We start from the raw sequence: 64,917 nt of genomic DNA on the forward strand, positions 1-64,917 counted from the left end.
CCAAAGAGAGGGAGGCAGCTCTGACTGACTGGAGAGCATTAGACACTGCCAGAAGCGCTGTCTCCATGGAGTGACCAATTTTGACACCAGGCTGATTTTCATTGAGGAGATGGTTCTGGGTGAGGTATTCAGATAGTTGATTACAGTTTGCATGCTCTAGAGTTTTAGACAGGAAGGAGAGGAGGGAGACTAGTCTGTGGTTTGGACTGAGTTGGGATCCAGGGAGGGTTTCTTTAACAGAGGTGAAATGAGAGCAATTTTGAAGGCAGATGGGAAGCAGCCAGAGGAGAGCAAGGAGTTTATGATCTTAGAGATGAAGGTGGAAAGTTGCGGGGAGATATTCTGTATGAGTGACGATGGGATTAGATCAAGTGAGCAGGTGATGGCTCTGTGTGACATCAGGAGGTCGGAGATTTCAGTTTCAGAGAGTGACTTGAATTTGAAGAGCATGACTTCGCAGGGAGATCCAGCACAAACCAGGCAGGGTGATGCTGAGAACTTGTTCGTGATCACATTGACTTTGTTTTGTTTTTCAAAGACAAAGTCATCGGCAGTGAAAGAAGAAGGAGGAGAAGGCAATGGAGGACACAGAATGGATGAGAAGGTGGCAAAGAGCCTGTGTGGTTTTTTTAGTTGCAGATTGTATTTTGTTGTGGAAGAAGGTAGTTTTAGTCGAGGAGATAGGAAAGTGAAAAGTTGCTAAGAGTAGTTTGTAGGCATCCAGGTCTGAGTGAGTCTTGAATTTTCGCTATCGTCACTCTGCAGCCTGGAGTTTGGTCCTGTTAACATATAATGTTTCAGTCAGCCATGGGGTTGCACTGGGGCGTGCTGATCTGGAAGATAGTGGACAGAGAGAGTCAAGGGAGGAAGATAGCGCATAGAAGAAAATGTTAATGGCATTGTTTGTTAATAGATCAGAGAATTGTGCAGCAGAAGGGAGAGTGGACAGCGTGGCAGAGGCAAGGCAGGAAGGTGAGAGAGATTTTAAGTTGCAGCAGAAGGTGACAATGGGTACAGAAAAAGAGGAGGGATTAGTGGTGAGGCAGGGTTGGAAGGAAAAGAAGAAGTGATTGGAGACATGCAGTGGAGTAACAGAGAAGACAGGACAGCCACAGTTATGGGAAAATGCAAAGTCAAGGCAATTGCCTGCTTTGTGTGTAGCAGGGGACTATGGCAGGGACAAGTCAAAGGACTGTAGGAGCAATAAAAGGCCACATGCATGAATGGTGATGACATGTAGGTTGAAGTCAGCCAGGAGAATCAACAGAGTGTTTTCCCCTGGGAGAGAGCTCAACAAGATGTCCAGATCATTCAAGAAGCAGTCGAGAGGGCCAGGAGAGTGATAAAAAACAACCACAGCAAGAGTGATTGGGGCAGTGATAGAGACAGCATGCCATTCGAAGGACGACAGATCATGCAGATGGAGAGGGGGAACAGAATATTACCACTGGGGAGAGATGAGCAGGCTTGTGCCGCCACCTCTGCCGGAGGGACGAGTGGTGTGAGAGAAGAAGCAGTTAGTGTAAAGAGCTGCAGGTGTGGATGAGTTGTCTGGTGATCCAGGTTTCAGTTAGGGCCAGGAGGTCCAGTGAGAGATGGGAGGCATAGACTGGCATGAAGTAAGCTTTTCTCACCACACACTGGCAGTTCCAGAGTCCCTTGAAGAAACTGAAGCAGGATGGTGGGCTTGACAGATGAGGATAAACCAGGCTGCTGTAGCAGCAGGAATATCTGGGTCTCCGGTGGTGGTGTCGTTGCACAGTTTGGTTGCCATAGACAACTTTGATGTTCGACATGTTTGACGCATGATCCCTCGTGGAGCACAATGACAGTGGCCTTCCTTGGTGGACTCCCACAAGTAGACTCCCTTGTCTTTTCACTCCAAGTCTTTGCACCAAGAGGCTACGGGTCACCAGCAGCTATTTCAGCAGGGTTAATGCCTACCAGCTAAGATTCCTAATCTAAACCGAAACTACTCCAACAATGGTAACCAAAACAAACAGACATGATTAATGGAGTCATGCCCACTCTACAGTACCAGTACTGGACACTCTATTACACGTAACTGGTTTCATCACCTTTATCGGCAATGACTGCAACCAAACACTTCATATAAGTCAATATCAGTCCTTCACATTATTCCACTCTTCCTTGCTTGACTACTTTAATTCTGCACCTGGTCTGAGCTATATAAATTTAATATCTTGTCAAATAATAAGCAGATAAAACCAATGTCATGTCTTGCTGCAGGAGAATCAACTACTGGACACTTTTCAACAGAAAAGTTATTTAGTCTGCCAGGACAGCTGATAGTATAGTGGTTAGAGCTGTTACCTTTGGATTTGAAGGTTGCTGGTTTGAACTTCACCTGCTGCTGTAGTATCCTTGAGTAAGGTACTTACCTTATATTACTCAGCTGCATGAATCATTAAATAATTGTATGATGCTTTGGTGCAAAGCATTATATAAATGAATAAATAGAAGTACTGTAACTGAGAACCTTGTTTTATTCTTTAATCCCTTAGTTGTGAAGCTCTTTTGGTGAAAATGGTGACCGGAATCGTGAAAATTGTTCATGTTCTCAGACAGCAGTGTAAAAACTGCTGAAAGGATTGCATTCATACTGAATCTTGTTCTGTAGCAAATATGGCTGCAAGCTGACTTTTGGATAAATACAGCAACTGTCACTCTCCTGGGATCTAAACCAGTAACCTTTCGATTCTTTCCAAAGCACACTGAGGTTCACAATTGATATTGACCAAGGGTGTCAGACTCTAGTTCTGGTTTGCTGGCTATATTACTGATGATTGTCATAACCTACTACCATGGCTTTATCATTCTGTGTAAAGGACCCCAGGTGATGTTTAAAACTTGTCTTCCTTTGTGAATACCTTTGCTAAATTTTTCCTTTTGTATTTGTACTTTTATTTTGTCATATAATTGCAATGGCATACGGTCATTATAAGGGGGATTTTATTTTAACACGGTCTTGTATTCCCAAGAGCCCTGCACTTAGATTTGACGAGTTAGTTTAATGCGGTTGGCGCACAGATATAACTTATCCCAGCTTGTGGTTAGCTGCGTGCTGCAAGAACTAAATAATTTGTTTAATATAAGGATTCGCAACCCTCCGAAGAGGCACAAGGTTTGTACATGTATATTGTTGTAAATGTTTTCTCTTTTTTTTTTGTTGATGTAATTGTACTTGTTTTGTCCATGGAAATGAGATGGTTATGTTACGGCTCTGTTTAGCGTAGTCTGATAATATAATATTGCCGAAGGATTGAACGGAAGCTAAATGCTAAATATTTGTGCTTTTTTTTTACACCAGCTCTTACGTTGGTGGAGGTTGTCAAGTTAGTTTCAATAAATCAACTAAACCATCATCAGTCAAGTCTTGGCCATCACTCGGGTGGGTCTGCTACATGCTGTCTGGTATCTAATATGTATACTTACAAGGGGCATGTGGCATTTTTGTTGAAGTCACTCTCTTACAGTTTAAGGAGCTGGGTTCAAACCCCTATTCCTGCTGAAATTTCCTTGATAAGTGTACTTACCTTTTCCTTATACAGTGAAAGTTGCCTAGCTGTATAAATTGGTAAAGAATTGTATCTCAGTGTACCTCACTCTGTAAGCCACTTTTGACAAAGGAGTCAGACAAATAATTATTTTCAAATAAGTAGAAATATCTCCATTGCAAAAAATGCTTATATAATCGCAAAAACCTCAAAAATACCCATGCAAATCACAGAGTGAAAATCTTCACTGAATGAATGTTGTACCCCAAAATTGAGTTTGATGCCATGGAGACATTCCATAAGCTCATTTTTTGTGTGTCTAATGGAACTGCAAAATAACATTACCTTTACAGATCTGCAGGAATTACTTTTGTGTTTACCTCTAGCAGATATATCCTCAGGTAAAAGGTGAAAGATGAGACAAGGTCCTTGAAGGTGGGCATCAAAAAAACAGCTCCTTCACTGTCATGAGTCATAAATACTTCTCTCATAGTGAACTTTGAAGAATTATTTTTAATCTGATAGGCAAAAGGGTGGCATGGTGGCACAGCGAGTAGCGTGGCTGTCTCACAGTGCCTGGGTGGTGTGAAAGAATGTGGGTTTGATCCCTGCTCAGTCTGTGTGGAGTTGGAATGTTCTCCCTATGTCTGTGTGGGTTTTCTCCAGGTGCTCTGGTTTCCTCCCACAGTCCAAAGACATGCTGTTCAGGTTCCCCCATAGTGTGTGAGTGTGTTTCACTGATGCATGGATAAGTAACCCCTTGTAAGTAGTGTATCTAGCAATATAGTTACCTTGATGAACAAGGTGTGTGGGCTAGTAACACTACATAGTATTTGCTGAAAGTTGCTTTGGCCAAAAGCATCTGCTAAGTGAATAAATGTGAAAGGTTTTTATCTGTAGGTAATATTTAAATTTTCAGAGGTACAGTTGATACTTAGTAAAATGTTTGTAGGTTCATACTTGGCTCAGAACAACTGCATCTGTTGCCTTTGTGCATCTAAATTTTTTACTCAAAAGTTCAGCTCTTCAACTCAAACACCAGGATCACCATGCACTTCTGAGTAGTTTGGAGCTCAAATCTGGTTCTCATGATTGACAGACCTCACTACAAGAACAAATACTGACACATACTCTACTGACCACATCAGAAGTTCAATTATCCAACATTCCAGAGAACCACAAACCTGAGGGGCCTCAAATTTATATTTGTAGAATTAAACCCAAAATAATTTTCAAACATTGCAATTTTTTTGTTGAATATATAATTTCCATATAGGTAGTGCAATAGTTTTGAACTGGCTTGAACAGCAACCACTTACCCAAGTCAGAGTCATGGTGGTCCCCAGTCTGTGTTGGGGCACAATGCTAAACAGAGTATCCTGGATGGAATGCTAAGCTATAGTGCCTTAGAATTCCTTTTTTATTCTTGCAAATACTTCTTGTTCAGAAAATATACCTGTTTATTGATTTACCCATCTTACATTTTTACCCTAGGCAAAACTTTAATTTGTACACTATGATACTTAGTGATTTGTCATTTGTACAACTGAGTAATTTTTACTGTATCAATTCACAGTAAATACTTCGGTCAAAGGTACAGCAGGAGGAAGATTCGAACCCAGGAACTTTGGAAAGAAATGGCCCTAACCCCAAGGCATAGCTAATAAACCAAGGTTATTGTAAATTGTTGTGAGGCTTTTACTGCAGGATATATGGGGTCTACCCCAATTTGTTATGATTTACAATTAGATTTTTGTATTAACTGCAAATTTTGTGTGTGTGTTTTTAACTACTGAAAATTCTTTAGTTGTTACCGTAATGAAAGTGTTACAGTTGGAGTTGTAAAAATGCTTTGGAAAAGGTTTTGATTCAGTTTGTATTGGTACAATTGTGGTATTACACAAGATTATGCAAATCAGTTAATCTTTCTTGGGATAAAATTTCTGTCCATTATGTACTTCAGGTTTTCCAATGTAAAAAAGAAATTCTTCCACACTGTATTTGATCTGTCCCTAAAAAGACATCTCAGCAGTTCATCTAATATGACTTTAAAAATATCACATCAGTATGCCATTAATTTTATAAAAGATGTTCAGCCATTTGCCAAATGAATCACAATTGCTTAGAAGAAATGTCAAAACCAGATCTGAATGCAAGAGCCTTTACTTCCTGATGAGAAAAACATACTCTTCACTTCCTACCTCTGCTAGTTTTTCTGAGGTTTCACCAAGCTGCCCACCCCTCCCAGGCATTCTAGATTAAGTAACAATTCTAAGACAGTTAACAAGTAATAATGATATTGTTCCTATATGATATCTTGAATTCCCAACTCAGCATGATATGTCTCATCCATCATGGCAGTTGGTCATCATTTTCAGTCAGCTTGGAATTCGTCTATCACCACTGGCCAGCCTGCTCAAGTCTTATGTAGCAACACAATGCTCAACAAGAAGAAAGAACAGAGTTAGTCATTTGTTAGTAATTTGAAACTTAAACAAGTCAATGCATTGGAAGATGGCTTTTAGCACCTCCCTCAGCCACTATGAGTATACCGTTATGCCGTTCGGTCTGTGCAACGCACCGTCAGTGTTCCAGGCGTTTGTCAGCCATGTGCTGGACCTAGTCCACCACGGAGTCTTAGTATACCTTGATGACGTCTTAATCTATTCGCACACCATAACCCAGCACGTGAGGCTCGTGTGCTAGGTACTACAGAGGCTGCTCGAGCACTGCCTTTAGGTCAAGGGGGAGAAATGCCTATTTCATCAGCAGCAGGTGGCCTTCCTGGGGTTCATCTTAAAGGCCGGCGGAGTGGCCACAGACCCAAAAAGGTCCAAGCCATGCTGGACTGGCCCCAACCCACATCCGTTAAGGCTTTGCAGTGTTTCTTGGAGTTTGTAAATTTCTATCACTGGTTCATACTGGGGTTCAGCTTGGTAGCTGCCCCACTGACAGCCCTATTGAAGGGAAAGGGAGTACGGCTGACTAGGAGAGATGACACACAGTGAGCGTTCCAGACCCTCAAAGACCGGTTCATGACATCCTCGATCTTGAAACATCCGGACCCCTCGCTCCCATTCATGATGGAAATAGATGCCCGTGACATATAAGTCAGAGCAGTTCTTTCTAAGTGGCAGGGTACCCCACCAAAACTGCACCCATGTGCCTACTTTTCCTGCAAGTAGCCCCAAGCCGAGCACAATTACAACATTGGGAACCAGGAATTGCTGCCATTAAGCTAGCCCTGGAGGAGTGGAGGCATTGGCTTGAAGGCGCTGTGCACCCATTCCTCATGCTCACAGATCATTGGAACCTCGAATATCTGTAACAGGCTTGGCGTCTGAATCTGCGCCAGGCCCTCTGGGCGCTCTTCTTTACCCGGTTTAACTTTACGGTGTCTTACAGGCCAGGGGCAAAGAACATCAAGGCCGATGCCCTGTCCTGCGTATATGATAAAGACCCAGGTCCGAGTGTAACCGAACCCATCATACCTGAACGGTTGGTACTGGCTCTGATCCGATGGCAATTTGAACAAGAAATCCAGAAGACTCAAGAAGGGGACCCCAGGCCAGTGGACAAACCTGCAGGTAAGACATAAGTTCCTGTGGCTCTCAGACCTTCCCTTTTACAGTGAGCACATGATTCACCAGTAGCAGAGCACCCAGGCCACAGACGGACCTTCTCCCTTCTCCACGGATGATATTAGTGGCCCTCCATTTGGGAGGATGTCCAAGAATATATTGGGCCAAAATTCCCACAGTTCGCTGCCCCATACTTTCATGGGTCTCACTCCATTTCACTGTGTTTTAGGATACCAGTCTCCTCTGTTCCCTTGGCACCCTGAGCAGACCGATGTTCCTGCCATCGATGCCAGGTACCAGACAAGCAGGGAGACATGGCAGGCGGTGACAACCCGTGTACAAAAAAGCGCCCACCAGCACAAGGAACAGGCCAACCGTCACTGTGGCTCTGTCTCCTTTCGCCCTGGCTAGTGGGTCTGGACGTCCACCAGAGACCTGAAAATGCGACTCCCCTCCCGGAAGCTCAGCCCAAGGTATATCGAGCCCTACAGGATCATCTGTCAAATCAATCCGGTCACCTATCGGTTGAAACTGCCATCATCCTTTCGAGTCTGTCCCTCATTTCACATGTCCCTCCTCAAACCATACAAAGTGTCCCACCTCGGGGCCCCCATTGCCAGTGCAGGTGGATATGGCCCCGGCATATTCATAAAGCTATCCTGGTAAACGGCTCAATATTAGGTTACAAGGCCAATCTATTCTTTCTTACCGAAACCTGGCTTGGTGAGTCCGATACGATTCCGTTAGAAGCTGCTCGAGACGGGTATGATTATTTCCATAAATCTCGTTCTGTATGTCGTGGAGGTGGAGTCGGCGTTCTTTTCAATAATAGATTACAAATAACACCAAAAAATCGTAATAATATCACCTCATTTGAAGCTCTACAATTAGATTTCAACTCAAACCCCAATATAATTATATTCCTTATCTCCCGTCCACCTGGACCATACTCCCCTTTTCTCGAGGAATTTAGCAACTTCATAACCGATTTAGACATTAATCATTACAAAATTATCCTGATGGGTGATTTCAAAATTCATGTAGACATGTCGTCGGATACTCTTGCTAATAGTTTTCTGTCTCTCTTAAACTCCGTCGGTTTTACCCAGGTTGTTACCGGTCCTAATCATTCCCGTAACCATACGCTCGATCTTGTCATAGCCTACAGCATAGATGTTCATCATGTTAATATAATTCCTTTAAACTATTTCTGATCATCATTTAGTAACCTTTGATCTATACCTGCCAGTGCCGTCTGACAATAGTAAAACCAAAATCGTGTGGCATATTGATGACAATACTACTGCTAAAATTATTGATCATATTAGAATCATATTAGAAGCTTGGATTTTGGAATGAGCATAGATATTGATGAAATGCTTTTAGATTATAATTTAGTGGTAAAATTCACCCTAGACTCAGCGGCTCCACCAGAAACAACTTATTCGAACTGTACGAAACTCGCTATGGTTCAACGAATCAACTCGTGCAATAAAGTTAGAATGTCGTAAATTAGAGTGTAAATGGCGTTCAACTAAACTAAACATTTATTATGTAGCCTGGTCCGATTGTCTAAAAAAAATAAAAAAGCACTTTTTCATGCCAGATCCGAATACTATGCAAAGTTAATTGATGAAAATCACAAGAACCCTCGCTTTCTGTTTAATACCACCACTTACTTAACTGGTAAACACAAAGATAAACAATCTATTTGTGCTACCACTACTAATGATGAATTTATGTTGTTTTTCAATAATAAATTAGAGAATATCCACAAATCCATAGTGCCTTCTAGTTCAATTTTAGCAAACATAAGCGCTTCTCACGATGATAATATTAGTTGTCCGCACCATCTCAGTAGCTTCAACGTGATAGCTGTAGAGGAAATTACCATCCTAATTCGCTCTCTGAAAAGTACTACCTGTCCTTTAAACCCAGTCCCCACTAAATTACTGAAAGCCGCAGTTTCCGTGCTTGCAGAACCTATTGTTAATATAGTTAATACATCGTTACTAAATGGCTGTGTTCCAAAAGCTCTTAAAATCGCCATTAGACCCCTGCTAAAGAAATCGGATCTGGATTGTAATAACCCATGTAATTATAAACCAATCTCCAATCTACCATTTTTATCCAAAACTCTAGAAAAAATCATAGCCTCCCAAATTGTAAAATATCTTAATCATCATAATATATTTGAAAAATTTCAGTCTGGTTTCCACACTGTCCACAGCGCTGAAACGGCACTTACACGTGTTGTTAATGACATTATCATTTCTTCTGATGCTGGTCAGATCTCTATTCTTATGTTACTCGACTTGAGTGCTGCATTTGATACTGTAGCCCATAGTATCCTACTGAGTAGACTTGGAAACCTGGTTGGACTAAGAGGTACTGTTCTGAAGTGGTCTGAATCGTATTTAGCTAACCGTGAACAATTTGTATTGAAATCTGACGACTGCACCTCCTCCATCTCTACTATGGTTCAGTATGGGGTGCCACAGGGCTCTGTGTTGGGTCCATTGCTGTTCTCACTTTATATGTTACCATTGGGTGACATTATTTGCAAACACAATGTGAATTTCCATTCGTATGCCAATGACACACAGCTTTATGTATCGTTCAAGCCTGATGATCCATCACATGTGGTGTCTTTAGTTAATTGTTTTACCAGTATAAAATTAAAGTTGAGTAAAAATTTTTTATCTCTAAATGCCAGTAAAACAGAGGTACTGTCACAGTCAGGGATGGGGGACAGGAGGTAGGTGGTTTGGACCCAAGCGTGGGTGAGGTCATCCCGGATTCCATCCAACGCAGAGAGGCAGTACTAAAGTTACTTCAGAATAGTAGTTAGTCCAACCAGGTAACATAAGAACAGAGATCTGACCAGCATCAGAAGAGTAGAGAATATCATTAACAACATGGGTGAGCACAGTTTCAGTGCTGTGACCAGTGGGGAAATCAGACTGAAATTTTTCAAATATATTATGATGATTAAGATATTTTACAATTTGGGAGGCTACGATTTTTTTCTAGAGTTTTGGATTAAAAACAATAGATTGGAGATGGGTCTAATTACATGGGTTATTAAAATCCAGATCCAATTTCTTTAGTAGGGGTCTAATAACAGCGATTTTAAAAGCTTTTGGAACACAGCCATTACATAACGATGTATTAACAATATTGACAATATGTTCTGTAAGCATGGAAACTGTGGCTTTCAGTAATTTAGTGGGGACTGGGTCTAATGGACAGGTAGTATCCTTCATACAGCATATTAGTGCGGTAATTTCCTCTACAGTTATTATGTCAAAGCTACTGAAACAGAACAGACAACAAATATTATCATCGTCAAAACTGCTTACACTGGCTAAGACTGAACTACAGGGCACTATAGATTTGTGGATATTCTCTAATTTATTATTGAAAAACAACATAAATTCATCATTAGTAATGGAAGCAGAAATATATTGTTTATCTTTGTATTTACCAGTCAAGTACGTGATGGTATTAAACAGGAAGCAAGGGTTCTTCTGATTTTCATCAATTATCTTTGCATAGTATTCGGACCTGGCATGAAAAAGTGCTTTTATATATTTTTTTAGACAATCGGACCAGGCCACATAATAAACGTTTAGTTTAACTGAATGCAATTTACGCTCTAATTTATGACATTCTGACTTTATTCCATGAGCTGATTCATTGAACCAGGGAGAGGTTCTTACAGTTCGAATAAGTTTAGTTTTTGGTGGATCCACAAAGTCACAGAGTTAACAGGCGAATTTTACCACTGAATTATACTCAAAAAGCCATTTGATCAATATCTACGTTCATTCCAAAATCAGAGCTTCTAATATAATCAGCAATTTTAGCAGTAAGTATTTTCATCAATACGCTGCACGTTTTTGGTCTTATTGTGGTTGGACAGTACGGGCAGGTATAGATCAAAGGTTAATAAGTAATAATCGGAAATAGTCCCGTTTAATGGAATATTATTTACATGATGAATATCTTTGCCGTAGCTTATGACAAGATCAAGTGTATGGTTATGGGAATGAATAGGACCGTTAACAACTTGAGTAAAACAGACGGAGTTTAAGAGAGACAAAACTATTAGCAAGAGCATTCGACGACACGTCTATATGAATATTGAAATCATCCATCAAGATTATTTTGTCATGAGTAATGACTAAATAGGTTATAAAGTTACTAAATTACTCGAGAAAAGAGGAATGCGGTCCAGGTGGTGGACGGTAGATAAGGAATATAATTATATCTGGTTTTCACTTTAAATCCAGCTCTAGAGCTTCAAACGAGGTAAAATTATCACAATTTTTCTGTGTTATTTGTAATCTACTATTGAAAAGAACACCGACTCCACCTCCACAACGTACAGAAGGAGATTTATGGAAATAATCATATCCATCTGGAGCGGCTTCTATTAGCGGACTTGTACTGGCCTCACCAAGCCAGGTTTCAGTACGAAAGAATAGATCGGACTTGTAACTTTAATATTAAGTCATTTACTAGAACAGCTTTATGTGTTAGTAAACGAATATTTAACAGACAGCATTTCAGAATGCAGTTCTGCCTTGGTGATAAGTTGAGAATGTCTGTTTTAATGTATTTTAAGTTTCTGGTGCAAGCATTCCTATCACTAAGTCTGATTAAACGCCATGGCTGTCACTCCTGGGGCACCCAAGGATGTGCCCGACGACTGCGCGTCTAACAACCGCATACTTGATGACCACTCAACCCTCCCCCAGTGATGACTCCGGAGACGCAGTATAAAAGCACCCGCTCTGACACACCAGGCCATGGATCCTCCAACTGAGAGACGTTCTCCACACCTGTCTCTTCCGAGGCTGATTGTTTTGCTCTGGGTGCAACCCCAAGTGATACAAATAAAATGAGTTAGCATCAGCACTTGAGTCTGTTCTCCTAATCTCTGCACACTGCATGACAGAAGGTTCCACCACTTTTGCAGACTCAGCGATGCTTGACCAGCTGCACCATGCCATCGCCTCGCATGACGCCCTGTTGGGCTCGCATGACCAATCCCTGCACCAGAGTGAGGGGAACTTCTAAGAAATGGTACAAGCGATTCTGGTCCAGCGGGATCACGCAATCCGCTGGGATTCCCCACTTAGCCAGCCCGGATAAGTATGACGGAGCGCCGGACAACTGCCAGGGCTTCCTAATGCAATGCAAGCTCATGTTCGCTAATCTCCATGAACCTATCAAGCCCTCACGGCATTGTCTCGTGTAGCAGTGGACTTCCTGGTGGACCTCCCAACTACAGATGATAAGACTGTGATACTAACCTTGATTGACTAATTTTACAAAGCCTGCTACCTGATCCCTTTACTGTGGTTGCCCATGGTCCTGGAGAAGGCGGAGGAGCTATTCAAACAGGTCTTCTGCCTATACGGTCTGCCTGGGGACATTGTGTCTGACCGTGGGTCCCAATTCACCTCACGAGTATGGAAGGCATCCTGGGCAAAACTGGGGGTCTTGGTGAGCCTCACCTCTGGCTACCACCCACAGTCCAACGGGCAGGTGGAATGCCTGCAGCAGGATGTCAGTCGCTTCCTCCACAGCTACTGCACCTATCAACAACACCAGTGGGCCCAGTACCTGCCTTGGGCCGAGTATGCTCACAACGCCTTGACCTACACCTCCACAGGTATGTCACTGTTCCAATGTGTTTCAGGGTACCAACCTGCTCTGTTCCCCTGGTGCCCCGGCCTGAGCAACATACCCGAAGTCAACGCCTGGCACCAGGCCAGCAGGGAGACATGGCGTGCCACCAAGGCTCATCTCCGGCATAGCGCCCTCCGCTACTAGCAGCAAGCAGACCACCACCGGCGTCCCCTCACCTTCCAGCCAGGGAAAAAAGCATGGCTGTCCACCCGGGACCTAAGGTTATGCCTCCCTACCAGGAAGCTCAGCCCCCATTTCGTCGGCCCCTTTGAGGTCCTTCGCCAAGTCACGCCCATCTCCTATAGGTTCCAGTTGCCCCCAGACTTACAAGTCCATCCCACCTTCCACGTTTCCTTGCTCAAACCCTGCAGGTCCTCTGTTCTCCAGGCACCTGGTAGTGTCACACCAAGGCTGCCAGCCGAGTCAGCGACGGTCGATGAGAACCCGGTCTATGCTGTTCGGGCACTCTTTGATTCCCATCGACAGCGAGGGGGCCTGCAGTACCTGGTTGACTGGGAAGGTTATGGCCCGGAGGAACAGTGTTGGGTACCTGTGCGTGATGTTCTGGGCCCTGTTTTTGTTGCCGATTTCTGCAGGTCCCATCCGAACCGGCCCAGGCCTCGCTGCAGAGGCGTCCGCCCTTGCGTTATAGGGCGGCAGGCACCACCCGTAGGGAAGGAGGTAGTGTCATTCCTCATGGGCCTGACAACCCACCTGACGACTGCGCATCTAATAACTGCATGCTTGATGACCACCTCAACCCTCCCAGTGATGACCCCGGAGATACAGTATAAAAGCACCTGGTCCGATGCACATGGCTGCGGAACCTCCAACTGAGATATTTTCCTCACCTACCTCTTCCAAGGCAGATTGTTGTGCTCTGTTCTCTGGGTGCAACCCCATGTGATGCAAATAAAGCAAGTTAGCATCAGCACTTAAGTCTGCTCTCCTGATCCCCGCACATGTTTTGGCTGCACTTAATGCTTTTATTTGAAGTTTTGAGGCCCACACTGGACGAGGTACAATCAGTATAATCAGTAGAGGGTGCCTTTCTGCTTCAATTTCACCTGAAAATGTGGGAAAAACAATGCCAAGTAACCCACAATTTTACAGAAGAAGCAAAATCCATTGTGAGGGTGCTGAGAATAAGTCCCATCCTGATTTCTGCTTCCTGCTACAGTTAAATGCTAAATCCTTGCCAATCAGTCTGGAAAGATGATGAGGCAGATGAAAACACTTGAACTCCATTTGGGTTGCCCCTGTTGTGTGTCGACTTGCTTCTGCTGTCCTTAAATCCCCTTGTCTGTCCTCCACCCAGTATTCCTGGAATGTCCCATCAGGTTAATCTCAATTTTTACTCTTGGCTTTGCAGTGGGTGCTTTGCACTTTGAAGGATTGCTGGCAAGGCCAAGGATCCTTGAAGTCTTGAAATTAACTGGTTTAAACAGTATAGGAATGTTGCTAATGGTTAGTCAGGAGTAGAAGACCAAGCTTTGAAGATATACTTACTTTGGAAACTAAAATTCAAGGATAGAAAACTAAAATTCTCAACAGAGAGCCAATTAAGGTTATGCTTTATTAAAGACAAAAAAATGTTTACATGTGCCATTGGTGGTCAGTGCTGCTTTCCCAGCTTGTATCTTGAATCCCAACTGTAGGCACTCAAAGCTATACCAGTGATCCCAGCGCCATGCTCTAACTACTGCCCCTCTTGGCTCGCATGCCTCAATGCCAGTGAGGGTGTCTTCATGTGCTTACCGAGAAATTAGAAGTAATAAACTTTTAATGTATCCCAAGTTCTTCTCTTGGCACAGTTGGATAGAGGAGACCATCTGCATTTCATACCCTTTGACTGTCATTCTGTGGTGAAACTGTGATGTGGATATGTCTCCCACCTTCTCATTACAGCATTGTCATTTCCCTCTACATTTTAAAACTCAGCCTTTGAGCTCACTACTTCTAATGGCCACAGGAATACACTGCTGTCTATAGGCCTCAAAGGATTATGAGTTGACATGTTGACTCGCAAAAAAAAGTTTATTTAATGTTGGCATCACAAAGTAAAAAAGACAGAGTAACACATAATTCCTGACTCATTTTCTGAAAACAACTTCTTTTCATCCAGCAGATACAAATAGAATCAAATAAGTGCTGCGATACCCTTAGTTAAAACAAGGCTACTTGTAAATAGTGCTAATAAGACAACCAGAGCTTTGTGTTCTTCACATTATTAGTCTAATAGAGCGAGACACACAGGTGTTACGCCCTCTTGACTGCAGACACACTGATCTGTCTCGCAGGCAACTCATATGGGCTAAAGCAGGGCCCATATATGAAGTGCTGGAATGATTTTTTTTCAGCTTCCTGTCAGGGCTACAACTTGCATAATACTAATGGAAGTGCTGTAACAGCTACCATTGTTCCCACTGCAGAGTAAGTTGACCTGTTTAAACACTTCATCCAATTTCACTCAATACCCACTTTTTTCTGTTATCTAGTCTTAATTCATTCTTGAAAATTGATTAAATGTTGAAAAACTGGAGGATTGGTGGCGCACTGGGTTGGACCGGGTCCTGCTCTCTGATGGGTCTGGGGTTCGAGTCCCACTTGGGGTGCCTTGCTGCGGATTGGCGTCCCTTCCTGGGTGTGTCCCCTCCCCCTCCGGCCTTACGCCCTGTGTTGCCGGGTAGGCTCCGGTTCTCCGCGACCCCGTATGGGACAAGCGGTTCAGAAAATGTGTGTGTGTATTGAAAAACTGGATAATGCAATAACACATTCCATTTTTTTCTTGTGGGAAAAATCCCAGTTTGCTTCAAGGTCATCCCAAAATGATCCCAAATGTTAACTAATATCATAAGGAAAAAGTAGTGTAGCACATTAAAATAGAATGAATAAAATCAACAAAATTATGAACTCAGCATTTCATGTTCATGTTATTTACACGATTATACTTTTTTCTTTTGGAAAATAATAGAAAAAAACCCTTTTTTTAATCAGCTGCAACTTTTTTGAATCTCACACAGTTGTAGTAGCAAACACACACACACACACTTTCTGAACCGCTTGTCCCAGACGGGGTCGCGGGGAACCGGAGCCTACCCGGCAACACAGGGCACAAAGCTGGAAGAGAAGGGGACGCACCCAGGACAAGATACCAGCCTGTCACGAGGCACCCCAAGCGGGACTCGAACCCCAGACCCACCGGAGAGCAGGACCCGGTCCAACCCACTGCGCCACCTGCGCCCCCCTAGTAGCAAACAAAGATCTGTATATAATAAGCTTTCTGACAATTCTACATATGATTTTTTTTTTTTTTTAAAGTTTACATTTGGAATAACAGTATGAATAAAGAAATCTCTTTTTAGTTTGTTATATGTATTTGCGAGGGTGCAGTGGTGCAGCAGGCTTGGCCAGGTCCTGCTCTCTGGTGAGTCTGGGGTTCAAGTCCTGCTTGGGGTGCCTCGTGACAGGCTGGTATCTTGTCCTGGGTGCGTCCCCTTCTCTTCCAGCTTTGCGCCCTGTGTTGCCGGGTTAGGCTCTGGTTTGCCAGTGATCTCACTAGAAGTGGCATCAGCCACTGTGTGTGCGCCTGTATGTGTGTATTTTATTTTTTTAACATTTCTCTTTAAATTATAAATAAATGAAAAAATATGCACAAATGTCATTGTATAGTTGCTTTTTAAGGATTTCTAGGTCTATACGGTAACAGCCAGCTGGTAGTGGAAGTTTCATTTCCATTAAGGACATATTGTATGTGAAAAAAAATTTGAAAAAGTAATGATTTTATGAACTTACCATGAAAATATGTATGGACTAGTTTGAGGATGACAAAGGGTAAATGTCACATATAAGTAATGGAAAAATTAGAAAGTTAGAGCAAAATGGTATAAAATAGGATGAAAGTACAGACACGTGGGTATGCAAGCGAGCCTGTAGAGTGCAAGAATGCAACTATAAGCATGGGAACGTGGTTCTCACAAAGAAGTGCTTCTCACAGTCTCTCTTCCTCAACCACTTAGCGCAATTTACATTACATTTATTTATTTAGCAGACATTTGTCTAAAGCGACATACATCTCAGCAAAAATACAATTTATGCATTACGCTAAGAAAAAGAGACATAGCTTCAGACATGTAAGTCTCAAGTAAACCTAATTTGTTACCTACCACTTGTTGCACTGAGGTTCATTGTTCAAGTAGGTGCATAAAACACAGGATAGACAAATCCTGATACCATCCTACCCATTTTTTTTTTTAATATTATAAGCTACACAAACAAGCAAACACAATGCCGGAGTTGTGACTGAATAAAGGCTATATCTGGGGATGCTCATGAAGTTATGGTGCGTGAACAATTACACCGTAAATGAGCTGGAGAGATCTTGGGCGAAATGGGTCCGGAAGAAGTGAGTTTTCAAACCCTTCTTGAATATAGACAGAGTTTTTGCAGTTCTGAGTGAGGGGGGAAGATTATTCCACCACAACGGAGCCAGAACCGAGAACTTCTGAGCTTTACCTTTCATGTGTGGGACCACCAAGCAAGCAGAAGTAGATGAGCGAAGGGGTCTGGCTGGGGTGTAGCAGTTGATCAAGTTTTGTAAATAGCTGGGAGCAGTTCTGTTGATGCATTTGTAGACAATAACCAGGGACTTGAATTTGATTCAGGCAGCTATAGGAAGCCCGTGCAGAGAAATGAGTAGAGGAGATACGTGGGAATGCTTTGGCAAATCAAACAACTTGTGCAGCAGCATTCTGTAAAAGCTGCAGAGGTTTGATGGCAGTAGCAGGAAGGCCACACAGGAGAGAGTTGCGGTAGTCCACACAGGAAGTCACCATGGCCTGGACAAGTAGTTGGGCAGAGCCTCTTGTGAGGAAGGGACAGATCCTACAAATTTTATGCCGGATGTATCTGCAGGACCGGGTTGTGGCTTCAGTGTGATGATCGAAAGACAGACTCGCATCAATCGTTTACTCCCAGACTCTTAGCCAAGGAGGTCGGCAAAATGGGCGAGTTGTCCAGTTTGATTGACAGATTATGACAGGAGGACAGGCCAGCTGGGAGATAAAGAGTCTCTGTTTTGGAGAGGTTGAGTTGGAGGTGGTGATCAGACATCCATGCAGAGATGTCCAACAGTCAGGCAGCAATGCGTGCAGAGATGTCTGACATACCCAAGGGAGGGATTTTTTTTTAACCTCGACTACTTAGCACAATTATCATGCCACACCCAATGTCATAGGCCAGATAAATGAAAGTCTGGGCCAATTAATTAAATAGCAATAATAATCTAAGACCAGATATCAAAAAAACTGAATATGAGGAGACCAGGTAAGGGGGGGATGAGTGTACAGTGTTTTCAAAAAATGGTTAATGTGGAAGCTGCATTAGGAACTTCAAAAAGAGAGGCAAAAATTATTACTTAACTTGGGTTACCAACCATGGAATTTCTGCCCCTCCTTGCTCCACAGCAGGGTACCAACTTAGCTGATTTATTTTCCATGCTGAACCTAAAAAACAAAGCTAAAGGAACACAGGCAACTGGACTTGCATGAATTTTCTTGAAACCATTTCACCACACATCCAAGTGACTTCTTCCATTCTAAAAGACCGGTGGGGAGTTCTGGTTTTAAACTTGGAACATCTATGGGTGGAGCCCATTTGAGACTCACATGACTGGGGTCTGTTAATGACCCAATAATCATCTGCCAATTGGAGGATGTTAATGAAATTAACCTGGGTGGTGTCCTGTTTTTCTACAATTAGCAGTACTTAACAACCCATTAACGGCCAGAGCCACCAGACCCAAGGTGTAAATGGGTGGGAAACTTTTTGGGGACAGATGCTAAAACTGTATTATATGTGGTTTATAAATTGTGTCTCAGTCCACCTCCCCTGTTCAGAGAGGGGTTTTCCAATTTTACATAGATGGCTTCTTTCACTCCTCTTTCAAACCATCTGTCTTCTCTGGCCAAAATATATACGTTGTTATCCTCAAAAGAATGTCCCTTGTCCTTCAGGTGTAGGTGGACTGCTGAGTCCTGACCTGAAGAACTAGCTCTCCTATCTTAAGCCATATGTTTATGAAGGGGTTGTTTTGTTTCGCCAATATACAGATCTGTGCATTCCTCAGTGCACTGAACTGCATAAACTACATTACACTGCTTTTGCCTAGGTGTTTTGTCTTTGGGGTGAACAAGTTTCTGCCTCAGAGTGTTGCTGGGCTTGAAGTGCACAGGGATATGGTGTTTGCTGAAAATCCTCCTGAGTTTTTCTGATATTCCAGCCACATAAGGGATGACGATGTTCTTTCGTTTGTTGTTCTCCTCCTCTCTGTCTGTTCTGGGTTTCCTTCTAGCACTTTTGACGAAGGCCCAGTTCAGATATCCACATGTTCTAAGTGTTTGATGTGTTTTTGTTCCTTCTCCTTGCCTTCTGTCCTTGTAGGTACAGTCTGCGCTCAGTGATGTAGGGTTCTGATGACACCCAGCTTGTGTTCCAGAGGGTGGTGGGAATCAAATAATAGATGCTGATCTGTGTGTGTGGGTTTCCTATACACTTTAATGTTGAGGCTTCTGTCCTCCTCCACATACACTGCACAAACTAAAAAGGCCAAACAATTCCCACTGATGTCCTCCCGAGTGAACCTGATATTGCTGTCCACTTCACTGATGTGCTGTGTGAAGGATTCCACCTCCTGCATTTTGATTTTAACCCAAGTGTCATCCATGTACCTGAACCAATAGGAGGGAGTGGTTCCTGTATAAGAGGTCAGGGCTCTGCTCTCCACATCTTCCATATAGAGATTGGCCACTATAGGTGACACTGGTGACCCCATTGCACAGCCTTGTCTTTGCCTGTGGAAACCCCCATTAAATTGGAAGTAGATGGTAGTCAGACAAAGATCCAGCAAGACACAAATGTGGTCTGGGGTGAGGTTGGTTCTGTTTGCCAGAGTGGTGTCCTGTATTAGTCGTTCCCTTACCACTCTTGTTGCTTCTGGGGTGGGAATACATGTAAAGAGAGAGATGACATCATAGGATATGATGGTTTCTTCCTGGTCCAGTTGGATATTCCTGACTTTGTTAACAAAGTCTTGAGAGTTTTGAATGTGATATGGAGTATTACCAACTAGCGGAGATAAGATGGTGGCCAGGTATTTAGCAATATTATATGTGACTGAGTTGATGCTGCTGACGATGGGTCTGAGTGGAGCTCCTTCCTTGTGTATCCTGGGGAGTCCATAAATACAAGGGATGGCCTCCCCAGGATACAACCGGTAGTACAGTTGTTGATCAATAACCTTTTCCCTTTCCAGTTCTTGCAAGTAATTTATTATTTTCTTCTTGTATGTATTGCTGGGATCCCGCTTCAGCATCTCATACGTGGCCGTGTCACGGAGGAGATTGGACTCTTTAGTATGGTAATCAACTGTATTTAAAACCACTGTACACCTTCCTTTATCAGCCATGCTGAAAATCAGCTAATAGCCAATGTGGAAATATCGATTCCATTTGAATGTCTACTTCAGTTTTGACTTCCATGTCAAACCATAGCTTCATATACTGCGTTATATTGATATTATATACACTGCTCAAAAAAATTAAAGGAACACTTTGAAAACACATCAGATCTCAATGGGGAAAAAAATCATGCTGGATATCTATACTGATATGGACTGGGTAATGTGTTAGGAATGAAAGGATGCCACATCGTTTGATGGAAATGAAAATTATCAACCAACAGAGGGCTGAATTCAAGGACACCCCGAAAATCAAAGTGAAAAAATGATGCGGCAGGCTAGTCTATTTTACTGAAATTTCATTGCAGCAACTCAAAATGGTACTCAGTAGTTTGTATGGCCCCCACGTGCTTGTATGCATGCCTGACAACGTTGGGGCATGTTCCTAATGAGACGACGGATGGTGTCCTGGGGTATTCCCTCCCAGATCTGGACCAGGGCATCACTGAGCTCCTGGACAGTCTGAAGTGCAACCTGGCAGCGTCGGATGGACCGAAACATAATGTCCCAGAGGTGTTCTATTGGATTTAGGTCAGGCGAGCGTGGGGGCCATTCAATGGTATCAATTCCTTCATCCTCCAGGAACTGCCTGCATACTCTTGCCACATGAGGCCGGGCATTGTTGTGCACCAGGAGGAACCCAGGACCCACTGCACCAGAGTAGGGTCTGACAATAGGTCCAAGGATTTCATCCCGATACCTAATGGCAGTCAGGGTGCCATTGTCTAGCCTGTAGAGGTCTGTGTGTCCCTCCATGGATATGCCTCCCCAGACCATCACTGATCCACCACCAAACCGGTCATGCTGAACGATGTTACAGGCAGCATAACATTCTCCACTGCTTCGCCAGACCCTTTCACGTCTGTCACATGTGCTCAGGGTGAACCTGCTCTCATCTGTGAAAAGCACAGGGCGCCAGTGACGGACTTGCCAATTCTGGTGTTCCATGGCAAATGCCAGTCGAGCTCCACGGTGCCGGGCAGTGAGCACAGGGCCCACTAGAGGACGTTGGGCCCTCAGGGCACCCTCATGAAGTCTGTTTCTGATTGTTTGGTCAGAGACATTCACACCAGTGGCCTGCTGAAGGTCATTTTGTAGGGCTCTGGCAGTGCTCATCCTGTTCCTCCTTGCACAAAGGAGCAGATACCGGTCCTGCTGATGGGTTAAGGACCTTCTACGGCCTTGTCCAGCTCTCCTAGAGTAACTGCCTGTCTTCTGGAATCTCCTCCATGCTCTTGAGACTGTGCTGGGAGACACAGCAAACCTTCTGGCAATGGTGCATATTGATGTGCAATCCTGGAGGAGTTGGACTGCCTGTGCAACCTCTGTAGGGTCCAGGTATCGCCTCACGCTACCAGTAGTGACACTGACCCTAGCCAAATGCAAAAGTAGTGAAAAACAGTCAGAGAAGGTGAGGAGGGAAAAAAATGTCAGTGGCCTCCACCTGTAAAACCATTCCTGTTTTGGGGGTCATCTCATTGTTGCCCCTCTAGTGCACCTGTTGCTAATTTCATTAACACCAAAGCAGCTGAAACTGATTAACAACCCCCTCTGCTACTTAACTGACCAGATCAATACCCCAGGAGTTTAACTGACTTGATGCTATACTCTGATTAAAAATTGTTCCTTTAATTTTTTTGAGGAGTGTATATACTCAATATTTTTCAATCATGATCTACCTGAGTGGTTATATGTGGCTAAGCGCATAACCAAGCACACACATATGCACATGTGAACACTCCCATCGAGCAGCCTTCTTATGAACATATCCTGTGTTCCTTTTCCATGCTTTACCTCCATCCTCTTCAGACACAGGGATGGAAAGGCAAAGGTTGGAATTTCAGGATGTGATCAAAATTTTGGCTCCTGAATTGAGCCAGCAACTCTAGAACTCGAGTGGCCAGCCCAGGTGAAGATTGGTTCTCACCAGTCTTTCTCTTTCCCCACCACCTAAATGTTTAATCAAACTGCCTATTTTTTGTAGAAGGTCATCTCACCTCTTCTGGGATTATTAACTGAAAGGTAGTTCAAAGGCATGCTCATCCTGAAAGCCCTCAATTTCCTTCTACCGTCTAGTGCACAACTTGCTTTTGCTGTCCATATTACTTATTGACCATTTCATCATTCACTGGTCACTTGACCCTGACACACCATGACATTTTTTGCTGTCCGTCACAGGCTACTGCATGTGCTTTGATAGGACACCTTAAATGGAAGTTATGTAAAGGCGTGTAGTCATCAACCCCTGAGGACAGCAGAAGATGCATGTAGGATATTGCTTTAGAGGATTTGATTCACAAACTTGAGTACAAAAGGCAGGTGTTTTAATGAACAATATGTTTCTTCTAGGGGGCGTAGTGACGCGGCAAGTTTGGCTTGTGTCTGCTGTGGGGTAGGCCTGGGTTTGAGCCCTGCTTGCAGTGCCTTGCGACGGACTGGCATCCCATCCTGAGTGTGTCCCCTCTCCCTGTGGCCCTGCACCCTATGTTACCAGGTAAGCTCCAGCTCGCTGCGACCCCACTCGGGACAGGCAGTTGTTGACATTGGTTGGTATATTTCTTCTCTCATGTTGAGACGTGTGACGTCTAAATTTAGAGAAATCAGACAAATTGGAGGAAAGCCCATGGCCAGCAGGGAAGCTGTGCCCGACGTTGGTGTGGACATAGTGATGTCCACATCACTCAGATTCTGCCTAGAGTGGTTAACAATTGAAGAATGTGTGGAATACAAACTGAAACAACAACATTATTATCCCAGTGTCAGCTGGAAAGAGGACTGTCAGAAAACAACAAAATGGCCAGCTGTGCTTATTAAATGATATTCTTTTGTTCGGGCTGATACCTTCAGCCATAATAACCCAAAGCATGTTCCTGCAGATGCACACATCAAGTCCTAAGGATAATCAATACATGGCATTTTCATGTTCAAAACGGACATAAGCAAAAATTATTATATATACAAAAGTGGAAGAAAATGGAATATAGGATCAATCCCACCTTACATAAGCATAATCATCACTTCCATCGACAAAAAAAATCTATCTGCTGAACACGCAATAAAATAGAAAAGCTGGAATAAGTGTGTCTGGAAATAAAATGACCTGTACAACCCCTTCTTTACTGCCCTGCACACCAATTCTCTTCCCAGATTCCAATTCACCAAAGGTGTGTGTCCAAATGTTACCTGTAAGTTCCTCCCATAGTGATCTGGTTGGCAAGTATTCCACATATGTGTACGTAAGTGATCCTATAACGAGAGCAAACATAACATGTTCATTCCTTGTGTTTGATGAGCAGTTCTGCTGTACCGCAATTCCTGTTGCACTTCCTTGTACCAGCATCAATAGTGAGTTCTATAGTGATGTCCACATCACTCAGATTCTGCCTAGAGTGGTTAACATCCATTTTCCTCCAGCCACTTTTCTTCTCTTTTCCAAGCCCAGTGCCTCATCTTATGCTCAGGGCACAAGTAGCTAATTAGGCGAGATTCACAAGTTCACTAGAAACAAAAATACAGATAACTGAATATGCCTGCTAAGCAGAAGCTATTGTCTGTATTTCAGGGAATATTAAGGTTTCCCACAATTCAGAAATGTGGTCCAGCAGAAAGACTCAGACTGGTGATGCAGAATATTAGTCAGAAGGTACCTGTGTGTCCTTTTTTTTCCCCCAAGGAGAAAACATGGTGTTCTGATTTTAAGTCTGCCTGTTTTCTTCTTGGAGTAACACTGGCAACTTGTGTATGAAGGTCACTGCTGAGTCTGTACAGTTTAAAGCGGCTTGTCTAGAAGAGATGGCGGGGGCATGGTTCTTCGTGGCTCTGTTTTCCTTTCATTGGTAAATCCCATCCAGGTGCAGGTAGGCCCTAAAGAGAAGGGCGAGGCGGTGGGCGGTCTGGGGGTGGAGCCCGACAGGATGGAGGCGCTTGTGGAGGTGGGGGAAGAGAGCCAGTCGGTGAAGGAGACGGGGGCAGGTAAGAACAACATGTTGGTGGTAGCGCACGATTTGGTGGTGGGGGAGTTTGAGAGAATGAGGTGGTGGAGGTGGGAGGGGGTGTGGTGGGGAGAGGCGGCAGTGTCGAGGTTGGAGATGAGCAGGGGAAAGCCGGCCGGCTGCTGGGTGTTGGAGGCAGCATGCCCTGGGGTGGCGGAGGGGTACAGCTGTGAGGTACACTGTAAATGGGACTCAGCTGGTTCTTGTAGGCAAGGTATTGTGGAGGTGGGCTGGACTTCATGCGACTGAAGTTGATACAGCAGCCCTGTGGATGAAGAGCGAGAGATCAAGAGGAGATGTTAGCTGAGAGCAATGCTTTAGCTATGTTGCCACACCACAAGAGCAGCTCTATGAAGCAAATAAACCCAAAGTCACATCTCAGTGCAGGAGAATCAACTACTGGACACTTTTCAAGACAAAATTTCTTTTGTGTGCCAGGACAGCTGGTAGTGTAGTCATTACAGTTGTAGTATTTGGCTCTGAAGGTTGCTTGAATCTCGCCTACTGCTGTAGAACCCTTGAGTATGGTAATTACCCTAAATTGCTCCAGGAAAATTACCCATCTGTATAAATGGGTAAATAATTGTAAGTTGCTTTGGGGAAAAGTGTCAGCTAAATGAATACTGTTACACTAACATCATGTTGGGAATTGAATTAGAAATAGTAGTTTACATAAAGTGGCTTGGAACACAGAGCCCACAGTGGCCCAGCTCTGTGCAGATTTTTCATCCAGCATGATATAATAGTTTGGCACTTTACCATATTTCACAACAACCAGTGTCTCCAAAAAAATGTAAAATTTTGTCATCATTCTGAAGGGTATACTGTAGCAGCAGAGCCAGTTGTGGGTACCTGTACACTTTTGTTCGTAAGTCAAGGTGTTTGACCATAGTGCTACTCGAGGGGCATAAATCAATAGTCAGAGACGTACCATACAGCAACAGTATCATTATTACTTGTAAACTGGCTTAGAAGTCTTATTTGATCTAGAATGCCCGGGATGGGTGGGCAGCCACTAGCCCTTGCATCCCCAGAGGTTTTTTTCTCCCTAAATTTTTGGTTAGGAATTTTTGTTCCTTTCCTCTGTGGTCAGTAGGCATACTTATAGCTCTATAAAAGTGTTGTATTGTGATAGCAGGTAGTCAGCTGTCTTCTTTGTTTTTTTATCTGATGTATTTGTTTTTCTTGCCTCGTGCCTGTGGTAAAGCTCTTTGTGTCACTGCATGAGAACAGTGCTCTATAAAAATGAATTGAATTGAATGGAACTGAACTGAATTGAAAAGGAGCAGCGGGCTTGCCTGGGTCCTGCTCTCTGGTAGCTCTGGGGTTTGAGTCCTGCTTGGGGTGCATGACTGCTGTCCCGTCCTGGGTGTGTCCCCTCCCCTTTTTGCCTTGTTGTTGCCCTGTGCTCTGGCTTGCCGTGACCGTTGCTCGGGACAAGTGTTTTCAGACTGTGTGTGTGTGTGTGAATTGTTGATAAAACAATAAAATTGTTCCTCCTCACATGACTGGTCATTTAAGCATATCATATACACAATTTGCATGAAATAATTTTGACATGATCTATGTAAATTAAATGTTTAACAAATTTTTTACAAATTTTAATTAAAAGTTTTTTTGTTTATTGTACATTTACAGCTCTAAAATAACTTGAAATATTGCCATTTTTTTAAAAAACAATCTGTGCTTCATCCCCAGTGTCCTACCACCAGGGAGAAAAAGTACCAGTGTTCTTTATAAGAGGGAGGGAGTTTGTGCAAATAATATGACATGGACATATTATTTGGCCTGGACAAGTAGCTGGACAGAGTCAGTTGTGAGGTAAGGACAGATTCTGCAGATATTATGCAGGATACATCTGCAGGTCCAGGTTGTGGCTTTGATGTGCTGAGAGAAAGATAGACTTGAGTCAATCATCACTCCCAGACTCTTAGCCGAAGAGGCAGGCAAAATGAGTGAGCTGTTCAGTTTGATCAATAGATTGTGACAAGAAGACAGGCCAGCAAGGAGATGAAAAAATCTCTGTATTGGAGAGATTGAATTGTAGGTGGTGATAAGAGATCCATGCAGAGATGTCTGACAGGCAGACAGCAATACATGCAAAAATGTCTGATGCTCCAGGTGGAAAGGAGAGAAAGAGCTGGGTATCGTCAGTGTAGCAGTGGTATTTGAATCCATGGGAGGCAATGACCAAGCTGAGGGAGGAGATGTAAATCAAGAAGAGAAAAGGACCCAGTACCAAGCCCTGTGGGACACTGGTTGAGAAAGGTGTTGAAACTAATGTGCTTGCAATTCCACATCCTCACCTCATGGGGCAGCATTCAGCACATAATTAACTGAGCTTCTGTGTATCCCAAGAATCAGTGCATGTTTGTTGTGTCCTCAAAAGCTGGCACATGTAGACTAGTGAACCTGTGTGTCCCTTTGCTCCCAATCAACCAAGTTAAGAAAAATAGCTGAAACCCCAAATGTGCTGACTCTGCTTTAGTTTGGCTCCTGGATACAGTGGCGGGAAGGACCAGACAGAGACTCAACGAAAGAAGAAAATACGGGAAATGCATACAGGAATTTATCCTTCTTCCAGCATACCTACGTCTGTCAGGAAGATCTGTTTAAGGCCTTGGGTTGAGAGAAAAGGGAATATTTGACTGCTCTCAATGTTTTTAGCAGGCCTTGAGCTCATTCTCCCCACCAGGCACTCTCCCTGATGTCTGGAAGGGAGCTTAGGGTACATCTTTCCAGCATGCCTTGCTCACATGTACTTTATCATTTACAGCTGTGCCCCTTTCAGCAGCTTGGTCTGTATCTGGAGAGGTTTTGCTTTCAATGCACCAGAAGGCAATGGGCACATGGGGGAGGGGTCTGGCAGGCTGGGGAAGGACACATGATGGTATACAAATTTATTCTCCTCTAGAGAACCCTCAGTTCTAATTGGCAACCTGGAAGTTCTCCTGTGTGTACTACTTATGTAGACAGGACACTGCTACAGAAGAGTCTGCTAGCAACTCTTACACCTGTCTCCTATCAGCCTTCATCTCCTTGGTCTCTGTTACCAGTCTGCAATACTATGAAGACCTTAAGAGGCCTCAGGAGAGCTTGCTCTTACATGAAATATTTCCTTCAGGATATATGAGCTTCCTCAAGCAAGCCAGTTTATGAGTAGCTAGTGGAATCAACAACATTGAGTACCATTCAGAAGTCTGAGCTCACCTGCTTGAGATCAGACTTGCTGTGGAGTGAGGAGTGGAAGTCAATCAAAATGTGAACTGTCTTTAACCGCAAAGTATTTGTAACACAGAGGGAGGGTGACCACAGGTGTGCCTGTGTTGCTCCCACTGTCCACTGCATGGTGGCAGTGTGATGGTATGGGGTTTTTTTGCTGTTTACACAGCTAATGATCTTAATCAAGTCCATGCAGTCTCAGCCTGCATGGCTGTCATTATAAGAGGGAAGCCATTTGATCAGGGTTACAACTAGTGAGGCAACCCTTGATTCTTCAGCAAAATACTGACCCAAAACACAATCCAGAGCTGTGCAAGAATTATATAGCCTAAGAAGGAAAGTAAAGGACAACTGAAACTAATCACCTGGATATATGAACAAAATTATTTTCCAGAAAGTTTAGTCAAACTGCTACTGCTACTATAAACATTGACCCATTAGACCAGTTACAAAGATGTGACAGTATCTGTGCAATTATGGACTCTCTTTCCAGCTGAGCAATCATACTTTGTGCAGCAATTGTGCAGGAACCATTTAAGAAACATCTTTTTTTAAACATTTTCAGCTGTTGCTTCAGAGTATTGTAACTGTATCAGCATCTGGGCTCCCAGTGTGGTAGTGGTGGGGTTTCTCACCTTGTCCCCAGGTTGCGGTCTCATCACAGACACACGGTCATATCCTCTCTTCAGTAGGATTAAGAGTGAGTCTAGCTTGCCCTGGATCAAATGCGTTAGGAGAGAGCAGACCATCAGTACCTCACATCTGCTGCAGCTTGATACCCAAAAACTAGAGATGGATGTTTTATGGAAGCAATTTGACTATGGCAGGCTTTATAGTTAGGTGAACTCTGGCAATTACCAAAGGGGCACTGAAACAAGGGATGCAAAATTTTACTACCAGAATTTAAAAATAAATTATAATCCTGGAAAGAACTGGAAAAAAAATTGTTTACTTATTAATAAACAATTTCATTATCAAATTGAAAATCTGGAACCGTATAATGTAACAGTGCTGGGGAGACTGATATAAATTAATGTAAATAGTTGGTGTTAGTGACCATTCTTGTACATAGACCTATGTTCTGTTCTGATTGGTTGTCTCATAACTGATGTTATGTTAACCAGTGGGGAATTCTGAGGGAGTTGGGGTCAAAGAGTGACCTCACACAATGGCTACATTGTGGTGAGTGGAGAGGCTGAGTGACCTGGCAAAACTCTCAAGTGTTCAGAAGGTTGTCTCATACTGTATGTTGTGCCTTTGTTGAGGCTGCTGTTGAAGACATGTATGCGTTCAGTAACTCTGTCTTCAGTAGCACCACTGGAGGTGCTACAATATTACATAAATGTTAAAGGTCCTTTGTATTTATCTGTGTGCACATTCTCCACCCTTGGGCACATCCATTGGTCTCCCAATTTAACTAGAAAGAGGAAACATATTTTAAAGCTGCCGCACTAGAGTACAGTTTGAACAAGTTGTCTCCTTTGTGCGGACTGGCGTCCCGTTCTGGGTGTGTCCCCTCCCCCTCCGGCCTTACGCCCTGTGTTGTCGGGTAGGCTCCGGTTCCCCGCAACCCTGTATGGGACAAGCGGTTCAGAAAATGCGTGTGTGTGTGTGTGTCTCCTTTGTGTTGGCTAGATAACATACAGGAATCAAGGAGAGAAGCCCAGCCATCCAGAGGATAACTTTTCAGATGTTAAAATCGCAATATCTTTGATATTAGCTAGTGGCTCTAAACCTGTTTGATACTGTAATTGCCAGGTTGCAGCTGATTTAATCTTATAATGTACAAAATCTCTTGTAACAATGTTTCTTTAGTAAACATAATCAATGGAATAATATTTTCATATTATACAAAATTTGAAAGAAAATGTGCACCTTTCTGCTTTTCTCTCTCTACACACATTAAAAATCTTTATTGAGCTTCTTTATCTGGAGAGTTACCCAGTCAACCAGACAACCAAACGAAATCACATTAACTCCCTTCATATTCGAATTCGAATTGTATTCATGTTCGAATTAACTCATTTTCTGTCTTTATTATCAGTTTGAAAACATTTTGTTATTATTGAGAACTCATTTTTTTGCAGGAGGAAGGTTAATGGCAATGGAGAATAGGCAACTAGAAAAGAATGTGTTTTTGTTTGAAAAGGCGCTTGTTCTGCAGTTCCCATCTGATTGAAGCCAGTGCAGCTCACATCTGGTTCCCATTTGCAATCCTCCAGCTGATGGGTCAGCTATGAAACCATGCTGAAACTGGAGTCTGGCCATCAGCCCTGGGTGTCACAGCATTATAATGCCTTTGCTCATGTAGGTCACTTTCCATTCTCTCTCTAATCCTGCTGACCCACTGCTGAACGACGACGCTCACACCTGAGTCAGACTGAGTCACCATACTTTTGCTATTGACAGAAATATCTTTAATGTACTGTATATTGAATCGAAACACAACCAACAGTACTGCTTGCTAAGAACTGAGGTTCTGCACTCCCCATCCAAAGCACCGTTTGCACCCTACCTTAATAGGTGAGTACCATTTGCGGGGAGGGGTGTGCAGCTTCCGTGAGCCATTGTTCAGCATCCGCATGGCCAGCTCCTCAAACTCTTGCTCTGGTATCTTCACACGGGCATTTCTGGCCTTCTCCAGCTTGGCACCCTCCTCCGTGGAGCCCTTGTCCCCCCAGTGGACCTGTGCAAAGGTCAAGGATACATCTGTCAGACCTGTGGGTTCTGCAGGTACAATAATTTGATCTTCCTCCCTAAGACCCCGTCCACCTCTCACCTCCATCCTCTTGATCCCACCAACTCCACGGCCGCCATAATACGAAGCATCAACTGTCGGCCATTTTCTCTTCCGAGTCCCATCTTCTTCCTCATCCTAAAGCAGGGAAGAAACTTACCACTTGAGGGCTACCATTACATCTTCTGATTTTACATTACAGACTAAACACAACTGCAAGACATTTGGACTTTTTCCAGCTGTTTTTCATCAATGTTACGTAACGCAGCATGCGATTGTGAGGTATGGTTTTTCATGTCAATTACTCCCACTAAAATTGCAGCTGGGTGTGAGTTTGTTTTACCTAGCTCTTTCACCAAGTGCCCCTAATTAGTGACCTTAATTAAAAATACAACAAAGTGTGTCTCTGCTCTGCTTCAGCTGCTGTCATCTCCTTCTGCCCACCTGGATCCCCACTGCATTCTCAAAGAAGAATTCGACCTTTCAGTGCTTCTTGTTTATCAAAATACTGAAAAGAGATCAGCGTGTCAAAGGTCATAAACATCTAAACAAAATTCTTAATGCAGAGGTCTATTGGATATGATCACTTCACTCTTTATATAGAATCGCATCTTCCTTGGCAGGATCAAAGAGAAGAGAAGCAGGTAGATGATATGTAAGAAATAGAGATATGCCTGGTGGTGCCGATTTTGTCGCACATGGACCACTAAGTTTGAAAGGACACCAAGAGCACATCTGGAGCAACTTGAACTGCCGAAGGAAGAAGAAACTCTTCAATACGCTGGAAGGCTTGCTGAAATTTGTTTGGTTTCCCCTACTAAGATAGAGCACTATTTTACTGCTTGCTCTTGACTCTTTGAATCCTTCAGCAAAGCACAAGCTTGGAGGACATGCCTGTTCCCTCTGGCATTTCCTGTTATTTAAAATCAGGCTCCAGGACACTGATGGAGAAAGAGAGAAAGGACAGAGGAGGAGAATAGTGGAGATTTTTTCATGGCTTGAACCTTGGAAACCACTTCTCTGATCATCATGCTATGTTTTGAATGTTAGGTTACTTACTTCAGAGCACTTTTGAGTGTTTTTTCTGGATTTGTTCCTCAAAAAAATCTCCAGTTCTTTAGGATATAATAAATTGAACATGCTGTCCTCTGAGTAATTCCAATATTAAAAATTTTGGAGCTGTGTTATCATTTTACAGTGACCGAAGTCTAACAACGGACCTTTAGGTGGCACTTTGCAACTCCCATTGTCATTTCAGCTCAAAGTGGCATATTCTGCATCACCTAACAGGTGGAAGCTGCCAGCATGTCAAATTAAAGGAAAAGCCTCCCTCACCAAGCTATCTTCCTCAATGGGGGGCGGTGACTCATGGATAATCTGTTGGAGAATGACAGAGACAGAATGATTTAGGTGGCATTCATTAAATCTTCTGCATCATATACCAGACTAGTGCATAAACCAATAACATGATGGAAGGAGGCAAAACGGTATGGTTATTAACCTGAGTCTGACTTCAATTACAAGGAAGAAAAGAGTTCTTTGTAGGTTGACTGTTGATTAAAAAGTTTTGATTGTTTACATATAGAACAATGAATATTTATGTATGTATATCCAGTAAATATAAAATATATATTGTAACGATCTGGCTAATGAGTTAGCCCAGATTCTCATGTGTATTCCAAAAAAAGGTGTATAAACCCATACGGACACGGAAGCTCTTCGTTTAATATCTTGTACGCAGCTATAGGTAACTTATACTTCACACAGCTGTCTTCACAATAAAATAAATAACATTAAACTCCAAAATGTGTGGGGCACAACATGTGTACACGGCCAAGTACATCAGCCTGCACGCGCGCGACAGAGAGAGGGGACTGGGGGGAGGGGGCAACCCCTTGATCTCCACAATAATACATCATCATTACAATATGTATAACAAAATATTCTTCCTGAAGGGAAGAATTTAGTTTTTTCCCCATTTATACACATTTATAGAAAGAAAAGAAAAAGAGAACCACAAAAAGGTTCAACAATATTTTCAAAGATTTGAAAGAAGATCATCTGCTTTTATTCATGGTTTTATCCCTGCTTTTGATTTTCATTTTTACTTCATATGGCACTCTGAAAACTTGCACACATCTAGAATATAGCAGTACAGTTACATGAGAAAGAGGATGATGAGTTTTTCCATTGTGTCAGCACAGTGAAACAAAACAAAAGTAAAAGAGAATATGTAAATATCTGCATTCCAGATATTCGTGTTAAATTCCAATGATTGAAAATGATCTGAGACTGTTTATTGCAGTGGAACATAGCTCTGGATAATAGACATGTGAAACTGTTATTTTTTACCCTGCTCACAAAAAAGTATTTTTCACTCCCAGGACATTTTCAGAAACCTTTCCTCTGACCCATTGCAAAATGGGATTGTTTTCATAAAACAACTCTGGATACAAATTAATTTCATAAAAGTATTATTGAGGTGAAGAAACAAAGGTTAATGGTCTCCTTTCTGATGACCATGTATTTCCCTGATTTTTTGATATCCAGGTTCATAAGTTAAAGTTTTATGATTGTTCCTTTTGAAAGCTCCTGGTACAATGATGACATGGCAGCTGGATTTCAATAAGGCTGCAATATTCATATATCGGGTGGTGCAGTGGGTTGGACCGGGTCCTGCTCTGCAGTGGGTCTGGGGTTCGAGTCCCGCTTGGGGTGCCTTGCGACGGACTGGCGTCCTGTCCCGGATGTGTCCCTCCCACTCCGGCCTTACGCCCTGTGTTGCTGGGTAGGCTCTGGTTCCCTGTAACCCTATATGGGACAGATGGTTCTGAAAATATATGTGTGTGTATTAATATACTAATGAAAACTACAGTATGTAGGAAAACTCAGGTATTTAAATACTACAGCATCCAGGAACTCATTTTATGGAAATTTCAGTTCCAAACCTGCATCTGGATGATCAAGTGTGATACGGGGTTGTGTTCAATAAGCCACTGATCTTTTTCTTGGACTAATTTTTTTTCTCATTTTGCCTGTGATCCTCAGTGATTGACTACATGTGTATTTCACTGGAGGTGCTCAGTCAAACAGAGAATTATGAGAACTACCAAGTCAAAAACTCTGAAGGTCTGTTTGTCATTTACATTTGACTAGCAAGCTCTGGCATCCTGTAGTCAGCTAATCTGGTGTACTCCAGCAGAAAATACACCATCATCAGCTAACAGAGGACAACAATGAACATTGAGGACAACTGTTGAGAGAACCTGAAAGTTTCTCCCCAACCTTCTTGTACTCTGTGGGATTTGTCTCTGGTAGGCATCCATTACCCACATCCAGACACCAGACCTAGAATCATGCATTACCCTTGAAGCAGACAATGGTTTGCCAAAGAATGACCCAACACCCCATGGTCAGTGTGGGTCTCTGCTCTCATGGACAGTAAAGAATCTCAGCCCATCCCACCAGAAACTCACCACAGTGCAGCACAGGGGCCAGAACCACCAGAGCACAGCCACAGCCAGCAGGAGCATCAAGATGAGTAAGGCGATGGCCAGGATAGTCCCATCAGACTGGTGAAATGAGGGCTAGGATGAGTGTGGTCAATGGGTACACTGAGTTGTTCAGTACAATTAGTGTGTCCAGTAAGGTGGGAGTGGCAAGCAGAATGGGTGTGGCCAGTGCAGTGGGAGTAGTCAGTAAGAATGGGTGTGGTTGATATAATGCATGATCAGTAGGATGGGCAATGCTGGTAGAATGATTAATTAGTTGAATGTTTAAATAGTGTTGGGTTTGTACAACAGGATCATAATGAACGTTATCAGTAGAATGGGTGTGGTTGGTGCAGTGGAAATGGGTGTAGCCAGTAAAGTGGGTGTGGTCAGCAGAATGTGCAGAACTGGTGATATTGGTTAAAAGTGCAGCACTGCATTCATCACATGTTGGGTAGAGAACTTTGGGTGCAGTGTACTCACACAGCTGACTGTGGTGATGGTCACAGAGCTGGCGATAAAGCTCAAGCCGTTATTCATGCTGACGTGGAGAGAGGCTGTGCTGTGGGGGTGTTAAGAGTACATAAATGCAATATACAGATATAGACACTCCTCTGCAAACATTTTGAGAACTGAAAGACTACCAGGGAGCAGGCTGCAATGAACACTTACGTTCCAACCTCATGCATCACAGGAGCAGGGCACAGCAGATACGTGTCTCTTACCACCAGAGGCCTTTTCACTGTAGGGGAACATGAGAGCAGCAGTGAGAGGCAATGCCCAGCTGGCAAACCCTGACAGCTATTGACCCAAGCTCCCTAAAATGGTAAATAGAGACAACACAGAGTGAGCACATCCCTCTTATCCAGTGAGTTATAAACAGCTTTTAGACCACCCATGGTCATGGCCACAGAGCGATTCCTTATCGGTCACACAAAATAACTTGTGAGCTAGGAACCCAAGCTGCATATTCTTAATTATTTGGCAAGAAAATATGTGTTATTGTTATGGTATGCATCAGAAGCTACCTCTACAATTACGTGGTTAACCTACAGGTCCAGCTTTCTTTCAGTACAAAAATTTAAGTTTGATCTCCATGACAGTTCAAATGAATCCTGGAATGTTACCCTTTCTGAAACTTGTTACACAGTTCTGAATGAAAAACAGTTTGAGCTTGTGTTGTACTGTGTAAGTAAAATGTATTTTAAATTTATTTGTCTACTGTTGCAGTTACTGTGTTGCTGTGACCTGGTCTGTTGTTTATCAACGTTGTTGTTGCAGTAAATAAAGTTACATAGATAGGCAATAATAATAAAAGTAATAATAATGTTAAAATTATAAAAACATTCGGTCGAGTTGTTGCAGACCGGTCATGAGATCCATGTTGAGGAGACCACAGTGCTTGCACCTGCTCCCGGATACAGGAGCCGCGTAGTGAGAGAGGCAATCAAGATAGAGAAGCACCCCAACAATTTCAATCGGGAGGAAGGCTTCAAACTATCAAGTACTTGGACTACAACAACCCGACCGCCTCTCATTAAAACTCAGTTCAGCGAGCCATCCTGTAATACGAAAAACAGTGCAAAGGGAAAACACAGCAAGGGCACCATCTATTAGGACCACCCGCTACGACCTTCGACCCCATTCCCACCCATAAATACACCCACCCTCGTCAAACACTCCATTTCACATCTAACCTTTACAAGATGTGGCCGCACCCTGACGATGCTTCCAACAAGAGAAGAGAAACGTTGGAACCAATGTCCCACATGCCGCAGTTTAATCCAGAAGAACAAAACCCGGCACAAATTGTATTTTCTGTGAGATGTATGTCGCTTTGGAGAAAAGCATCTGCTAAATGAATAAATGTAAACGTAATGTTGCTGGAAGTTAATGCCATGCCCACGCCGCCAAGCTAACGTGGAATACCTGGGGCGCGGCACAGACTGACGTATGTAAGGCAGCGTCAAAGCAGGGACTGACGTGGAACCTTGTTCAGCCTCATTACTCGCGACCTCCTTACTATTGCTCGTCTCCTCCCTGATCCGAGTCCTTTCCCAGTCCCTTACTCCTACTCCCTAGTCCTAGTACCTCCTTATGATCTACGACCTCTTGCTTGTGTACAGTCTTTTGGATTACCTCTTCAATGACGTTTGCGCCTTGGAGACCTTTTGCCTGTTCTGCAATGAAGCCTTACGGATTTGCCCAAATAAAGCACTTATTTCGCTCCACACTTGGATCTGCCACTTCCTTCCGGAACCAGCCATGACAGAAAGTTCCGCCTTTACTAAGGAATCAGCGGAGCTGAACCGGCTACAGGCGGTGCTGAATTCCCGCAAAGCACACTTGGGAGATCTAGAACAGACACTCCACCACCTCGTATCCTCCTATAATGGGTTGGTAAGTGCACTGACTACACCAGGAGTGCTCGCGCCACATGTGTCAGTCTGCGCAACCGCTCCTGCGGTGCATGAACCACCGAACACAACACCTTCTTCCTTGCCGCAACCACACAGTCGCCACCTGCCCCCTCTGACCCGTTATGACGGGACCCCGGCGCGCTGTGCGTGTTTCATATTACAATATGAACTCGTTTTCTCTAGTTTGCCTCATGTTTACAGTACAGACTGGAGTCGAATCGCTTATCGCCTGCCACTTCTCATGGGTCGAACGCTGGATTGGGCTACTGCTGCATGGGACCACAACATGTTTTGCACCTATGAGGAGTTCAAGACCCGGTTCTCCGCCATGTTCGGGCTCCCGCACCAGGACGAACACACCAGTGAAAGGAAACTCACCCTTCGACAAGGTGACCGCGCTGCGTCTGAATATGTCATTGAATTGCGCACACTGGCTGAGCACAGTGGTTGGAGACGTTCTGAATTGTTGGCCTGTTTCCGTCGCGGTTTGAATCACTGTATCCGCAAAGAAATGGCATTCCGGGGAGAAAGGTGGACTCTGGACCAGTTCATAGAAACCACGGTCACCCTGGATAACCTGATCAGAACCCAGGAGCTCTGCCATAACCCTGCCCTGGAGCGCTTCTGTCCCGTCCAGGAGGAACTTGAGCCTATTCAGCTAGGGCATGGACGTCTGACCTCTGCTGAATGTGAACGTAGGCTACAAGGGCAGCTGTGCCTCTACTGCGGCGACCCAGAGTACCGCCATCTCCAGTGTCCCGTCTGCCCCAAGGATAAGGTTAGTGGGACTCTTGTCTGTAATCACCTCACTGTACCTATTGTCCTGTCCTGGGGTCTAGGAAAGGTGGAGGCCCATGCCTTGGTTGACTCAGGGGCGGCGGGATGCTTCATTGATTCTAGTTTTGTGAGGATCCACAACATCTTCATACAACAATGCAAAATGCACCTAAAGGTGAGTGCCCTCAATGGCCAGCCACTGGGGAGGGGATTTGTGGACTCCCAGACTAAACCAGTCTTGGTCTGTGGGGGTCTGTCGCCAGGAGACCTTGCAGTTTTTTTTGTTCACCTCACTTGATGTCCCGATAATTCTCGGTCTTCCATGGCTCTTCCTCCATGACCCAGTGTTTCACTGGAGCACCGGGGAGTTGGTGTCATGGGGAGCCCGGTGTGAAGGTACGTGTTTGCGGCTCCCATGCCGAGCCACTATGACAGAGTGCTCAGATTCAGCTCCGCAGGTGATCGTTCCTTCCGAATACCAAGACCTCACTGAGGTCTTCAGTAAGGAGCAGGCAGCCGAGCTACCACCACACCGCCCATGGGACTGTGCAATTGACCTCCTCCCAGGTACATCGCATATATCCTCTATCCCGACCCGAACAGCAAGCACTCCATCAATACATCTCAGAGGCTTTAGCCACTGGCCTCATACGCCCTTTTACGTTTCTTGCATTGGCTGGGTTCTTCTTTATAGAAAAGAAGGATGGTGGACTCCGCCCTTGAATAGATTACTGGGGATTACATCGCATCACTGTGAAATACCCACATCCCTTACCCCTGATCATGGTGGCTCTGGAGCACATACAACGTGCACAGTGGTTTACTAAGCTTGACCTCCGGAGTGCATACAACTTGATCCACATCTGTAAGGTGACAAGTGGAAGACTGCTTTCAGTACCACCCTGGGGCATTATGAGTATCGGATCATGCCCTTTGGACTAGCGAATGCCCCAAGAGTCTCCCAAATGTTCATAAAACATGTTCTTGGTGATCTGGTCAACAACGGGATCCTAGTGTACCTCAATGACATTCTTATTTACTCCTCCACCCTGGACCAGCACATCCACTCAGTTAGACGGGTGTTGCAGCATCTGCTCCATAACCACCTGTATGTCAAACTCGAAAAATGTGAGTTTCATAGAAAACAAATCTCATTCCTCGGTTTCATACTCAACCGAAATGGCATTTCTATGGATCCAGGGAAAGTTCAGACCATCCAGCAGTGGCCTCGCCCCTCCACAAAAAGGCTCTTCAACGATTCCTGGGTTTTGCGAATTTCTATCTTAGGTTAATCAGAAACTTCAGCTCGCTCACTGCTCCACTGACTGCCCTAACTCCTAATAAGGCTCCTCGTCTCCCATGGCCCCAAAGTGCCCAGAAGACTTTTGAGATCCTCAAGGACAAGTTCACAACCACCCCGATTCTGCATCAACCAGACCCAGAGTTACCTTTTATTGTGGAGGTAAATGCCTCAGAATCCGGTGTAGGCGCCATCCTCTCCCAGAGACAAGGTAAGCCAGCCAAAATGTATCCCTGTGCCTTTTTCTCCCGGAAATTGTCAGCCGCCGAAAGGAATTATGATATAGGAAACTGTGAGTTACTGGCAGTGAAATTAGCTCTTGAAGAATGGTTGCACTGGTAGGAAGGAGTAAAGCATTCCTTTTTGGTACTTACCAGCCATAAAAACCTGGAGTACCTGCAGTCAGCACACTGTTTAAATCCCCGGCAGGCCAGGTGGGCGCTCGTTTTCTCTCGCTTTAATTTCAGTGTCTTACAGGCCGGGACCAAAGAACACCAAGGTTGACGCCCTGTCTCATCTTCATGAGGAGAAGCAGAGTAACCCCGACCCTGAATTCATTCTACCCCGTACCTGCTTTGTGGCACCCATTCAGTGGGACTTCTCCCAAGACCTCATCCAAGCCCAAACTTCAGACCCAGAACCACCAGGTAAAACCACTGGGAAAATAGTACGTTCCCCCAGGCCTACGAACCACCTCCTCCAATGGGCCCACGACCACCCTGCCGTGGGCCACCCAGGGTTTGGAAAGAACGAGGCTCGAATACAGCAACAGTACTAGTGGCCGTCTCTCACGGAGGACGTTCAAGACTATGTCCAGGCGTGACCCAATCTAAAGCGTTGACTCAGAAACCTGCAGGACTCCTGGAACCATTACCCGTGCTGAACCACCCGTGGACACATATAGCCTTGGACTTCTTGGTGGACCTGCCTCCTTCCAATGGTAAGACCACAATCTTAACTGTCATAGACCGGTTTTCCAAGGCTTGTCACTTGATTCCCCTTCCAAAGCTCCCATTGGCCTTGGAAACCACTGTGCTTCTCTTCCACCACGTCTTCCACCTTGATGGATTACCTGAAGACATTGTATCCGACCCTAGTTCACCTCCCGTGTCTGGAAGGCCTTTTGGAAGAAACTCGGGATCTTCGTGAGTTTGACCTCGGGGTATCACCCTCAAGCCAACAGTCAAGTTGAAAGGCTCAAACAAGATATCGGCCGATTTCTACAAAGCTACTGCTTCGAGCGGCCACATCAGTGGGTCAGGTACCTTCCCTGGGCAGGATATGCTCACAACACACTAAACCCATACCTCCACAGGATGTTCCCTTTTTCAGTGTATTTTAGGGTACCAGCCTCCATTGTTCCCATGGCAACCTGGCTCTAGCAATGTACCGGCTGTGGACACCTGGTACCAGACCAGCAGGGAAGTATGGGTGGCCATTTGAGGTCCTCTCCTCAACAGGCAAACCAAGGACAAGCAATAAACACACCGCCGTAGGCGGCCGCTTTCTTTCACACCTGTACAACAGGTGTGGTTATCGACGTGGGGACTTCAGGGGCCGTAAATGTCTAAGAAGCTCAGCCCTAAGTACATCGGCCCGTTCAAGATCATCCGCTGGGTCACCCCGGTCTTGTACCGCTTGCAGCTGCCACAGCATTTGCACACTCACCTGACATTCCATGTATCCTTCCTAAAGCCCTTGGCCACTTATTTGCACCAACCCACACCGGTGGTGCCAGCTCCACTGCCCTTACAGGATGGGGGGCACTCCGGCTTATGCCATTCGGGCGCTCCTGGATTCCCGGCACCGCGGCGGGGTCCTTCAGTATTTAGTGGACTGGGAAGAGTACGGACCAGAAGAACGTTGTTGGGTGGCAGAGCGGGACACCTTTGACCCTGACCAAATCTCTGACTTTCACGGGGATCACCCGGACCAGCTCGTGCCCAGGCCTTGGGGCCGTCCTCCTGGCCACAGTCGAGCGTCAGGGGCCGATCCTGGAGGGGGGACACTGCCACACCCACGCTGCCACGCCAGCGCAGAACACCTGGGGCGCGGCACAGACTGACACATATAAGGCGGCGTCAAAGCAGGGACTGACGCAAAACCTTGTTCAGCCTCATTACTCGCAACCTCCTTGCTATTGCTCATTTCCTCCCTGATCCCTGAGTCCTTTCCCAGTCCCTTACTTCTACTCCTTAGTCCTAGTACTTCCTTATGATCTACGACCTCTTGCTTGTGTACCAACCTTGTCTTTTGGATTACCTCTTCAATGACGTTTGCACCTCGGAGACCTCTTGCCTGTCCTGCGACGAAGCCTCATGGATTTGCCCGAATAAAGCACTTATTTCACTCTACACTTGGGCCCACCCCTTCCTTCCAGAATCAGCCATGACAGTTAAAACATGAAGAAGTCTTACAAGTATACATACTGTATGTATAACCAGGAATTTTTCTGAATCTAACCTGCGCATAAATCAACGGAGATTTGCATTTCTTTCTTTTTCTTGGTTGCAGCTAAGTGGTAAAAGTGCCTTTGGATTCACAAAGCCATGTAATTATAAACAGACTCATGGTCCCAATTGTGTTTGAAAGAAGGAGCCACGATAGTATTCTTAGTTATGCAATGGTAGCTTCGAAGGGTAGGTTCTACGTAATTATGTGAAAATGCAGGGAAACACTGATGTGATGTGAAATTTAACCTGCTGCCTTATGCATACCATTGTTTGTCTTCTATGTTCTGCTCTACCAGTTTCAGACCAGATTATTGTTATATTTGATTCCATCTTAACAATTCTAAAAAAAAGATTCAGGACTGAAGGGGAACACTAAACCTCATTACCCTGAAAGAAAATTCTCTTTTGTGAGTATTTCCTCTGAAGAGTCACACACACACACATTTTCAGAACCGCTCGTCCCATACGGGGTCGCAGAGAACCGGAGCCTACCCGGCAACACAGGGCGTAAGGCCAGAGGTGGAGGGGACACACCCAGGACGGGATGCCAGTCCGTCGCAAGGCACCCCAAGCCGGACTCAAACCCCAGACCCACCGGAGAGCAGAACCGTGGTCCAACCCACTGCGCCACCGCACCCCCTCTGAAGAGTCAAATATCTGTAATTTTAAAAATGGTATTGCTTTTGTCATTGCTTTATGTACAGAGCTCAAATTCCAGTTTTTAATAAGTGCTGTCCCATGATGCCAAATGCCATCTGAGAGGACATAGAAATGTGCCCAAAACCCGAATATTAAATTCATATGACAACAATTATCACTATAATCCAAAGCAGCAGCAAAAGAATTTCAATCTTCTATCCATAAGGTTTAGATTTACCTGTGTTGAGTCCTTAAGTGAGTTTCCCCAGTTTTTTCTTGGCACTTTAGTTTAATAAAACTTTCTGCTAGAAGCCCCTCTGTCCTCAGATGTGTTTTACTTCTTTGGCTATATAAATCCAAGAATCAGCCACAGGGTGTTTAGCTGCCAAGGGTAGGGCGTAGGTCCCTTCCATAGAATAGGATAAGGTCCAAGTCAAGCACTGAGTACGTGCCAAGGAGTGTGTCCACCATTTATTTTGTGCATCCATTTATTTGATTGCTGTAAGTCTGCCAGTTTTTCACTGGAATTATAGAGCAAAGGTCTATTGGTTACTCAAGGAGATGGTTTACATCTACTAGTTAGACGTGCATGGTGTAGGATAGCTACTTATGGTTTGAAGACGCAGCCTTATTTAGTCAAGGTTAAGGTGTAGTTCTGCTGTGCCCATCATGAGGGTGTAGGCATTCAACTTAATCATAATGTGTCTGTAGATTACCGCTTACTGAGGGATAAAGGGCAGATGTTGTCCCTTGTATGGGTGTTATCCTTAGAAAGAAGGTGTAGGTGTACTGATTAGTTTAAAGGTGTTGGTTTCCCACTTATTCAGCGTGATGTTGAAGGTCTGCCACTTGTCTGGAAATAAAGTGTTGGTGTCTTTCTTATCCTGAATAAGGGTGTAGGTGTACTAATTACTTAGGGTGAAGTTTATGTGTACTGCTTAGACAGGATTAGGGCATAAATATACTACACTTAGCGTGAGAGTTTAGCTTTCCCATTAATTCTTGGTATAGGATCGACCAGTTGTTTACAGTGAGAGGTTAGATGTTCCCCTTAATTAGAGAAAGGGTGTATGTATTCCCCTTACTTGGAAAGAGGTTTTATATGCAGTAGTCACTTACATTTAGGGTGTACATCTACCACAGTCATTGTGAGAATAGTTTTCCTGTTTATTCAGAACGATGGTATAGTTTTCCTGTTATTTATGATGAGAGTATAGATGTTCTCCTTACTAAAGGAAAGACTATAGGTGTACTGCTTACTCAGGCAAAGGGTACAGGTGTTCTCCATACTTATAATGAGGGTGTACAGGTATTAGGTACTCAGGGTGAGGTTTCCTGTTTATTCAGAATAACAAAGATTTATCAGTTGCTTGTGATGAGAATGCAAATACTCTCCTTATTAAGGTGATGGGTGTAGGTATGCTACTTATTCATTTTGTGGGTATTACCTACTCAGGGTGAGGTTTGTGTAGTATTACTTACTCAAGGTGAGGGTGTCGTTTATGCGGAAGCTGCACAGCACTTTGTCTACGTTGCGAGAGTGCAGAAATCCATTTCCCCTGACGACCACTTGAAAAGACTCTTAGGTGAACAAGAAAAACACGGAAATTTTGTGTCACATGCAGGAGAATACTGCAAGCTCTGGGTACCAGGTGTAAAATAACAACCTGTCCGTGATGATGGTGTCCAGTCAAAAGGCTACAGGAAATACAGACTTCAGTTGTTTCTCAGCCATTACTATGCTACTTAAAGTCACAAACTGCACAGATAAATGGTTTACATCAAAGGCTAAAATAAAATTTACCTTCAAAAGAACTTCCACCTGTGCAATTCTTTAAATGTGTCAGGTAGCACTTTGATTTATAACTGCAGCATCCATAGACTATAAGGCATTCCATATTTTATTTTGGCAGACCTGATAGCAGAGTGAAAAGAAAAAATGTTATCTCCGCTAGTGGTGCATATTTGGCATGAAAAGACAAGACTAAAGTGGAGGATACTTGTGGACTATGTCATGAGGGTACCAAGCATATGACCATGTCTTGCCTACTATCAGCTAGATGTTTTGCAGCTAGAACTTCTTTTTGTTACCACTCAGAGCTTCAAAAAAATTAGGCAGTGTTCTAAAGGTGTAAATTACCTCCTGCACAGATACTAGATGGCTCAGCTGCCAAGATCTCGATGCAGGACCTCTTAAGGATCTGGTGAAAGGAGAGGAAGGTGTGTTGATAAAAGGAGGAGGTTGATGGAGGAAAATTGGTTTAGAAATATGGAAACTCCTCAACACCGCTGGTGATCATGCCCCTGACTCCAGATCTTGGTCCTGGCTACTAAGCTAACCTCTTAGTTCTGTGTTCTTAATCTTAAGCCACTGCAATGTCACAGCAACAAACTGCCAGACTTCAGCACAAAGCTGACCAAAAATGCCTTTGCTAATCCCAGGAGATCCAGCGCTTTATATGATTTATGTGGATATTTCCTTTCAGTCATTTTTCCTTAGTTTCTAGTGTTACGCTCGCTCTCTTTTCCACCTCACTCATTCCTTCTCTTTTTTTTCCCCTCTTCCTTTACTCCTGTCTAAGAGAGGAAATGATGTTGTAGATGGGCAATTTACTGGATTTTGTGAAAAGCTTTCACCACAGAACTCAGAAATCTCAAGATACTTAGTAAGGGCTAACCTACTGTAAGCTTTTATTCAAGGTCTTGCGTGAGATGATTCACCTGGTTAAGCAGAATCTTTGAACCAAAGCAACCTTTGAGGTCCTTTACTTTTACCCACTTTAAATGCCTGCATAATTTTATTGACAAAATTTGGGAAGTTAGGTGATTCAGGAAATTTTTGGAATTTGCATTGCTTCAGTCAAATTTGTCAGCCAAATAAAGAGTACAAGGGTGCAGAAGTGTAGCCACTCATGGGACGTTGGCTCAAAAGTCCAGTAATTCAACTTGTCGACCTTTCTGTAATCTTGTGGTGGAGCTGTCTTTGTCATTCAACTTTCATACCGAATTGATGACTCCTTGCAAGGCCTCAAAACCATCGTTCACTGGGAAGACATGGTCTTTACTGTCCGCAATTGTTGCCAACTGAGTGAAACCGAGAAATGACAGCTGTCAGGTGGTGATCACATGTGAGAGTTGCACCTTCCCATTTTCATTTCAATCCACTATTATTGCGCATATATATTTATATATACACATGTTGTACTTATGCAGTTTAAGTTTTACAGAAAATGCCCAAATCTTGCTATGAGGTATAGTTCTGAACAAAGCAGGCAGTGGTTCTAGACTCACCTGTGTTTCATTGAAGTCCTTAACTCCAACACAAAAGACCGAGGCCCCCAGACTGCGTGAGCGGCTGGCCTGCATGGTGTATGCCACCAACAAAGGACTTGCTTATGTTCAAATAAAGATGCAGTGACTTAATGTGGACTCATTATTTTTTGTTTGGAGTCCTTGAACTTGGCTCTGTGATGTTCTTTTGGCTTCCAGGTTGGCCCATAAAGTATTTGAGCCTTGTCTTACCTCCCTCTCAGCCAAGTCAAACTCATCTTCACGCAGCTCTCCGTCTGTAAGGGCAATGATGACGCTGGCCATGCGGTACCCTATCCAAATATACACACAGCCAACTAAACTTTCTCTACCAGACTAGCACAAGATCATTAATAAGGAATTGGAACTGCTTGAGCTTAACCTTTCCTGTTATACACAAGCTAAAAAAAGGCAATAGCTTACCATCTGCATTCCCATAGTAGATCTGCTCACTGGCCTGGAAGGGGACAAGAATGAATTTGAAACACAATATGTATCATCAAATGTGTTGAAATCATCAATACATGAGAGCAACCTCGCCTTGTAGGATTTGGGTTACTGTACTGCTGGTGACTGAGTCGCAATTGTGGCAGTGTCCTCAGAGACTTGAAGTCAGTTCCAGGTGCTGTTGGTGCCTCACCCTCTGGAAACCTTTATGCATGAAGGTGTCACCTCCTGGTAGTACCCTCTGCAACTCTTCCAGTCCAGCTCGAATTTTCTCCCTGTTCAAGCCAGCATGTGAAGGCGGCCATCAGATAGAAAAGAACAAGCAGATGGGCTTAAAGCAGTCTCATAACAGCTCGTTTCAATCCTCTGAATCATAAGCCTCAAGAAGCAACAGACACTAATTCCTACTGCAGAAACTTCTTACCAAATTTAGAAAAACGTCTTGTGTCTGCAAGACATATGCTGGTTTCATGAGCCCAAATAACTTTACTATATTGTGCTTTGCTCTCATTTTTCAAACTTTGTTTCCCAAGTCACTGTTGGGAATTTACAACAAAGTATCCATTTCAATTTCATACAGATACTGGAATGTGTGTGTTTGTGGTTGGGGGTATTGGGAAGCTCTCACCTGTCCTCTGTAAGTTTCATTAGAATTCGGCCTTGTGTAGAGAATACAATGAAGGACATCCGTAGCTGGGGACTGGAGGGAGAAAAGAATGGGATTTAATGGTCTCACTGGACTCCTTGGGCTCACAGTGGACTTTCTAAACTCCCTAAATTTACTAGACTCACAGGACTTATTGGACTCACAGCGCTGATGGGATTCAGTTGATTGACTAGACTCGTTGAAGTCACAGGATGGCAGGTGGTTACTAAGACCCTAATGGCCCCCTCATTAAGGTCTTCTCCCCTCTCCCTTTTTCTTGGCATCTTGAACTTTGGAAGCATAGCTTATGTCCATTTGGTGTCTTGGTCTTATCTCTGGTTTTCATGTAATTGCTGTGGCTGTTTTAAATTTTCCCGTTTCAATTTTAATGACAATTTCCCCAAACAATCTGTAGTGGACTGTACTGGTTCTACATGACGCAACTGTGTGTGAGTTTCATACACATGCATGTCCTAGAACTCATTCCAAGTTAGACAATATGGTACCCATTTGGCTACTGTATTGTGGTGAAAGAGTTGACAGAAGTGATATAACCTAAATGATATTATTAAAGTCAAGTATCACAAAATAGACACTTGTATTTTTCATGTTTACACTCATTCTGCCTCACTGCTTACATGATACATGTACACGCACAGTGAGCCTTTCATATAGAGATATACAGAATATATAGAGCATTAAAATACAGTAGTTGGTTTTATGACAATACTTAGGTCAGTTCCATCCAATGGCAATTCTATTCACAACTGTTACCTGATGAACTTATGTGCTAGGTGATCAACAAAGTAGTAAATTTCATTCCAGTGGTGCTGGACACTTCCAGACCTGAAAAGACAAAGTTCTGTTTAGCTTGGCTTATCTTGGACTGCATGCATCAGGTGTGTCAGGTCATTTCTTTCAATAGTATAACTTGAGGATGATGTGAAGAAACTATCTTCTTCCAAGACCCGTTCAGTTCTGTTGTGCAGCCAGTGGTGACAACAGGGTACTTTGGAGTCATTGAGCAATTTGATGATACTGGTGTAAACAAAGTGCATCAACTACAGACAGAGAACTTTAGACACAGATTGTAGACATAGAGCTTATGTGTCTGATACCACCATGTTGCTGGTTCATGTTTCTAAAGTAGCTGCCTATAAAAGTGACATTCAAATAACAAAAACATATATAATCATAACAGATGGTGTTGGGCTCATTTATGTAGTTTTCAGGGGATCGGGTGAAAAATTAGTCTTAAAGAGATAGGTTTGAGACCCTTCTTGAATGGCGGAAGCAATTCATCAGTGCTGGGAGACAGAGGGAGTTCATTCCACCACATTAGAGCCCAAACTGAGACAGACTTTCAGTTTTAGAGCCTTCGTGAGTAGAACTACCAAGCAGCCAGATGATGAAGTATGGACCCATCACTACTCTTGAAGATGCCTCTACAGTTGAATAACTACTGAAGCACGTCTAAAGCATTACTGAATGGCAGACAAAAATGCCTCATACAACTGTCCTCATATCTCCAAAAGCTGAAATACAGCTCATCTAAGGACACACAGCCACAGATAAATTAAAGCCACATGTTTATCCGGTCAGGGAAAGCATCACTGTGGAGGAGCTGGGCAGACAGCACCACGCTGCTGGAATCCATTAGCATTCCTGAAATTTAAAAGTGCTCTTTTCAGGTGGCTAATAAGAGACTCCTAAGAGACTCTTGAATGATAATGTATTTTTGTTAGAGCGAAGTATAGCATCTTTCTCCATCTCCTTCATCCTCAAACACATTTATCTACCCAGTTTTCCTAGTTTTTCTTCTGCCCTGTCCTTCTGTTTTTCTCCTCCATTTTTTCTCCAAACCTTGCTTCTGCATGCTCACTCCTCAACTTTAATATCCTTGCTTTTGTTTTTCCCTCTTTCTCCAAATCTCCTTCACTTGTTTTTGCTCCATAAACAATTTTCTCGTTCATTCTCTGCTTGAGTCTGCTCGTCCTCTATTTGCTCAGATGTACTCTCCCTATGCCAGATTTCAATAGTTGTGCTCGCTAGCTTGCAGTCCTTGTATGCTGTATTCATTTTTCATTGCTCACCCCTCCTTTCCCTCCAACCCTGTGCCTTTCTTTTCCATCGTTAGTGTGCTACATATACTGCCTGCATTGCCAAGCTTCAGAGGATCTGGAGCACCTGGCCCTAATGGTGAAAGGGTTCAGCAAAAAAAGACAAGGGACAGTGGACAGAGCTGGGATGCAATTATGCAAACCATGGTTGTGTGTGTCTGTATCTGTATCTGTTCATTGCATGAGTTTGCATGCATTGTGTATCGATCCCCTTAGCAGTGTTTTAAAGTCCAGCATTTTAACTACATCAATAAATATGCTTCTACCGTTGTGATGATGTGGATACCTCAAAATGAAGTTTGAATTTGTTTGAATCATATGAGGAGATTTAACTTAAGGATAGACAAAGATAAGGGAAGAATATTTTATTTTGCTTTTGAGATTCTTGAGGTAATCAATTCTATTGGAAGCTGCAAAATATTAAAGAAGCCCCCTTCCCCCCCCCCCCCGCTGACCACATGAACCAGAAAAATCCCTGACATCTCAGCAAATAAGCTAAATTTTATATAATCCAAATAGCTACCTCACATGTCCCCCATTGTCCAAAATAAGGATCCAATTTACAGTTCTAGGTATCACCAACAAACCCTAAGATACAAACATCTTCGCTTTTCTCTACCCTGAAATACAAACATGTCCCAGGTTCTGTTTATCACCCCGACTATTTTTATTACTCTATTTGTCAGGTAACTCTTTAAAAAATTTAAAGCTCTCAGCTTCTTTTGGATGCATTAGGTTTTGGTTGCAGGCAAGAGAAGCTCAGAGGAGTTTTTCCAACTGAGCACTATTAGAATGAGCCATACTGTTTGCATCCTCAGTCACTTTTCCATCAAACATTACTCCAAAGCATGACCCTGCTCACCATATCAAGCACTTACAGTTCCACATCTCATAACATGCGTCCCATCTAATATGTCTGGTATGCTGCATAATGTAGTAACAAATAGCAGCTCAGTCTTCTTTGCCTTAACTGGAGTGGTAAATGTTGCACCCCCCCCCCAAGCATTGTTCAAAGCCATGGGAATACTGATGGACACAACCATGCCTGTCAAAGAACTGTCCCAGGGGTACTGTTGTCATACCATCTGTGTAGCATCATAAATATGCAGTGCATTATGTAATATGTATTCTCCAAAACCACAGATGGCTACCTGCTGTCTTTGGAGGGATTAGCAAACAAATAAAGCAGCATGTGGTGAAACAGTACATTAATTTAACTTTTATTCTGCAATAACAGCAATAGACAAATGGCTACTCACAACAAATTAACAAATAATGATAATTACTGGACTGCTTTTTCACCACATTCCTTCCAGTATCTAAGGGAATTTAATGGACTTGGACAACCATGATAAATGCTGCAGTGAAACCAACAAAACAGATGAGATCATACAGATTGAACCATTCAGCCTTTCTCTTTTGTCCTCTTGGTCACCATCAGGATTTTGCATCACTTTAGAGGTCACACGTCGACTCGACACCACAGAAGTTTCAACACTCTGCCATAGCAGCCACTGGAGAATTCATTATTAATTTTGCACTGAGGCTGTCAGTGAGGGTCAGGGTGAGAAGTCGGGTTTTGGACCGGCCAGTGGACTCCCTTCTCAAGATGCAGATGAGGGCATCACCAAGTATTGGATTGCATCAGCCAGTTTAAGATACCAGGCACACTGGCCGACTCCACCTACCACCTGCAGGGATTTGCCAGCTGCAGGTGGCTGTTTGGCTCTCTTCCTACTTCTGATGCCTTTTTTGGGTTTGTATAAAGACCTTGCCAGTGCTGACTTACTGCAGACACCTCTGCTGACCTCCTACGTGAGAACTCATGATGCATGACTCCAAGGTGCCACAGCAGATGTTATCATGTTACTCTGGAGGCTTTGATGAAGTAAACATCCTATCTGAATCAGTTAAGTACTGCACAATTGGCACACAAAGCTGTTGCTTTGCAATTAAGAGAGTCACACGTTGGATGTGGGATCCACTGGGCCCCTGCAACCCCCTTCAGCAAAATTAGTAAAATAAGAATAAATAACATACCACAATTATTATCAAGACAGCAGTGTTACAGGCTGAGTGCGCTGCATTTCTAACTATGGTATCTTTTCTGTTATAATGAGCAACTTTCTTTGGGATTAATAAAATTGTCATGTAATGTAAGGAAGGAGGCGTGGTGGCACAGTGGGTTGGACCGGGTCCTGCTCTCCAGTGGGTCTGGGGTTCGAGTCCCGCTTGGGGTGCCTTGTGACAGACTGGCATCCTGCCCTGGGTGTATCCCCTCCCCCTCCTGCTTTATGCCCTGGGCTGCTGGGTAGGTTCCAGTTCCCCACAACCCTGTATGGGACAAGGGGTTCAGAAAATATGTGTGTGTGTAATGCACCACACATGCACTGGCTGAAGCCGCTTGTCCTGAGCAAGGTCGCAATGAGCTGGAGCCTAACCTGGCAACATAGGGCTGGAGGGGACACACCCACGACGGAACGCCAGTCTGTTGCAAGGCACCCCAAGTGGGACTGGAACCCCAGACCCACCAGAGAGCAGGACCCAGCCAAGCCCACTGCACCCCTCTCATGTCATGTAATGTACTCATAATCTATAGCAGACCAGTATTTATACACAAATTGTAATGATTCACATTCTCCCTAAAGCTCTAAATTCAGTATATGCAGCTCACTGTGATGTGTCAGATTTAAATGAGAGAGACAGTTTGGAGAACCACTGGTAACCATTTTATAACACACACACACACACACACACACACACACACACACACACACACACACACACACATTTTCAGAACCGCTTGTCCCTTACAGGGTCACGGGGAACCGGAGCCTACCCAGCAACACACAGGGCGTAAGGCCAGAGGGGGAAGGGGACACACCCAGGACGGGACGCCAGTCCACCGCAAGCGGGACTTGAACCCCAGACCCACTAGAGAATAGGACTGCGGTCCAACCCACTGCGCCACCGCACCCCCCTGCCATTTTATAACAGTAAGAATAATTCATATCATCTGTAATGCAGTATGCAGCTGTGAGTTTCATGCCTTAGCACACATTGTCTGAATTTTCATATTTGGGGACATGTATGCAAGCTTTATCTGTAGAGCCTAAATTCATATGTGGGAAATTACATGATATCTTTCCACTGTCCACCAACACTTATTTTCTGGAAAGTTTAATCTGGGAGATTCAGAGAAGTTTCTATCATAGCACAGCTGGAAAAATTAGATAGATCACTGTAGAGTACTGTACAACCAGTGTTGACCTACACTTCAGCTCCACAGCTGCACCTGACCCACCTGCATGATATACATCTACCTCCCATACTGTCACTGCAAAACTACTGGACCCATCTGGGGCAGATGCTGCTGGAAGAAGCGTGAGACCTCGACCTCCTCAACAGAAACTGCAACAACTATAAACTCCAAATGCTGCTTTAAATCAAAATATCTGACTCACTAGTAAATAAACATATCTGGGCCCAGTATGACCTGCAAGTTCTCCCTATCAGACCCTGCTCTGTCTCTCTGGAAGCAAAGCAAGACACTCACTTGTCCAGAACGAAGTACAGGTCAAATCCCCCGTAGCAGGAAGGCCCAGGCTCGGCGGGGTCCTGACTCTGTCCGGCAACCCCCATGACCCCAGTGCTGAGGATCACCAGCACAGTCCACAGCTTCAGCAGGAGCCAGGGCACCCTGCTCCACTGGGCACCCATGGTCCCAAATGCCAATCACCAGGAGGAGTCAGCAAATGCGAGACCTTTCCGCAGAAGTCCCACACAAAAACTTGACAAAGAAACACCTCTCTTCTCCTTCACTCCAGGGAGACCATCTCTCTTGTATCTTCTCTCTGTTTCAGTCCATTTCTGTGAACTAAAAGGGAGCAGACAGAGCAGCAGACAGACAGACCAGGTCAGGTCTCGGGTCAGTGGTTTTCCAACAGTGAGAGACAGTCTGGAGAGGTTCAGGAAACACGGATCAGAGATAGACCTTATACTCCAAGCTTGCACACATGCAACAGACATGTATATGCATCCATGCTCATACATCTCACCCTCTCTGCAGAGTTTTTGTATTTTTCTTCTGGTGGCCAAAGTAGAGACCAGCAGTTAAAGCTGCAAGACCCAGAATACCACAGTGAAGAATTCTTTCCACAACTTTTCTGCCTCTCTTTTGTTCTTTTCTTATTGGTTCACTAATACAGTTCTCAAATCACCTTGGCAAAGGGTGTTTGGAATACCAGCCTCTTTGCCTGCAGTGCCTCCTGGTGGTGAAAATGACCTTGGACCCTGGTTCAAAGACCTCTCTGTCACAGTATTATTTTACTTGAGGTGTTTGCATGCTCTATTACACTGATTTACCCATACATAAGCTGAATAATTTTTAACAAAGAAAATCAGGGTAAGTATGCTTGCCTTTCACATAACAGGGTCCCATTACATGAAAAACTGCTTCAATGGCTTATAAAAATATGTTTGCATTTACCCTTTTGTCATAGAACACGTTGATTATTTCAATTCAATTTATTTTTATAGAGCTCTTCTCACACAGTGACACAGAGCGCTTTAACACAGGCATAAGGCAAGAAAAACAAATACATCAAACAAAGAAGACAGTTGACTAATGGCTACTATAATAAAGTACTTTTATAGAGCTTGAAGTATGCCTACTGGCCACTGGGTTAAGGAATAAGAACTCCCAACTGAAAGTTGAGGGAGAAAAAACCTCTGAGGGTCCACAGGCCAGTGGTTGCCCACCCCTCCTGGGCATTCTAGGTTAAGTAACAATTGTAAGCCAGTTTAACAAGTAATAATGATATTGTTGCTAAATGGTATCTTGGATCCCCAAACGCAGACCCAATACAAGTTTAGTATAATTTTCTCATTAAATGGTCATCAGCAAGTAATTTATCCAGTACAACAGCTTGTATTAAACAGCACCAGAGACACATATTTGTCTCAAAGGTTTTTGAGATTCAGTGGTCTCAGTCTGGCTGTTTTCCTTCTATTTATTACCAAGATGGCATTTCTTCGAGGCAATGCACTGTATATACTTCCTACTTATCACAATGACAGTCTCAAGCAATCACAACACTTGTTCAGGTAAATATATCACAGCTGAAACACCAGATGCAATACTGTATAACAGAGTAAATTACTGTATGGATTTTAACACTGGAAGCTGCTTTGGAGAAAGTAACTTCCAATGTTAAAATCCAAACAGTAATTTGCTCTGTTATACAGTTGGGCACATTTTTACTGTGATAGTTCAGGGTAAATATCTTGAACAAGGGAAGGGGGCACTCAAACCAGCATCTTTCCATTGGAAAGTAAAGACTAACCAACAAACCACTGTCTGCCATTTCTAAATAATTTTCAACAAGCTGTATTGAGAAAGGCTTTTTGTTATGATGCCACCATGATGTCCTGACCACATCACCTCTAAAGCTTCTAAAACCGACTTGCCAAACTTCTATTACTATCTTCACATAGGCGTGGTTTTTTATTTCAGTATTTGTATTCAGTATTAGTATTATACAGTATATACACAACTAAATACAAATAAATAAAGCTGTTGATCCCATTTTTATTTACGTATTTTCTATTCTTTTTTATTTACTTACTTCTATGTCTTTTTATTTATATAAAGATTCTTACAAGTCATGATTATCTATAAGAGATGAGGCAGGAGACAAGAGGTGCAGTTACTCGTTGACAAGGGCTTTTATTTGCCCTTAGAGCTGGCAGGAGGAAGGGGGTGGAAAAGGGGGACCAGGAAACAGGTAGGATGAGGTTTCGTGTGGGTTGGGGGGCTGGGAGAGTCGGGTCAGGACGCGGGCATCGTCTCTGGGATTGGGTTTGAGCTCAGGTCGTCTGTCTCATTCTCCACCTCAATCTCTTCTTTCTACTGCTGGGTACCGGGGAAGAAATAGGGAGTGTAATCAGCACCAGCTGTGGCTGGTTTGCCACCGTCTCCGCCCCCTCTCCGGGCCACCTTGGCGTGCTACAACACTCTACACAAGTCTTCGTTCATGCCATGGTGACATTTTCCCAGGATTATTGCACCACCCTCCTAACTAGTCTTCTGGCTAATGCTATCAAAGCTCTATGACTCACCCAGAATTCCGCAGCATGTCCGTTTGGCCTGACAAAACATTTCTGTGTTTCTTTCCTCATCTCTCAAATGAAATTCAATACTTTGGTTATAGTGTACAATACTGTCAAAGGAGCAGCACCATAACACTGACAGGATCTAATTATTCCCTACATCACAGCAAGAGTGCTGCACTCCACCTCCTGCCAATTGGTGGTCCTATTCACAAGGCATGCAAAGCTGAATGTCTATAAATTCTTGGTTTTGTACCTGATGTGGTGGAATAATCCCCCCATCCCTCAGAGCAGCTGAATCCCTCTTAGTATTGAATAAGGATCTCAAGCCCATTTCTTTGAGAACTGCCACCAATAAAATATTCACATTAATGTAGTGCCACCCTCCATTTCACCTAATTATGAGGGTGTGCCCTGGGTTCTATTCCAACTAAATGTATAACCCAACTCGTATATCAATAACAAAACAAATTTATTAAATTCTTCAAACCCCATAAAACCCAAAGGAATATTCAAAAAAAAAAGTTATTGTCCCATACACACAATACTAACCCCAAAACCCCATCATCAGATAACGAATGCAAACAACCAAACATGACATGTCATATGAAAACACAAACTTCTTCACACGTACCACTTCAATATCTTTACAAACAACGAATAACTTCGGTGCTACACACTTCGACACACAACAGACTAGAAGTTTCCTACAGAGCCTTCTTTTCTTGTTTGCACACAATATAAATAATACATATTTATATTAAATATGCCTCGAATACTCCGGAGTAGAGTTTGCCCAACCAGTCCATATGTGTTTTGTGGACCTGGAGAAGGCATTCGACCGTGTCCCTCATGGCATCCTATGGGGGGTACTCCGGGATTATGGGGTTCGGTGCTCGTTGTTACGGGCTGTTCGTTCCCTGTATGACCGGAGCAGGAGCTTGGTTTGCATTGCCGGCAGTACGTCAGACCTGTTCCCGGTGCATGTTGGACTTCGCCAGGGCTGCCCTTTGTCACCGATTCTGTTCATTATCTTCATGGACAGAATTTCTAGGCGCAGCCAGGGAACGGAGGGTGTCTGTTTTGGTGGCCGCGAGATCTCGTCTCTGCTTTTTGCGGACGATGTGGTCCTGTTGGCTTCATCAGTTCAAGACTTGCAGCGTGCACTGGGGAGGTTTGCAGCCGAGTGCGAAGCGGCGGGGATGAGAATCAGCACCTCCAAATCCAAGGCCATGGTTCTCAGTCGGAAAAAGGTGGATTGCCCCCTCCGGGTTAGGGGGGAGTTGCTCCCTCAAGTGGAGGAGTTCAAGTATCTCGGGGTCTTGTTCACGAGTGAGGGAAAAATGGAGCGGCAGGTTGACAGACGGATCGGTGCGGCGTCCGCAGTAATGCGGTCATTGTACCGGTCTGTTGTGGTGAAGAGGGAGCTGAGTCGTAAGGCGAAGCTCTCAATTTACCGGTCGATCTATGTTCCTACCCTCACCTATGGCCATGAACTCTGGATCATGACCGAAAGAATGAGATCGCGGATACAAGCGGCAGAAATGAGTTTCCTCCACAGAGTGGCTGGGCGCACCCTTAGGGATAGGGTGAGGAGCTCGGAGTAGAGCCGCTGCTCCTCCGCATCGAGAGGAGCCAGTTGAGGTGGCTCGGGCATCTGTTCCGGATGCCTCCTGGACGCCTCCCTGGGGAGGTGTTCCGGGCTTGTCCCACTGGGAGGAGGCCTCGGGGCAGACCCAGGACATGTTGGAGAGACTATGTCTCCCGGCTGGCCTGGGAACGCCTTGGGGTTCCCCCAGAGGAACTGGAGGAGGTGTGCGGGGAGAGGGAAGTCTGGAGGACTCTGCTCGGACTGCTGCCCCTGCGACACGGCCCCGGATAAAAGCGGAGGAAGATGGATGGATGGATGGATACTCCGGAGTATTTCTAACACACGTGACGTAAAAACACCCTCGTTGGCGTTGCAGGCCTAGACGCAGCTTGTGTGCGTTGAGACCCAAAAAATTATGGGTCACTTCACTCTTGCGAGCAAAAGGGGGAAAAAAAACCGCAGTTTACCTTATCCACTGTCCACTCGCGTTCGGGGGCAGGTGAAAACTCCAGCGATGCCCGAGCCGAGGAACTTCACGCGTTACCGGTAACACAAAGCGGTATCCGTATGGTTCTCCTCAGTCCTCCTCCGTCACCGGCGTAGGTAGCAGTTCGACGAGACGGGCTGAAAACTCGTCGTTTAATGTCTCACAGAACCACAAAGACACTCTGGAAACTTAAACTCACCCATACAAAATCCACACGAAATGATACTTTCTCTTTGGTTACTCTTCCAGCAACCAAAAAAATATCACCTCCTCACACTCTGAAGCGCTCTCTCGAACACCTCCTTTTCCCTCTGGACCCTTCTAGAAAAGTCTAGAAACTTTTCCCATTCATTCCATCCCTCTGTTCTCTCGTTGGTTCGGCGCCAAACCAAACCCCAATCAATTCACAATACGTGCAAACTGGCATAACGTGTAGGTTGCACCTGTTCCAAAAAGTGTGATATGGCTTCAACCAAACTATATCAAATTTATGAAACTTTATTTAAATTTTCAAAACTGAACACACAAACTAGTAGCACTACAGGGCTACATTAATATACTCAAAAAAAGCTTTTGCCATTTATTTTGCCAAAATATTCTTGTGAGCGAGTGACAGCTGGTTCTGACAATCAATCAAGAGCAGCAGGCTATGCTGGGTATTGTTTAAACTCTGTGTCAGCTGGTATTCCTGATGTGGAAGTGCGGCTGTACAGCGTTATACCTGACCCCCAGTCCCCTCCGCGATCGCCTGAATTTTGTTTTAATCGTTGGTGTGCAATGATTGAGAGACACCCAGAGAGGACTCTAAATCACCCCCTCTCACATTTTGTGGACACTGTCACTTCCCATAAAGGGCCACTGGATGTCCCATATCTGTCAGACTTTGCAGACACTAATTGGTTAGTAGATTTAATATAATTTCTCCAGAGTTAGAGTAACTGTACCAACCACTTGCACTCTCTGAAATGAGAATAGTGTGGATCACAGTGTGAAGAAACAATGAGTTGTGCAGTTGTTACAGTGTTCTCACTGAGCTGATCTTCATCACACTGTATGTGTTCCATCCTCCTCTGAGCCCCAAGCTGAGGGGTGGCTGCAGCCCATAATAAAACCACTGAATATGGATTTTTTTTTACTGTGTGAATTAATTATTGCATGTCTTACTCTCAAGGTGCGCATCACTTGTTATTTTTAACCTGAAAATACCTTGAACTCAGCCAATCTGCTGACGTGTGTCATGGGTGGCTCCAGAAGAAAGTGGCAGACCCAAGTGAAGAGTGAAAGTCATGGTTTATTAAGAGAAATCCAAGAGGCATGGTCACAGGACAGGCAATCGGTCTTTGAGGAGCAAACATCATAACAAGGACAATCCAAAAGGCAAGGTCAGTAAACAGGCAAGCAGCTGATGATCATAAAGAGTTACACGGACTGAAGAGTAAGGGCACAGGATAGGACTAAGGAAGGAGTGGCACAATGACAAGGCAGTCACAAACAATAAGGCTGAACAAGGTTCCACATCAGCTCCTGCTCTGACGCTGCCTTTTATCCCCCAGTCTGCGCTGCACCCCAGGTGTTCCGCGTTGGCTTGGCGGTGTGAGCATGGCAATGTGGAGTGATGAGAAGCAGCCAACCAGATCCAGTGCTATTTTTGCCACCGATGTGAGTCACAGACAATAAGGGATGAGACGGGTGGGTCAGTGGCTGATCAGTGTGGGGAGGATGAGCAGTGGTGGATCTGGTTTCCTCTCTGTATTCCATGATTCCAGCCACAGCAGGCAAAGAGAGCAGGTGGATAAATCCAAAGAACATGGAATTTTGAAAATATGAAAAATGTGTGTGTAATACTGGCACCAGATAATTGTGAGCTCCCCCTGTGCCTCAGAGCCACATCTCTTTCAGAGCCACTTCTCTCCTGATCTTGACAGCTACATAATGAAGGAATGGATGAAGTCCAACACTGCTGATTATGATTTTCTGTGTATTTGCTATTAAATCATAAATGTCACTTCTATAAGCTGCTTCTGGAAGGATGTTGTAGCACGCCGAGGCCGCCTGGGGAGGGGGCGGAGACAGGGGCAAAGCAGCCACAGCTAGGGCTGATTTCATCCCCTATTTCTTCCCCTGTGCCCAGCACAGCAGTAGGGGAAAGAGACAGATGACAACATCGAAGCCCGCATCCCGACTGCCTCACTCTCCCAGCCTCCCCGACCAGCACGAAACTGCTCCCTACCTGCTCCCCTTTCCCATATCCTTCCTTCTCTGCTGTCTAGGCAAATAAAAGCCCACAGCAACGGGCAACTGTATCTCCTCCTGTTTCCTGCCTCATCTCTTACAGGTGTGAACTAGCAGCATGATGGTATCAAGCACACAAGCTGTGTGTCCATAATATATCTGCGAAAGTAACTGTGTGTTACGTCTCCATCAACCAGCACATTAGCGACACCTGCTGTTCCCTGATGAAACAGAAGATGAAAAGGAACGCCGAGGAGGAGACAATGCGGAACCTTGTTCAGCGACTTCTTGCAGTCCTGACTGTGTTACTTGTAATGCCTTTCTGCCCTGGCCTTTGCTTGTTTATTCTTTGATCACGATTCTCGCCTTGCCCTGTGGATCTTGTTTGCCGATCGCCCGACCTTCGCCTGTCCCCGACTCCTCTCTTGGATTACGTCTGTCTGTTATAATAAACATTGCTTTGAGGAACTCTGCACTTGATTCAGTCTGTCATTGAGTGGAACGATACTGTGAATGAGCCCCAGCTCAGTCGTGTCCCTTTGGCAGAGGGTCTTTGGTGCCACTTAGCTGACTGTTGCCCATGCAGTGAGTATAGCACCACAGTGTAGCTTCTAAAACCCACACACATACACACTCTACAATAACAGTGTGACTCATTACATAGCGCAGCACAGTTCCCGAATACTGTATGTCCTGCCATTCTTTTCTGTCCTAACCTCCATCCTGTTGTCAGCACAGCAAAGAGCAGCTTTAATTTAAAATCTCTTTTTCAGGAATTCTGAACTTTCCTCTCACAGTTTTTGTTTCTGTCCAAAGTCTTTTGGCCAAAGCTTTCACCTCTTAGAGCTGTGGTAACATAACTCAGGCATCTTAATAACCAGTCTGTTTGACCTGCTGTCAACTTGTTCTCTGTGCTGGGTTCAGCTAGCGTGCCTTGCACTGCACTGTCTCTGCAAGAATAATAATAATATACTGTGCCCGTGTGTGTGTGGTAGGTATTCATATAAAGTATACACACACACACACACACATTTTCAGAACCGCTTGTCCCATACGGGGTCACGGGGGAACCGGAGCCTACCCGGTAACACAGGGCGTAAGGCCGGAGGGGGAGGAGACACACCCAGGACGGGACGCCAGTCCGTCACAAGGCACCCCAAGCGGGACTCGAACCCCAGACCCACCGGACAGCAGGACCGTGGTCCAACCCACTGCGCCACCGCACCCCCCTTCATATAAAGTATATTACTGTATAATTGTCAATGGACATTTTGGATAGAATTCCTTCATCAGCTGTTATAAGTGATGGCAGAGTTTTTTTAAAGGCTGGTGTTTAAAAAAAGGGGGGGGGGGGGGGAAGCTTTTACAAGGGTTTTAAAATATCAGTACTGTTCTGCTCTTGAGCTGAAGACAAGTTCGCTTTAATTTTTACGTTTTTCCATAGTGCCTATACCTGCCATAGACAATGATTACAAAAATTTATCCTGTCATGTCTAGAAGACATTATTAGTTCTTTTTTGGGGTTTGTAACGTTTTCGTTTGTCGATAAAGTTCGTTCAAAATTGAGCACATCACTTCCTGTTTTCTGAGCGCATCACTTCCGGTTGTCAGACCAGGAAAAGCAAGAAAACCACATGGCCAGAAGCACAAGGATCTGATTGCATCCACAGCTAAGGACTGAGAAATCAGTGTCGTAAGTGACTGGAATTTATTATTTAGAGTTTAAAGATAGGATATTAAGAATTATTTTATAAAAATATTGAATAATTTACGTTCTAAGAATTTTTTTACAAACGAACATGTACATGTAAGCTGTATGGTTATGTTAATGTTTGCCAGATGTATATAATGTTTTGTTATGTAAAATAATGATACAGACTATTTTTGTAAATTGATTTTCTTTAATTTTTTTTGTATTTTGGTTATAGTTTTCACTCCATGTCTTGGTGAAGGAGTCATCAGTAAAGTCTCAAAAAATACGACGACGACTCGTCTCTATCTTGAATGGAGTTTAGCTTGGTGTTTAGTCTGCGGTTGTTACACCTTGACGAGAACACTAGATATCCCATTATATATTATAACTAACCTTTATGTCACTCCTTAGCCCAGTATGATTTGTAACATTTGACAATCGGCTTTGTAATGATTTATCCATTTGCACAGCTGGGATTTTTTCACTGTAGTACTTCAGTGTACCTTTCTCAGGAGTACTGCAACAAGGGGTCAAGGGTTTGAACCAACAACCTTCAGATTACAAGGGAACAGCTCTAACCACTACCCACCTGGTGGGGGTACTGAAGGGGTGTAAGTACTTGGGATGACGACTGTTCATTCTAAACCCCTTATAGTGGAAATAAATTAAAAATTAATGGCAAAATCTGAAATGGAAATGTTTAAGGAAGAACACCTTTATGTTTGTCCAGTGCAGGGCTGCTAATTTTTTAGTAAAGTAATGCAGTGAAACATCCCACACTGATGAATCGTTCTCGATCAGTGACACATCACTTCTGCATTTTAATTTCATCGAGTTACACATTGTTACACATATTAATAAAGGGCACTGAGACACTGCAATAGCGCAACTCTCTGATAAGTTTCCCCTCTTACCAAAGTTTCTTTAACAGTTTCAATAATGTCTCCAGTGTATTGGTGGAGGATTTGTTAATATACCTGCTAGGCTGTCTTGACTGTCAATTTGCACAAGGAGACCCGAGCCAGCATGTCTCTCTGATTGCCCTTGTGTAAGTATGAGGATAAAGGTGGGATTAACAGGCCAGGCTGGGCACCAGAGAAGAAATAGGGAGTGTAATCAGCCCCAGCTGCAGCTGCTTTGCCCCCATCTCCGCCACCTCGGCATGCTACACCCCTCTGCCGCCACTGGCAGGTCCCCAGGGGTGGGGTTGCGGGGCCCTCCCCGCTGTGCCCTGCCCAATCCTCTGCCCCTCCCCACTGTGAGAGGAAGTCGGAGACCACCTGCTCCCGCCCCAGCCGGTGCACTATCCGGAAGTGGAATGGTTGGAGGGCCAGATACCAGTGGGTGAAGCAGGGGTTCGAACCCCGTATCGTGTACAATCACGCATCATGTGCAAGGGAACATGGTCCGTGCACAGGTCGAATTCCCGTCCCAGAAGGTAAAACCGGAGAGAGAGGACGGCCCACTTAATCGCTAGGCACTCCTCGATGGCGCTGTTTTTGCACTCCGGGGCTGTCAGCTTGCGGCTGAGGTATAACAGGGGCCGCCACTCCCCTTTTACTTCCTGGGAGAGGACTGCCCCCAAACCCCGATCGGAGGCGTCAGTCTGTAGGAGAAAGGGGAGAGAAAAGTCAGGGCAGGCAAGGACGGGACCCCCACACAGTGTTTCTTCAATCCTCCGGAAAGCACGCTGGCACTGCTCCGTTCACTGAACCGGCTCTGGGGCCCCGCAGCGGGTGAGGTCTGTCAGGGGCGTGGCTAAGGTGGAGAACCCTGGAGTGAACCTGCGATAGTAATTAGTGACCCCGAGAAAAGACCTCACATGTTGTTTTGTCTTAGGGACCTGACAAGAAGCTATGGCGGCCATTTTGTTGATCTGGGGCTGAATTTGTCCATTCCCCAAGAGGAACCCAGATTACCGTACCGCTCTCCTTCCAAATGCACACTTCACCGGGTTTGCAGTGAGGTCCGCCTCTCTCAGGGCCTGCAGGACCACCCTCAAGTGGGCCATGTGCTGTGACCAGTCCAGGTTGTACACAATGACGTTGTCGAGGTAGGCCGTGGCATAGCCGGCATGGGGTGCGAGTATCCTGTCTATGAGGCACTGGAAGGTGGCTGGGGCCCCATGTAAACCGAACGGGAGTGTAATGAACTGGTGTAAACCAAAAGGAGTCGAGAAGACCGAAATCTCCTTAGACTCTGGAGACAAAGGAATCTGCCAGTAGCCTTTGGTGAGATCCAGTGTCGAATAGAAATGAGCAGAACCCAGCCGGTCCAACAACTCATCCACCCGGGGCATGGGGTAAGAGTCAAACTTAGTGACCGCGTTCACGCGCCTGTAATCAACGCAAAATCGAGTGGAGCTGTCCGGCTTAGGGACCAGAACCACAGGGCTGCTCCACTCGCTGTGGGATTCCTCAATGATGCCCAACCGCAGCATTTTGTCAAGTTCGTCCTGCATCACCTTTTATTTGTGGACAGGGACATGATATGGCTGGCTACGCACCGGGCCCCATTCAAGGGGATGGATCCGGTGCTATATGAGTGATGTCTGACCTGGCAGAGGGGAGAACACATTGGCAAATTCCTGTTGTACCTGAGCCACCTCCTGTTGCTGGGTTTCAGTGAGGCCTGGGCCAACTGGGACAGGAAGGGGGGCTTGGCCCAGGTTGGGCAGCTCCGGGCTCAACTCATCCCGCACCGGGACCATGATGGTCAAGGAAGCGACGGGGCCTACTGCCAGCGCTTCAGGAGGTTAAGATGGTATATTTGCTGCGCTCTGCCTCGGTCAGACCGGAGGACCTCATAGTTGACCTCCCCAATGCACTGTGTGACCACAAAGGGTCCTTGCCACTTGGCAAGCAATTTAGACTGTGAGGTGGGAAGCAACACAACCACCTTTTCACCCGGGATGAAGTGATGCAACTGCGTCCCTCTGTTGTATGCGCACGCCTGCCTCTCCTGGGCCTGCTGGAGGTGTGCCCGTGACAGGCGTCCGAGAGCATTCAAACGCTCTCTTAGGTCAAGGACATACTGCAGTTCGTTTTTACTGAGACTGGGGCCCTCCTCCCATGCCTCCCTCACAATGTCCAGAACCCCTCAGGGATGTCGGCCGTACAGCAATTCAAAGGGAGAAAATCCCATAGAGGGCTGGGGCACCTCCCGCACCTCAAACAAGATGGGGTCCAACAGCTGGTCCCAGTGTCTGGGGTCATCAGCCACAAACTTTGCGATCATCTTTTTCAAAGTTCGGTTAAAACGCTCTACCAGCCCATCCGTTTGGGGGTGAAACATACTGGTGCGAATGGGCTGAACCCCCAGCAGTTTATACAAATTCATGAGGGTGCATGACATAAACATGGTGCCCTGATCAGTGAGGATCATCTTCGGAACGCCCACCCTTGTGAATAATTTAAATAAAGCCTCTGCCACTGTGCGTGCCATCATATTGTGCAAGGGAACCACCTCCGGGTACCGTGTGGCGTAGTCAACCACCACCAACACAAACCGAAAACCCTGCACGCTCCACTCTAAGGGCCCCGTGAGGTCCATCCCCACTCTATTGAACGGAGTATCCACTAGGGGAAGCGGACAAAGCGGTGCATGCGGTACAGCAGGGGGGGTTTACTCTCTCACACTCTGGACACGCGGCACACCAGCGGCGGACCAGTGTCGTCCCGCGGCTGATCGATGGAGTTGCACTTACCTGCGCAAGCCACGCGATGAGCGCTGGGGGGTCCGGCGTTCTGGTGTCCAGCGCGTCGCCATGCAGCATGGTCAGGAGGCAGTGGGCTTCCCCCTCCCTGCGGGCCTGGTCCGCCTCCGCCTGCACGAGAGGCCTGGCAAACTCCACCCAATCGGTACCCAGGATCAGCTGAAACGGCGGCCGCAGGGCGACCGCGGCCCGCACCTTGTAGCATCAGCCCCCATTCAGAACGTAATACTCGCGACAGGATAATTGTGGATATCCCTGTGAATACACCGGACCTTCACCATGCCCTGCTTACGCCATGTCCCCGGCGGCACCAGGCTTTGGTGAACCATGGTTTGCTGACAACCTGAGTCCAACAAAGCCCAGCCGATACCTCCTCGGAACCTTACTGGAATACGGTATTGAGGAGCTGAACCGGGAGCAGCAGCGCCGGCGGCGTCATCAGCGATCTCCGCAGCGCCGACATCCATGATGGGACAATCTCGCTGGAGTTGTCCCGGATCCCCACACCACCAGCACACTGGTCCCTGTATTCTGGCCGCCGGAGGGGTTCCCTGGGGAGAGGAAAAGGAGGGGGCTAAGGGGAAAGAGGAGGAAACCCTGCCACGATGACGGATTTCCGGTCGGGGGAGGGCAGGCCTCGGGAGCGGAAGTGCATGCAGGAGAAGGGGCTGGACGGCCTGGTTCGGGCGAAGGTCCAGCATGAGCAGCGGGCTGGGACTGGGGCACACGCGGGGTGCGGGGTTGGGGTGTTGGAACAGGAGGGACGGGACGGGTGTTGGGGTTCGCAGCCAGATGATTTTCAGCCAGGTGGATTGCATCAGTGAGCGTCTCTGGTCGGTGGCACTGGAGCCAGTCCACAGTGGCAGTCGGCATGGCCGCAATGAACTGCTCCAGTGCCACCTGCTCCACAATCCGCTCCAGGTCTTGCCACTCTGGTTGCAACCACTGCCAGGCAGAGTCTAGGATCCACTACTCGAAGAGGAAGGGCTGGGCTGACTTGTCCTACCTCAGACCGCGCAGACAGTGGTGGTATCCCTCCGTCGTCAGGCCGACCCGTTCCATGACGGCCTCCCAGAGGGCACTGTATCCATTGCGGCAGCGGCCGGGACCTGACACGCTGCCAGCAAGGCCTCGCCTGTGAGGAGGGGAGTGAGCCGCAGAGCCCACTCCTCTGGAGCCCATCGACAGGCGAGGGGTGGTGCACTCGAAAACCTCCAACA

The 64,917-nt window shown here is 44.9% G+C and overlaps 1 protein-coding gene across 2 annotated transcripts; it reads right to left on the minus strand.

The window, feature by feature from the left end:
* Nucleotides 1-23,389: 23,389 nt before the first annotated feature.
* antxr1b (ANTXR cell adhesion molecule 1b) lies at nucleotides 23,390-51,702 on the minus strand. Of its 2 annotated transcripts, XM_018734465.2 has the most exons (18): nucleotides 51,425-51,702; nucleotides 46,523-46,594; nucleotides 45,731-45,802; nucleotides 45,296-45,377; nucleotides 45,079-45,112; nucleotides 44,869-44,948; nucleotides 44,638-44,706; nucleotides 44,350-44,430; nucleotides 43,487-43,547; nucleotides 42,829-42,927; nucleotides 34,430-34,499; nucleotides 34,241-34,319; nucleotides 33,743-33,838; nucleotides 31,602-31,643; nucleotides 30,309-30,404; nucleotides 30,045-30,215; nucleotides 28,165-28,245; nucleotides 23,390-24,572 (listed from the first exon to the last, which is right to left on the minus strand). In XM_018734465.2, the coding sequence occupies exons 1-18, from the start codon at nucleotides 51,586-51,588 to the stop codon at nucleotides 24,180-24,182; spliced, it is 1,842 nt and encodes a 613-aa protein (XP_018589981.1). In that variant the 5' UTR covers nucleotides 51,589-51,702; the 3' UTR covers nucleotides 23,390-24,179. The 2 variants fall into 2 exon arrangements, with proteins under 2 accessions (XP_018589981.1, XP_018589982.1); XM_018734466.2 differs by lacking the exon at nucleotides 44,350-44,430.
* Nucleotides 51,703-64,917: the final 13,215 nt, after the last annotated feature.

This window comes from Scleropages formosus, chromosome 6 (assembly GCF_900964775.1).
Source record: "Scleropages formosus chromosome 6, fSclFor1.1, whole genome shotgun sequence".
Classification (NCBI taxonomy): Eukaryota; Metazoa; Chordata; class Actinopteri; order Osteoglossiformes; family Osteoglossidae; genus Scleropages; species Scleropages formosus.

What these genes read in the sequence shown, in the direction of transcription:
- antxr1b (XM_018734465.2), bottom strand. Translation starts at nt 51,588, where the DNA reads ATGGGTGCCCAGTGGAGCAGGGTGCCCTGGCTCCTGCTGAAGCTGTGG. An exon ending in CTAGCACATAAGTTCATCAG is followed by an intron (nt 45,803 to 46,522) that starts GTAACAGTTGTG and finishes TTCTCCCTCCAG; the next exon opens with TCCCCAGCTACGGATGTCCT. An exon ending in CCATCACCACAGTCAGCTGT is followed by an intron (nt 33,839 to 34,240) that starts GTGAGTACACTG and finishes TCATTTCACCAG; the next exon opens with TCTGATGGGACTATCCTGGC.